We start from the raw sequence: 72,089 nt of genomic DNA, 5'->3' as shown, positions 1-72,089 counted from the left end.
AATACCAAGCTCAAAATAAAGCTTCTTCAAGTTTTTGCACGTTTTTCACCGGAGCAGCCTGGGCGTGACCATATTGCCCTATGGGCTGTTGTAATTGCGCGTGAACCCCTGCACAAAATCCTTGAGGACGCTACCGCTCTTGAAGTTCTACTCCAGCGTCACAGTCCAGAGATGAGGTTCTTCCTGTCGCGAGTGTACTTGACAAAACAGCGTTAACTACGTCAGATTTCCTTGGTACTGTTCTTATAATTCATTTACAAAGGAATAATAACGGGAATGAAGCGATGAATGATCACCAGTACCGAAAACGCTGTATAAAATGTGAAATCAATTGGGAAAACTGGGGACATGGGGTGGGGGCACACATGGAATTGTCGTTCTTGCTCCCAGAGAGCGCGCTAACCTCTCTCCCTCTTTCGAAGGATCTGATCGCACTTAAAAGAGTACCGTTCGAAGTTACATTCCTTTAACGGAGAAGTAGTGTATGGTATAGGTTAGATATACTTATTTAGGCCGAGGCTCTTCGTGTTTCTAAAGTACAGAGACGCCTATATAGAATAATGCAAAGGCGCTGGCATCTCTAATCTTTATAATCTGCACAAAGATCGCCAATTCCATAGACTTGTGAAAGTTCCTGTTGATGCCATGGCACATTGCAAACGAGATCATCGGAATTTCACACTCTCACTGGAGCCGTTTTTACATACCGCTCCTAACATGTGCAATCTAGAAAAGCCTCCATGACTGCTCTGGGTAAGCTGCAGTTATCCTTTGCCTACTTAGTTAGAATCAGGGGTAACTGCAACAATAAATTGCTACTCTAAAGGTTATTAAGCTTCCATCATGTCTTTTAAGATAACGTCTTGATGTAATGTAAAACAAAAATTGCTTTAGAACCCATCCCACGTAGAATTTCGGCGTTAATGCGGTTTGCATTGGAGTGTTGTAGCGCAACACAATATTGGCGCTACTGAAACTCATCTTGTATGATGCGTATATGATTACGGCCTCCTCTCTCTTTCGGGTTCCTCTGACCGCGCTGCACCACCTACTGTGCCGCTTCGAAAACAGCACGTAGGACATCTTTGAATATAAATTTAAACAAAATGTTTTGAAAATGTATGTCGTGGGTTCGATTACACCCCACAGCAGAGAAATTTCGAAACATTATTTTTCTGTAATTGAACAGGCAACATTCATAAATACATCTTAACTTTAAGCTCATACATGACTTGACCTGAATGACGCCTGGCATGAACGTGCCGAGGACGCTCATTGCGTTTCCTTCGGCGTGTTCACGACAGGCGTCATTAAAATGATGTAAAGCCTGGACTTTAATTTAACATGCATTTATGAATACGGGGCTAAAACATGTGGAGAGATTTGAACCTAGCCATATAGACCTTCACTGTAAAAGACACAGACCTGCGGGGCACATGCTGCACTGTCACAGCGTAAGATAAAGGAGCGGCTCCGGGTTTCGACACCATGAGTGACCGGCAAGTCGTCTCTCTGCGACTTGCCGGTCACGGAGCTCTATTTTAGGCAGCACGAACGATAGGATCTTCGCGGCGAAGTCTCTTTGCGTCGTTTTCACGAAACCGAACTGAATTGTTCGCCCGGCGTCGACGGTGATCAGCGGCTTGTGTTTCTATTTGCACAGTGGCCTGCCGAGCCCGTTTTGCCGGGTTGCAGCCGCGAGTGTAGCTTCACGATTCACTTCTTCAGTAGCGGTTCGTAGTTTGAGAAGAGGCACCATAACGTGTGCTGTAATTGTCATATACACCTCGAAAGCAGGATGTGACAATTAGTCACCTAGGCTGCTTGATTTCATCATGTATGCTAGATATGTTTGTCATCCTAGCATTTATGTATACGTTTCCCTCATCCTCTTTTTCTTCTTCAAGACTTCTCTATGTAACTTGTGCCGCCATCAATGCAACTGCTACATGGCGTGCCACCTTGTACAATAATATGCAACTGCAATGCAAAGTGTGCACGCATGGACGCGACGCGACACGCATCTCACATCGTGTGAATGCTCGCGCGCTGGGACTCATGTGCTGTATAGGGCTAGTTTGAGCAGCAGCTGCAAGCGCTGCGGTAAAATGCTGCTGCTGCTGCTGCTGCTGCTGCTGCTGATGATGATGATGATGAGCTACCGGCATCCTCCTTGAAAAGGGACGGTGCACAAATAGTCACCTAGGGTGCTTGATTTATTGAGGTATTCTGTACACGTTTGTCATTCTAGCATTTTTGTATACATCTCCTCAATCTCCTCTTACCGCGAAGCTGTCTACGGCCAAGATCCGGTATTTTGTGGCGCCCGCGCGGAAAAACTCTCCTCTGATAAGTGAGAGTGAAACAACCAACCACAGAAGCGAATGCATATCGCCCCTCGCGTCGGAACTCGGTTTAATGGCCACCTGAGTCTAAAACGGTGTGGCTCTGTGAATGTATGACGTCGTGCGTGACGTAGTGCGCGCCTGATAAGGCGACCAAGGGGAAAGCGTTGACGCAACACCACCTATACACTAGACAATCGATAGTCTAGGTGGTGTTGGCTAACGCCCCTAGGCGAAACCACGTGAACGCGCTCGTGCCACTGCTCACGCGTTAGTCGTCGTCATCGTCGTCTTCTTCCCCACCTGGCTCTGTTGCCACTCATCATTCCAGTGTGGAATTTCACTTCTGTCGTCGTAATGGGGAGGCGGCGTTTACGGGGGTATGAGTCATTGCCTTAAGAGGTATGTCCATCTTACGTGATGGATAGATTTATTAACAAAGGTGATACGCGAATTTGTGTGCGTATTTATCGTCACGATGACCACCGATCAAGACAATGAATATTTTGGCACCTTTGTTCAAAATTCTGTGTCGCCTCTGTGTCGTGCGCTAAATAGCTTCGCTGGCCATCCACCTTCCCAGAGTGGAACGGCTCATGAATTTTTGAAGTGAAGCTTGTATAAGCTAGCCTGCGCCGGCGATGTAACGCTGAAAAAACATTGAAGGACCCTTCGCCGTAAGAGTTGAACGTGATAGCGTTATCGGGCTCCATTCGCATGACATTTTTCTTTATGAGTAGGCTGCGCTGCAACAAGTAACGTGGGAAAGCCAGCTTACAAAGACCAAGTTTACACTGACCCCCTTGAAGTGGGCTTCACTTTTAAGCACAAATGTATTGCTGGCGAGACATGTTTACAGGAGCAAATTAAGTTGTCCGGTCTGAAAATGTGAAGGCCCTAGGGCCTTTTTTCAATTATTTGATCAGTTGTTTGCTGTTGCCCCGAGGCCCGTGCGTGCCCAAAATATAGAAAGGCTCGCTTTTCAACATTCCCCTGAACGTTGCCTGAAACCAAAGTGCAGCGAAACACCATCAGAAAAGGAGGACGCTTAAGCTTCGCCTTCAAGAGCATTCAAACGCAATAGCATTCAAAGATCCCTGGCTGCTTATCCTGCTTTGTTTTCGTATATTCAAATTACAATCCGACGCTATCATGCCTGTAGGTTGTGATTAAGTCGTACTTTACGAGTTTTCTGACGGATTTTACTTTGATAAATTCAATTTTTGTCCACAAATGTCTTGCGCCACGCGAAGGGCCCGCCCAGTCGGGGTGGTTCGGGATGATGTGCTTCGGCATGATTATTTCCGCCACACGCCAATCATAGAGAAAGAAATTCAACAAGAGGGGACACTCGGCAAAATCTGGCAATAGGAAACACGTCACCATACGTCACGCTATACATTTGACACCGAACGTTAGCTGCCGCGAGCATCGAAAAAAAAAAAAAAGAAAGTGAACTTAAGTTAACAGGCATTGATTTATTTTTTTAATTCTTTGCCGCGAAAACTAAAGCATTTTGCGTATAAATGAACTTAAGCTTTGCGACTTATTTTCCTTGCCTTACCTAGCCACAGGTCAATGACGCGCCAGATACATGCGTCATCCGCCAGACACTCCCCCGAAGCCAGCGAGGATGGCTGCGCGTACGTTTGAGCGCTCGCGCGCGGCGATCCGTCTGTCTCCTCCTTTTTTTCTTTTTTAAATGTAACCTGGTTTATTGGGCTCTCGGCGTATTCTTGCGTTCCTTCTGCACTGGGACAAGACACCACTGCACTATTGGACTACGGCAAGGTGAGAAATCTTGTTTCACAGTCTACGACGCAATTAGGCTTACGGCACGGGACCGAGACTTAAGACGCAGTTAGCAAAAAACAGCTCGGCCATCATGGCGCAGTTAATTTGAGTTAATTAATCGTGCTGAGACATGTTTCCGACGCTTCCTAGAGGATTATGGTAACTTATTTCGGTTTTTGAGCCACATTTGCCGCACAGGGCGCCGTGTCGCAGTTAGCGAGAACTCGCCCGTGGTGCGTAGTCTAGTGCATCTTGCTAGGAGAAGTTTGTGCCGCTTTCTCTGACGCCAGGCATTACTGAAAAATAATTTCCTTACTTTCTGGGGTACTTTTGAGGCACGCTAGCCGCACAGCGCGCTGTGACGCAGTCAGCGATAAGCAGCTCGGCTGTGGTGATAAAGTTAGTTTGGCGTGTAATGAATCTTACAGGGACAAGTAGTCTGTGACGTTTTTTGTGGCTCCGCAACAACATATACCTTCTTTCGTTACTCACGCCTGTTGAAAACGCGATGGGCGATTGCCAAGAGTGATAACATGGGGTGTGCTGCTGGCGCCGGCAGAACGCGCGAACGACGAACATATCAGAAACTTGTAATTCGAAAATTACGTCTTCTAAAGGACTGAAAAAAGGCATTGCACCCACGCATTTGTCTTGAGTGCCTGTTGCGTCCGTCTCTATGTATGTAGCGTAACGTCGCGTCGCCCGAGGCCAAGTTTTGGAAACGCGAAGTCGCTCGTGTATTTGTGCTGCCAAAGTGCAGGAAATAATTCCCGGAAATGGGGGAACGCTTGGAAATCAGATGTTTTCATATATGTTTGGGATGAGTCGGGTATTTTCTACGCCATGTATGTAAAAGCAAATTGCTTTTGTTTGTAATCCCGCCCATTCACCGCTTTCGCACGTTTCGCCTCTACACGCAGTATTCCTATGTCAAAATGACTCATGCTTGTAACATGCTGTTACGTGCTTGCAAATGTAACATGCTTGTAATTTACTTATTTTTCAGATGGTGCCGTCCGGTGGAGCTTCATAAAGGAACCACTGCCTTACCTGCTGGTGTCACAACGTTGGATGAACGCGCAAAAAGCGTGGAATGAGCTTTTATGTAGAGCAAAATAAATATTTCCTGATTGCACAAAAGGTCTTGCGTCTATATTGTGAAATTGCACGTGGCACAGATTCGATGGGACTTTACGAGATCGTTCGCAATCGTTTTTACTAAATATAAATCGATTCTGCACGAAGAGCAAAAAAAAAAAAGGAGGGGGGGGGGCAAAAAAAAGGAGGGGGGGGGCGCAGCCGGCGTGCTGGCTTGCGTTCAAAATACGCGCGCCCAAAACCGAAACCGGAAGTGATGTAAGGGATCGACACTGACCGCTTGGCACGCTGCAGTCAACTCGGCTGCTGGGCCCTATGGGAGTGTCCCCTCTTGTTGAATTCCTTTCTCTATGCGCCGATGCTTACACCGACGCCGACGCTGGGTTTATAGTAGTAGTAGTGATTTATTAACGAAAATGACGCCTATTTCTGCAGCCCAATAGGGAGCACGGCACAGCGTCAAGGAAAGGGGAAGTAGGAGATAAAGATGCAAGAAAGGGAAGAGAAGGAGCAGTAGTCTCATCCGATGATGGAGGAGGCTGGTGATGAAGACGATGGCCTGCTGGGGGCGAGCGCTTAGCGATGGGCAGTGATCTCGTTCGATTCCACGAACTCCAACATGCTATGGAGAGCTCGGAGGTGGGGAGGCGACGGGAACAGGAGGTCGTTGGTTATCGCAGCAGGTAGACCTTGTTGTCTGTAGGCAGTGATGGCTTTTGAGCGGTCCTGTGCCAGCGCTGGGCAAGGTCACTCGAGGGTCTCGGGGTCACCGCAACGTTCGCAGGCCGGTGAGCTGGAGCGTCCCTTGGCGTGCAGCCGCGCCGCCGTCCAGACACAGCCCGTGCGCAGTCGAAGCAACGTTGCGCGTTCCCTCCTGGTAAGGCCACCCTCTGGAAGTAGCCTGGGACCCTTGCCGTTTGCCACTCTGGCATCCGGGTGAACGGTTGTGAGCAGTTTTTTCCGGCGCTGTCTCGAAAAACCACAGGAAGTGACTGCTCGGTTGTGCGGCACTTCAGGATGGTGGGCGGTTTCGGCTAGGGTGTCCACTTCTTCATTACCGGCTACTCCCACATCGCAAGGTAGCCAGTGAAACGAGATGGTGACCCCCTCGGCAGCCAATGGCGAGAACTTCGAGCTGAAGCTGGATTTTCGGCGACCCGGGGCCCTTAACACTGTCGCGTTAAAACCAGCTGCTCTCACAGCTGCTCTCACAGCTGCACAGGTGGCTCGTGCTCGGCACGCGCTCTTGCCACTGCTCCCACGTTCCTCGTCGTCATATGCTTCCACAGCTGGCTTCGTTACCGCTAACCTTTCCAGCGTAGAATTTCACTTCACTTCTGTCGTCGTGATGGAGATGCCGCGTTTACGGGGTATGGATCATTCATTGTCTTACTTAACGGACATATTTTTTTATAGAAATTTCATGGAAATCAATCCAGAATGAACGCGCTCGGGAAAGGGCTCGTCGTCGACGTGCCGATTCTAGCGTGAGGGCTTTTGAAGCCCAAGCGCAACGTCAGGAAAGTAAGAGCCGCCGACCCCCAGTTCCGGGAGCGCGATGTTGACGCTGAACGTCAGCGTCGTCTAGCTAGCCCCCCAGGAACCCGGCAATGGTGGTGCACGCCTCGGCATCGCTAGCGCCAACTGCCCCGGTGCGGCGGCTAGGATTCAACGCGAGTTTCTCGACTGGAACTTCAGAGCCAGCTGCATGCTTGTGACCGGTTGTGGTTCGAGCTCAACTTGGTGCTCGTCAGTGCATTTCGTACGAAGAAACACCGAAGATACACACGACAAGCTTCGCGTACCCCTATTTCTTTGACAGGGGAGGGGCCCATGAATTTCTTCTTTCTCAAAACTTCGCTGTTTCCTTGCGGTTCCTCAGGACCACAAATAAAGTTCTTTGTCTGTCTGTCTGTCCCTTGCACCGCGACCTATACAACTTCCACCTCGCGTTCCACGTGCTAGACTCAGATGCATCTGCTATGCAAATTGTGCACGTATGAATGCTACGCGGCATGCATCGCGTGATTTTTCGCGCGCTATTGGACGCGTGTATAGGGCTTGTTTCACAGAAGCTCGCAAGCGCTGCAAAAACATGCTGCGGCGGCTGCTGCTGCTGCTGATGATCATGATGATGACGACCATGATGATAATGAGTTACAGCCGGCCCCCTTGAAGAGGGGCGGTGACAAATAGTGACTACCCGGCTTGATTTATAGAGGTATTCTATACATGTTTGCCATTCTAGTATTTTTCTGTACATCTCCTTAAACTTCTTTTTCTTCCTCAAAGCTTCTCTGTCTACCTCGCAGCGCTACCTATGCAACAGCTACATGGCCTGCCACCTGGTACAATAATGTGCAACTGCAATGCAATCATCTCACATCGCGTGACTCCTCGTGTGCTAGGACGCGTGTATAGGGCATGTTTTCGCGGCAGCTAGCAAACGCTGGCGAGGCGCAGTGTTACCGTAACTGGCTCCCGCGCAATATGCCCATCGCCAAATCAAACGGCTATTGGAATGAGCCCATAACAATTTACGCTGTAAATACTATGCATATGTAATAACGATTAGAACAGGTGAGGGAGTCAGCAACGTTCTTCAACGATAACGTGAGGTTCATTAGGCGCGAGGTCCGTAGGTGAACCTTCCGTCTTTTCTCGAGAGGAAGCTTTGGACCCGGACTAACAGCGATGCTGCCGATTAAAATACATGTGAAACACAAAATCGCCTTTCAGAGATATCCCCTGGGCCGACTCTAACTAAATTTGTTGACATTTAAAGAGAAAGTTGAATTCTTGCGACTGCTGAAAGGTGAATGTTTAGTTAAGACCTGCATTCGTTTAAAAAAAAATGGTGAGGATAGGCAAGCTTCAAAAAAAAAAAAAAAAAAAGAAAGAAAGAAGACGCACGAAGTTGAAAACTCGGTAACTCTGCCCCAATAACAGCCATCGCAGTTCTGTAAGCTGCATTCGTTAGAACATCCAAGGCAGACCAATTTCGTGGAATATTTATATGTTTTATATGAATTTCTTGGAATGTTCACAAGAGTCTTGCAAAAGTCGTACTAAGAAATCAGTAGTCTACCTGGGGGCCATGCATATTAGCTTAACTTTCCGGCGTTAGATGTACTACTAGATGTGATTGACAGAATTGTGATATCATTTTTTATTCCTGAGTGTCAGAGCTGTACAATTTATTGCTTTGTTTTCTGAAAACTTGCGATAGTCATGAATCTTTATTAAAGCGCTGATGAGCGAAATAAATAATCTTCAAAAAGTCACGAGATAATAATTTGTTCTTTGAAATGCAACATATTGTATTATATCTCGTGCACTGGTTGCTGAGAAAAACGATTTCTAATTTCCCATTTATTCAGATAGGAACCCCAGAACTAAAGCTTTCTCATGTTTATGCACCTTTTAAACGAGAGCCCCCGGGCATCGCCATAATGCTCTCTGGGCTGTGCTTATAGCACGTGAACCCTTGCGCAAAAAGCTTTCATCGATTCCCACGCACCGTGGGAATCGATCGAAGTGAATCTTTGTATGCTGCTTGCTTTGGCTGACGATAATTAGCGGTGATGTTGGCGGCGAATGAGTAATTTATTCAGTGCGTGAGTGGTGCGTTGATGTTAGACGTCACCTTGCTTGCACAATTCCTGTTGGCGTAGGCGCCAGAACGCACAGGCATACGTGTTTGCGTGAGGTATTGATGTTCGTCGTTGTTGATAATCTCTGAGAGGGTGGCACATTTAACCTGGGCAGAAGTGTTAAACTTCGATTGAGTTATGGGGCTGTACGTAATTCAATTAATTTTAAAATTGAATGTATGCATTGCGTACATACAATCGCATTTTGCACCAAGTTTTGCTGCGTAGCGCAGACGCTCCTGTTGCGCGCGATGCTTATTTCCGGCCTGTTTGCCCTCAAAGCTGAGTTCAGGCTTTTTAGCCATTTTTCAATCGCGCGTTGACGTGCTCCTTCTGCATACGTGGCCAGCACGCTGTTTAGACGTCAGCTGCAAGCGCTATGTTCAGGCTATGGACGATAGTAATGTTTGCACTATCACAGCCCTGCAGGCGACGTCCACAGTCCAGCACCTGCATTTCTGTCACAGAGGAAAACAAGAGCAGCACGTGCCATACACACAAACTGTGAAGCGCCACCACGGCTGCACCGGCCGGCCGGGATGATTATGATTATGATTTATTGAACTCCCCTTTCAAACGGGGTGGTGAATAGTCACCTTGCCGGCGCGATTTAACCAGGTGTTTTTACCGAGCATTTTTCTATACATTTCATTAATATTTTTCCCCCTCTACCTTGGACCTACCTATCTACCTTGGACCTCTACCTATGACTCAGATCAAATCAGGTCGTATCAATCTTGTCCGTACTTTTTCTACCAATAGTCTAAACGTATCTTGCCTATCTCGACTGCTGACCAACCGGCTGGTGCTTCCGTCCAATTTAAATGCAAGCGCTTCTGGAATGTGTACGTTACCTGCTGTTCTCACTGGGTGAATCCCCTCACATTCTATTGGCATGTGTTGAGTGGTCTGCGGATCTATGCTGCAACATACACATGCCTCATCTAGTTCCGAATGTTTGTTCCGGTGAGCTTTCGTCCTTAGGCAGCCGGCTCGAGCCTCATATAGCAAGGGACTGCCCTTTGTGTTATCGTACAGATTTGACCTTCTAATTTCTGTTTTCCCATTCCTACAAATATCTATTGTCCTTTTTGTTTCCAATCCTTGGGTCCAATTCACTGTCTCTATTTCTCTCACTTTCACTATAATGACTCCTGGTCATTTGCAGTTTGAATTACCTTGTACTTGGTTGTCAACTTTCTTGAACTCTTCCTCCATTCTGTGTCCACGCTTTTCAGATACAGATACTTGTGAACTGTAGCCGCCCATTTATTTTCATCCATGTTCCTGAGTCTTTCTTCAAAAGTAATTTTGCTCTGTCCTGCTCTGACTTGAATAGAGGCCCAACCGATGTCAGCTTGCACTGCCTCATTTGTGGTTTACCGTGGGCTCCCAAAGCCAACCGGCCAACCGGCCTACTGATCTTTGGTTAACTTCCATCTCCGATTTTATGCATAGAATGGCGTTTGCGAATGTTAGCGCTGACACCATTACTCCTTTCCAGATTCCATGCACCACCTCATACTTGTTGTGGCCCCACAGTGCTCTGTGTTTCATTATTGCTGCATTCCGCTTCCCCTTCATTTCTTCATTTTCAGATTATCTTGGTGGGTGCTTGAGTAAGTCTTGCCTTCGTATAGGTATATGCCGAGGTGCTTATATTGTTTGACTATGGGTATGATTTTTTGTTTAATTAAATCCACCTAATTACTACTCTCTTCTTTAAAGAACATAATTACTGATTTCTCTGTGCTAATCGTAAGGCCCAGATTTGCCGCAACGTTGCCACATATATTCGCAAGTTTCTGTATATCACTTGAATTGTCCGCTAGTAGCGCTGAGTCGTCCGCATACATCAGTCCATAGACCTTCTGTTTCACCCTTTTTTCATTACGCATGTATGATAATTCAAACCCCATTTCGCTGTTTTCCAGTCGTCTTTCTATATCCTTAGCATAATACGTGAACAACAATGGAGACCGAAGACATGGTTGCTTCAATGCTTGGTGAATTCCCACCACTTCTTTACCTCTTCGACCTTGCCATACAACTTGTACTCAGTTGTCTCTATATATCTCCCTCAGCAGCTCCAAGAAATCGGCATCTATGTCTTCGTGCTTAAGAATATCCCATAACAATTCCCTGTCTACATTGTCAAAGGCTCCTCACATATCTAGAAATGCTATCGATAAAGGTCTATTCTCAGCTATCGAAACCTCTATACACTGAGTTAGTACAAACATATTGTCCTCCAGGCGTCTGCCTGGCCTGAACCCATTCTGTAGTCATCCCAGTACATCATTTTTACAGCGTAAGCTGTTATGGACTCATTCCAATCGCCGTTTCGGGTCGCGATGATGCCGTTGCCGCCACCCCGTAGCCGCTGTCGCATGCGAAAAAAAGTACCCGCAGCCTGGATCGAACCCACGCCTGCTGCGTGGGAGTCGGATACTCTACCACTGAGCCACGCAAGCTTTTTTTTTCTTTATTGTCTCATGTGTAAAATTCACTCATTTATCAACCGCCCAGTTCAACAAAGTAGCACGTGAAAATCATATGTAACATTTACCAACCAGCATGATTGCAATCGCTTGGTATCCGAGCGCGGGAAACGCGCCTATAAACGCGCCATGTGCAAGCACGCAGGCTCAGATGAAGAGGTGCGATTCAGACCCGGAACGCAAACAACGCGGTCCCAAACTTGCGCCGGTATGGTGGCTCCATATAGTTAAGGTGCTGGCAAACGCAACCTTTCAGACACAAAATTTTGCTGCCACCTTACGGACGGACGTAGGGTGCCTCGATGCCAGCGTTCTGCGGCGCTGGCATCGAGGCACCCTAGACGGACGCTCGGCATCACGTTGATTGCGCTTGATTGGGCGCGTTGCAATGGGAGCGAATGTGACAGCCGAGTTGCAGTGTCGGCTGCTTGGCTGGTTCGGCGCCGAAGGGCGCTTGCTAGGGAGCCTACATGCAACGCCGTTTTAAAACAGCGCTTGAATGAGGCTCCCTAGCGCTAGCCATCGGCGATGGAATGCGTCGGCTTGCACGCGTGACGGCGTCCCAAGCAGGCCGCGTGGTAGTACTAGTAGTAGTAGTAGTAGTAGTATAACTTTTATTAAAAATAGAAATGTGTCACCCTGTCGTGCGGGGTGAGACGCCGACTGTTTCTCGGCGAACGCTGGCGGCGTCTCGAATACTGAGACGCAGCGGAGAGTGGGAGAGGGACGTGTCCGCTCGTGACGGCGGCGAGAAGATAAAAAGTCGCAGTTTCACCTGAAAGGCGAAGCATCAATTGCGATAGCAAATTTGTAGAGACCTATACGGAGTAATGATAGTAGCTTTATCAGCTGTATAAACTTGGACATGCAGTAGCACCGGCAACACGCAGAACTGTTATCGACGCCGTCGGCGTTTTGCCCGCGTTCGCTGAAAATGCGTGCGGCGTTGGTGACTGTTGCCGGGGCCTCTGATATAAATAGGCACTTGGTGCCACAGCTAAACGTCGCTTCCTCGTCTCTGTGCCTCCAAAATATCTTTTATTGTGATTGGAGATTCTACGAGAGTGCGTTCCGTCGCTCGGAAGCTATATTCTCGAGCGAGGCGGTGCGCCCTCTCGTTACCCGTCACTCCGGCGTGCGCCGGACACCACGTAATAGCGTGGTGTTCCGTGAGATTTCTTCCTAGGATTTTCATTGCGAGTTTGGGCAGGGTGCCTGTCATGAAAAGGCGACATGCCGACTGCGAGTCGGTTTGTATTAAAGCAAGACGTGCTCTATTTTCAGCGTTACGTATAGCCAGAGCCACCGCGGCAGCCTCTGCTATGGCGACTGACTCTGTCCTGACTGTTGCGGAAATAGTTGTTTGAGCGTTTGCGGCTACCACAGTGAAAGTTTTGCTATCTGGTTTACACGCGTCCGTGTATTAAACCTCCGGATTTCTAGCGAACGTGTGTTCGAGTGTCTTGGCCCGTGCAAGGCGCCGTTGTCTGTGGTATTTCTCGCTCATGTTTTGGGGGATTGGGGACTAGAGCACTGCACGGGCTCGGGCTTACCCGAAAGCCCGGGGCTGGGCCGGGTAGGGCAGTTTTTTCACGGGCTCGGGCCGGGCTCGGGCGCGGAATGTGTTTTTTGACCTGGGCCCGCGCCGGGCTCAGGTATTTTGACGCGGGCCCGGCCCGGGCTCGGACTTTCTGGTGGTGTGCATGTAAAGTGCAGCAAGTTATCGTCACGCGTCTCGACTTTGAAAAACATGTCTTTTTCGGTCTCGGGCCGGGTTCGGGCCGGTTTTAGGGCCGCGCTTGGGCCGGGCTCGGGCCTAAGGTAAAGGGGTGGCGTGCCTGGCCGGGCGGGTAATGTAGATTATTTCCGGGCCCGGGCCGAGCCCGGGTCTCGCCATAAAACTTTTGGTCGGGCTCGGGCGGGCCGCCCAACGTAAAAACGGGCCCGGGCCGGGCCCGGGCTGAAAAAATCGGCCCGTGCAGTGCTCTATTGGGGACACAGATCTTAGCTCGTATGTCTGGTGGGAGGAGTTCTGTTTGGTCGTTGCAATGTGCTGGTCTGAGTGGATCGACGGAGAAGTGTTCGGCCTTGCTCCGTGGCATTGAGCCTTTCTCCTTGTGCGATCAGTGTTGCAGCCGCGAGTTCCTCAAAAGTGTTGCTAATACCCATTGCTTCAAATAAGGTCGTGCTAGTGCTGATCGGTAGACCAAGCGCTGCCTTATAAGCTGTGCGTATCAGGGCCTTTATTTTAGTTTCCTCTGAGTTTGATACTTTTTGGAAAGGAAGGTCGAAGGTTACACGGCTTATGATAAATGCCTGCACGAGCCTTATCGTCTCTTCTTCCTTGAAGCCTTTTCTGTTTCTTGCTACTCTGTTTATCATCCTAGACACACTGTTAACAGTTTTCCGGGGATTTGCGATTGTGTGCCCTACTGCTCCATTTTCCTGTATGCATAGTCCGAGTATACGAGCTTTAGATACCTCCTTTATTGTTTGACCTCCAAGAGCAAGCTTTATCGAGAGTCTATCGTTCGTTCGTGTAAAAGGCGCTCTTACTTTCGGACTTCTCCGGGGCGCAACTCATACCAGCTTTTGCCACATGATCCTCTACGATGCTAATTGCATTCTTGAGGGTTTCCTGACGTTCCCCTAAAGATCCCTTTGCGGTCCAGAGAGTTACGTCGTCCGCGTAAATCGCATGTCCCAAGTTTGGGATCCGTTGTAGTTTCACTGCTAGTCCTTTCATCCCTATATTAAAGAGAAGTGGCGAAAGAGTTCAACCTTGCGGCGTTCCTCTTTTGGGGGTCCGTAGAACGCCTGAGCGGGTGGCGCCTAGCCCTATCGTGGCTGTGCGTTTGTCTAGAAAGGATTTTATGTATTCATAAGTCCGCTGTCCGCAGTGCATGTTCGATAGTTCTGTTAAAATGCGCTCGTGCGAGATAGTATCGAAAGCTTTTTTGATATCTAATGCCACTATGAATCTGTCTGCATTTCCTCTCTCTGGGTTTAATATTTCTTCTTTCAGCAGGAGAAACGCGTCCTGTACCGACATATGCTGTCTAAAGCCGAACAGTTTCCGGGAAAAGGTTGCTGTTTTCTATGTTCCTAGTGAGTCTCATCTGTATAACCTTTTCAGAAAGCTTACCGAGACATGAGGTTAGGGATATGGGTCGGAGATTTTTTATGTCCCTCGGTTTCCCTGGTTTCCGTATTACAATTATCTATGCATGCCTCCATGCCTGTGGGATTTGACCTCCTTCAGTCCATACAAGTTTGTTAAGGAGATCTGTTAGCCCTGTCAAAGCATTGAGGCTAAGATTGCGAATCATGGCGTTTGTTATTTCGTCCGGTCCAGGCGCCGTATTTTTCTTGAAAGCTTGCGCTGCCGCGAAAAACTCTGGCCGCCGATATTGAGGCATCTAGCTCCTCATTGCTCCTTCCTGAATATGTGGGAGTATCATGATTTGGCGTGGAATTTGCTCCTATATATATGACTTCAAGAGTGTCTAGGAGTTGTGTGTCAGCGTCTCGAAATTCGCATTCAAGTAATCGAAGAGCTCGGTTCGTCGCTGTTTTTGTATTTGCAGGGTCTATCATGCTTCTCAAAATGGCCCATGTCTTTTTTGTGTGTAGTAGAGATGTAGAGATTCACAGAATTGGTGCCAATTATTGTTTTATAGTGTTTGCACATAAGCATTAGCCTCCTGTGTTAGTTGTGCTATGCGTATTTTAAGTTTTCTATTCAATCTTTATATTTTCCATCGTCTCGTCAGGCTTCTGCGTGCTTCCCATAAATGTATGAGGCGGCTGTATACCGCTGTTATATCCAATGTTCTAGCGATCTCCCTCGTTGCTCTTCCGTGTGTTTCGCGTATATTCACAGAAGATATTGAAACATCTTCTGTGAATATGAGCTGCCCTTGTTTATCTCGATATACACTACAGTCTGTAATGCAAGCCCTCCCTAGGGAGTGACGGATTTTTGGGGAATTGAGACCTATCGAGATAATGTTAATGTCACTGCCCAAATTTCCCTCCAAATTTGTCCACCGGGTCTCCCCTGGATGGCTCGAGAAAGCTAGATCTGGGGTTGTATCCGCCGCTACACTGTTGCCTAAACGTGTGTAACAACCCGGTATTGTGATGAGTTCTAGCCCGTATCGATCTGTTGTCTCGACTAGTGATTTTCCCTTCACTGAGTCTTTGTTGTAACCCCAGGCGGAGTGTGGTGCATTGAAGTCACCAACCACTAGCAGCTTGTCTTTTCGCTCCATGTCTAATATTGCATAAATTATTAGGGCATCGAAGCATGGTACTCGCTCTCTAGGAGCACTGTATATATTTACGATTAGAGTCTTTGCTTTATTTCTTTTGCATGGCCACACCGTTAGTATTTGATGCTGTGTGTCGTGCTGTGGCATATATGTGACGCTGAGGGCCAGGTCTTTTCTCGCAAAGGTGGCGACTCTAGGATAATCAGGATTGGAATATGTCTCGTATCCCTTTTGTTTTTGTGTGATTTGCCCGATTTCTTGTAGGCATATAATGTCGGGTAGGACTGCCGCTTACTGTATATGTTGTGCAAGGGCAGCATGTTTGTTACCTAACGTACGGCAATTCCACTGCCATACCTCAAGGTTTTCAGTGTTTCTATGTATCGTGTTAGCCATGAATGGTACTATCGCTATCCGTCGTCTCTATCACTTTAGGGCGACGGCTAGGAGCTCCTGGGCTATCAATAATGCGTTGTCGTGTGGTTACTTTGACGGAACTTAGCGAGTCATCTACGTGTCTCTTAAGAGCATGCAATTCTGCGAACATTATCTGTACTTGATGTGCGGTTGTTTCCAGCTGCTTGCCCATGGGCTCTTCTGGTGTTGGTGTGGGTTTAATAACCTGTGTTGTAGACGCTTCTTTTGTTTTGTTTGCGAGGTCGTGTATTGTTTGCTTAAGGGAAGCCATCTCATGCTTCAATTCTGCCAGACTGGCTTTTAGTGATCGATTTTCTTCTATGAGTTTCTGATCCGCTACCGATTTGTGATTGGTTTGATGTTGTGCAGTGGGAGCTGCAACTTGTGCCCAGCTTACCTTTGGTGCCGCCATTTGTGGTTGGCCAATGGTTTCCCTGGACTGAGGGTGTTGAGGTGTTGCGTTCTGCAGCTTGGACTTCACTGGTCCCCGCCCAGTTTCATGACGGTGTACTTCCGGAAATTTTCCTGGTCGAAGGGAATGGATCCTTCCGTGGTACACCCTTGCTCTTTTTCCTCCGACTCGAACCATCTGTGGTTACTCTTGAGTCTACTTTCCTTTGATGGCATCCGTGCTTGGCGTCCTGACGATGGTTCTGGTCGGCGAACCTGTTTTAGACGCTATCTGCAGCTTTTGTCTCCCGTTAGGTGGGCTTCACCACATGAGCCACACTTCCGGTTACATTCGTGTCCGTCTGCAGGATCTTCCTTTCCACAAATCCTTCACACACACAGTCCCGGTTGTGGGCACACATCAGTTCTGTGACCCACCCATTGACATGTTTTGCAGACTTGCACTGTATTTCGATACGGATAGCAGGCCATTTCGCCTCCCTCGTAGTACACATATCTTGGTACTAGGTTTCCGAAAAATACAATGACGGCACTCTTAGTGTCCCCCAGCATTCGTGCGTGAGCGACTTCCACATTTAGCGTGCGCACTCTGATTTTCGATTTAAGGACATCTGATGGCGTAAGTGGGGTGAGTCCGTGGGTTACCCCCCGAACTGATCCGTCCCCCAGAGCTACATACGCTTTCACCGCATGGGGTTTTCCATTTATATTGAGTGATGTAATATGGCGCAATGTGTTTGCGACTTCCTTTTCTGGGGTTGAGACAATTACAATGTTGGATCCAGGCTAATTAATACGTAGCAGAAACTGCTCACCTTGGATCTTTTCATCGCAAGCCTCTATAATCGCACGGGCCATCACGGGAGTTGTAATTGCTCGAAGCGGGAGTCCTTGATGCGGTCTCACAATCACCTTGAAATTGTCCTTTGGTAAGGGTGGTAGTTTCTTCCCGTTGCGTCTCGGGCAAAAGTTTCGCTTGTGTGTGTTCTTCGGAGAGTTGTTCTTCTGGTGCTCCTGCGCACGTTCTCTCCGTTGCATTTTTCTTTCCCTGGTGGACGCAAGCGTGGTCCATCCCTCTTGGGCGTCTTGAATGCGTTTGTCGGTCGTATTGTCACCGTTGTTGATGGTGGACGGTGCTGGGCTTATCCCTGTTTTGGTGGTCATCGCCTGGTGCGGTCCGATGTCCGCAAAATCCATGCGCTCCTCTGTGTTGGAATCATGGCTGGTCGGGGCTCTCCTCACTGAGCCGCTTTTCGCACAACGCGCAGGTGTTTGAGACGCCATCTGCGTCGGCGTCGCGGCGGTGGCGGAGTCGAAGCCGGCGTCGCGGCTGCCGCCGCTCGCTACTCGTCGGTAGGTAGACTTATACAGGCTCACTTGTGGAGGTAGCAATCCCTTGGTCGTATTTCCGTGAAGAATGGTCCAAGGGCCAAAAAACTGGCCTCCCTGGCTGCCGCTTGACTTCCCGGAACGGATGAGGCGCACTTTTCGTAGGTTAGAAGCATTGAATATTTACCCTTCTTAGAAGAGCTAGAGAAAAAAAATGGCCGCGTATCTGCGTGCTTCGCTGCAAATGTCATCGAAAGACGATAGTCTTCTGCCGGCCGTACTACATGAGTGCTGGTCTGATCCGCGGCCACCCGTGATGCTGTTCTCGTACCATTTCCGTCCTGGCATGATAAATGCAATGGAGGTTTGTTTGAACAGATTTCATTTTACCGCATTATCACTGCTGGCATGCCATGTGTTCGTACCTCCACGATAGTCAGCAATGTTTCGGTCGCGTGTGGTATACTGTATAGCATGATAGTTTGCAAAGAAGAACCATTTGTGAGACATGAATGTATTTTATTGCGTGGAAGGGTCAATGACTGTGCGCATGTACTACTGGTGCGCCGAAGTAGACGCCTTCCCATCTCCGGTGACGCCAGGGTGTGAGGCACGATCACGTTCCACAGTGCCACTGGTACCACTGGCACACTGAGTGTCACCATGACATCCCTCGTCGTCCGACGCATTGGCAACCAAGCAGAGCAGAGGTCTGTGTACGCTGAAGTAGGGGGCGTACTTCAGTACTTCCACGTTCTTTAGCCCGCGTTGGAAGACGTGGTCAAGAGCCGTTCCAAACCGGGTGTAGGCACTTCGCTTTCGCTTGCCAAGCTCATGCCGAAGAGGTCACGCATGAAGTTTGGTAGCCATTGGTTTTGGCCATTACGCAAGTTGACGTTGAAATCGCCAGTGATTATCATTGGCATGTCCGCAAGCGTGCGGTGGGTGCCCTCGAAATGTTGTTTCTGAGCAGGCAGCTTCGAATGGGCCCAAAGGCGCGTTCGGAGTAGCCCGGTACGCTTGCTTGGCCTCGCGGTCTTTGGTGGTTCTCGCGGCATGCGCTTACGGCGTCTCTTGAGTAGCCCGGTACGCTTGCTTTGCCTCGCGGTCTTTGGTGGTTCTCGCGGCATGCGCTTCTGGCGTCTCATGAGTAGCCCGGTACGCTTGCTTGGCCTCGCGGTCTTTGGTGGTTCTCGCGGCATGCACTTCTGGCGTCTCTTGAGTAGCCCGGTACGCTTGCTTGGCCTCGCGGTCTTTGGTGGTTCTCGCGGCATGCGCTTCTGGCGTCTCTTGAGTAGCCCGGTACGCTTGCTTGGCCTCGCGGTCTTTGGTGGTTCTCGCGGCATGCGCTTCTGGCGTCTCTTGAGTAGCCCGGTACGCTTGCTTGGCCTCGCGGTCTTTGGTGGTTCTCGCGGCATGCGCTTACGGCGTCTCTTGAGTAGCCCGGTACGCTTGCTTTGCCTCGCGGTCTTTGGTGGTTCTCGCGGCATGCGCTTCTGGCGTCTCATGAGTAGCCCGGTACGCTTGCTTGGCCTCGCGGTCTTTGGTGGTTCTCGCGGCATGCGCTTCTGGCGTCTCTTGAGTAGCCCGGTACGCTTGCTTGGCCTCGCAGTCTTTGGTGGTTCTCGCGGCATGCGCTTCTGGCGTCTCTTGAGTAGCCCGGTACGCTTGCTTGGCCTCGCGGTCTTTGGTGGTTCTCGCGGCATGCGCTTCTGGCGTCTCTTGAGTAGCCCGGTACGCTTGCTTGGCCTCGCGGTCTTTGGTGGTTCTCGCGGCATGCGCTTACGGCGTCTCTTGAGTAGCCCGGTACGCTTGCTTGGCCTCGCGGTCTTTGGTGGTTCTCGCGGCATGCGCTTCTGGCGTCTCTTGAGTAGCCCGGTGCGCTTGCTTGGCCTCGCGGTCTTTGGTGGTTCTCGCGGCATGCGCTTACGGCGTCTCTTGAGTAGCCCGGTACGCTTGCTTTGGCTCGCGGTCTTTGGTGGTTCTCGCGGCATGCGCTTCTGGCGTCTCATGAGTAGCCCGGTACGCTTGCTTGGCCTCGCGGTCTTTGGTGGTTCTCGCGGCATGCGCTTCTGGCGTCTCTTGAGTAGCCCGGTACGCTTGCTTGGCCTCGCGGTCTTTGGTGGTTCTCGCGGCATGCGCTTCTGGCGTCTCTTGGGTAGCCCGGTACGCTTGCTTGGCCTCGCGGTCTTTGGTGGTTCTCGCGGCATGCGCTTCTGGCGTCTCTTGAGTAGCCCGGTACGCTTGCTTGGCCTCGCGGTCTTTGGTGGTTCTCGCGGCATGCGCTTACGGCGTCTCTTGAGTAGCCCGGTACGCTTGCTTTGCCTCGCGGTCTTTGGTGGTTCTCGCGGCATGCGCTTCTGGCGTCTCATGAGTAGCCCGGTACGCTTGCTTGGCCTCGCGGTCTTTGGTGGTTCTCGCGGCATGCGCTTCTGGCGTCTCTTGAGTAGCCCGGTACGCTTGCTTGGCCTCGCGGTCTTTGGTGGTTCTCGCGGCATGCGCTTACGGCGTCTCTTGAGTAGCCCGGTACGCTTGCTTTGCCTCGCGGTCTTTGGTGGTTCTCGCGGCATGCGCTTCTGGCGTCTCTTGAGTAGCCCGGTACGCTTGCTTGGCCTCGCGGTCTTTGGTGGTTCTCGCGGCATGCGCTTCTGGCGTCTCTTGAGTAGCCCGGTACGCTTGCTTGGCCTCGCGGTCTTTGGTGGTTCTCGCGGCATGCGCTTCTGGCGTCTCTTGAGTAGCCCGGTACGCTTGCTTGTCCTCGCGGTCTTTGGTGGTTCTCGCGGCATGCGCTTCTGGCGTCTCTTGAGTAGCCCGGTACGCTTGCTTGGCCTCGCGGTCTTTGGTGGTTCTCGCGGCATGCGCTTCTGGCGTTTCCTTTGTCTCACGGCGGGCTCGCTTGGCTTCACGGTCTTTTCCACGCCTTTGGGCGCCATCTTCTGGAGTTTCTGTTTCCCGGCGTTTCCGCTGTGCCTGGCGGCCCTTGATTACCCGTTCGGCACGAGCTTCGGGCGTCTCTTCTGCCGCCCGGTACGCTCGCTTAGCCTCTCGGTCGCTGACGATTCGCGCGTCGCGCACCTGGTCTGTGTCCTGTTGCCTCCGGGTGCGCCTCGACTCACGATCTTGCGCTAGCCGCTCGGCTCGTTGCTCGGACGTTTCCTGGGCACGCTTGAGACGACGAGCGTCGGCACGCCGGCGCTTCTCCGCTGCAATTTGGTCGTCCGTCTTTTCCCTGCGTTGTCTGGGCATGTCTTGTAGAGTGGGTTGTATTTCATCAAGCGGCCATTTATGTTTTGCCCTGCCTCAGACAGCGCTTCCTTTATGTTGAATCGGCCGCATCTGGCTGGCATTGATAAAATTGAGGAGGCGGAATCGGCCGCATCTGGCTGGCATTGATAAAATTGAGGAGGCGCTGCGTGAGACATGGACGCCATCTGGCAATACATCGGGAAACATGAGCTTGTGCAGAGGGTTTCCTTCCTCCATGGCAGAGGGCGCTCGTCGGCGCGCAGTCGGGGAAACACGAGCTTGTGCAGAGGGTTCCCTCCCTTCGTGGCAGACGTCGTTCGTCGGCGCGCATAGCATGGCATTTTCAGCGCATCTTAAGAACCTAGGGTCTTTAGAGTTACGTATCTATGTATTTTCTATTAAAGGAACACACCTCCTAATACTTACCTAGTGATGTTGCGCCTCAGATATGCGTAATATTTACTTTTTGATCGATAACGTTCACAAGTATGAACAGCCGTACCAGTTTAAGTAGTGTGGGCGGTAAGGAAGTGGTCCAACTTTGGCCGGGTGGCTGAATCGGTTGACAGGCAGACAAACAGAAAGACAGACAGACAGACCAAATTTTCACCGTTTAAGTTCCCCAAGAAAGACTATCGTCTTTAAAAGAAGAAGCCAACTGCAAGGCACGCGGGAGCACGGACGCACGGAAAAGACGACAAAGTGGAAGAAAGAGACAGCGTCCGCCATGGACAGCATTCGATTCAATTACTGTACATAATATAAATACAGTTGTGTTTCATCATAGGACGTGACCATTTATTCTATAAGAAGAACTGGACCACACGAAAAATATAGAAATTGCGGAGCGTGATGCGAATGCGTCCACACTCCTCAACGCCTCCGCGTTCCCCCCAGGCCGCGTGGGGCGCGTTGCAATGGGACAACCGTAGTTGACAACCGTAGTTGGAATGTCGGCCGCTTGGCTGGGCCGAACGACACTAGACATCGGCGATGGAACGCGTCGTCAAGCACGTGCGACGGCGTCCCAAGCGCGTTCCTGACGCATTCACTCAAATTACTAGGTAGTACTGTCCAAGCGCTAGTCTAGCTTACGCTGTGACCGTGCTGCGTGTGTCGCGCAGGCCTGGGATTTTCCCCCACCCATTTCGACAGTTCTAATTTTATGGTCTGCCTTGCTATTCTATTTAATACCCACGTTACTGTAACTGGCCTGTACGAGCTCGTCTTATCCCTATATCATTTGTCTTTGTAGATCGGGTTCATTGTGCTTTCACGCCATCCAACGGGAATTTTCTTCGTTGTAATCACTTGGTCTGTGGCATTAGCCAACAGTGCCTTGCTCTTTGGACCGAGGTTATTGATTAGCTGTATTGGGATTTCATCAGATTGGGCTGCCGTGTCATTCGGGACATTTTCTGCGGCCTTTTTCCAATAAAAGTTTTCTATGCTACATTTTGAACTCTCAATCTTGTCTGTTGTTGCTGTTGTTCTCTGTTCGGGCTTGTCCGTAGTCTGTTGATGGCGCGAGTGCCACCTGGTGGTGTTGCACGAAACCCAATAGAGCGCGCGAGCAAGACATAGGGAGCCTACATGCTAGCGGTGTTTGCAAGACCTATAGCTCCCCCTGCTGGGAGCCATATACAGTAACTCTAGCATGATGATGATGATGATTTATTGGCACCCCCTTTGAAACAGGGCGGCGACAAATAGTCACCTAGCCTGCTTGATTTATTCAGGTATACTATACATGTTCTTTATCTAGCATTTTTGTATACCTCTCATTATTATTTTTCTTTTTCAAAAATTTACCTTGTATCATTACCTATGATGTTAAGAGATCAGGTCGTATCCATCTTTTCCCTGCTTTTTTTTTGCACCAGTACTATATTCGTCTCTTGCTTATCTCTTCGGCTGATCTGTTGATGTTTCCTTGCACTTTAAACCCAAGCGTTTCTGGGAGTTGCACGTAACCTACGGTTCTCGCTGGCAAGCAAGACCGGAAGGACAGCGGCATCTGGTAGTGATGCAAGAAACCCAGCGGCACGCGCGGCTAGACTATCACAGTGGCAGTAGCAGCACCCGGAAAGGAGAGAGAAGAGGCAAAAGAAGCTTCGCTTCAAGATACAGAATACCGCAAATTTAACGATAGTTTTCATAACTTGCGAAACATAGATCGACGCCAATTTGATTTACACTTAGAAACATGAGTTGAATCCATCGTACATTTCACACAAGTCATAAGACACTACCTATCAATGGAGCCACTGAAATTAGCGCTGCTGACATACGTATTCTCGAAAAGCCGCCTTACCTGCTCTGGTTAAGCTGCATGTATCTTCTGCGTATATAATTAGCATCAGGGGTAAACTTAACACTCGGTTCTGACTCTAAAAGCTATTAAACTTTCTTCATGTCCTTTAAGGTTACGTATCAATGTAATGTAAAAAAAAAACTATTGTTGATCGCTCTTTCATAGGAATCGGTAGAACCTGAAAGTGAGACATGTCTTCCCAGAAGCTGTTGCATGTTTATTGTACGTAAATAATTACTTGGCAAGTCGCCACCAGCGGCACTCTACCACTGGTCCGGGATTCTCGACAATTATCACACAAGCGAAAGTTGTCGAATGACCCGCGACCGGGATACGTCCCTCGGAGAGACTGCATTGCACGCGCTGGAGCACTGCGCAAGTCCGCCCTAGACAACAGGCGCTCGCAAACCGTACGAGCGATACCGCACGGGTTGTTAGTAAATCACTTCGTGAATTCACGGTCTGCTGCAGCCAAAGGCGCGCTTTTTGCGGGTCGGCGACCATGTTGCAGGTTTGCTTGGTGCGTGGCGTCCTGCTGTCAAGTCGCTTCGGCGAATGTACGAGCATGTTGGTCAGGCTCAGCTGTGTATTTTGTATCCAGTTGAGGGGCGACGCGCTCAGCTTCAGGAATGCGATTGGCAGAATTCGAAGTGTGCGCCGCGAACGCGAGAAGGCGTTCTGCTTCACGCTGGCATGTCTCTCGCCGGAGTAAAGCGAGATTCACCCGTCGACGTCGTTGCCTTTCTACGCCGCTTTGCGCAGCAGTTTTCATAGTTGGTGTCATCTCAAGCGAAACAACATGCGGAACTATTATCAGCCGTCACCTATGCCCATTGATACGCCGCATGAACTGCTGTATGGCATGTTTAGACATTAAGGCATCACGTACAGGTCCCACCACTTCCACCAGGTCCCACCACGTACAGGTCCCAGTACGCCCCATTAGCATTCATGAGCCTATAGCAGCTGATGTTGAGCACAAAATAAAGAGAACGATTATTTCCTTTATCGGTATCATCATTGGGCGTCGTATTCGGCACATTTCTCCCATACAGTAGAAGACATGTTGAAGCTACACAAGCCTGAATACTAATGAGGCGTTTCCTCTTACACTAGACGACCCGGTTCATCGAACGTGCGTGTTAGGGCCCCCTTGCAGCCCGTCAGACTTAATTGATCGGTTGCATGACTCATTAGCATGCGTGTCTAGCGTGCATCCACAAGGAATTATATTATTAGGCGGCCATTGTAATTATCCCGGTATAAATTGGACGACGTCCTCTATGAACTGCACGACTGTCGTCGCAAGTCACTTTCTTCGCACAATAATCATGTTCAATTTGACTTAGCTGGTACACGAGCCGACTAGAGGTGAACATATTCCTGATTTGCTATTCATAAATATTCCATACAAAGCTCGTACAAACGTCCTTCAGGAAATTAGCGACTACAGATTGGTTCACTCTACACTTCCGCTGTCCCTTGAAGCAAAATTTATTGCCCCAAAACAAATATTAAGCTGTTCCACAGCTGACACCACTAAAATGAACCAAATGTTGTATTACTTGCCCCCATGTGCGAAGACACATTTGTTACCCACACAACAAAGGAAAACTGGGTTGTCTTCCGCGATAGCATGAAAGAAACTGAACTTGCTTGTATGCCTAAAATAACCGTTAGAACCAGAACATATGCGCCGGGGTTCAGATGAGATGTTAAAAATTCATTATTAGAGAAAAGAAAGCATACGGAACAGCGAAGAAAATAAACGCCGACAGTGATTGGCAAAACTACAAAGAGGCATGCGTCACTATTGAGACAGCAATTAATGGGGCTAAAGACAATTTCTTTAAGTATACGTTACCTAACTTGTTAAAAACGAACCTGACAAAATTTTGGCGAGGGATTAGTACTAAAAAGAACACGCAGTTGCTTTATTAATGATGAAAGCGGTAATTCTGTTCCCGCGGAAGCCACAGCCGATGTCTTTAATGATTACTTTTTTAGAAATTTCACTATTGATTCATTTTTTCAGGCTATTCTTGAGGGCACTAACTCTGCTCTTCGTCACCCATGTGCAAAAGTAACCATAAAATTACCAGGCGTAACCCGTGCTATTTAGCGGCTGCAGCTTATTTCAAGGCCAGTTCCTGACGGGATCAACACAAAAATTCTGAAAATGAAAGTGCATGCTTCATCCATTTTACTGTCGCTCGTCTTTCAACAGTCCTTAGACAGCGGGAGCATTCCCGTTGGCACATGTCATTTCCATATTCAAATCTGGCAATAGCACAAGTCCTAACAATTGCCGACCAATATCAAGCACTGACTGTATTTGCAGCAAACTTTTAGTACACATTATTTTCTCACATATTATGACTCATTTAAATACAAATAATTTCATTTTACACATTCAGCATGTCTTCAGGCACAAAAAATATTGTCAAACACAATTGTTCGAATTAGTTTCTGACATTCATGACTAATACGCGAGCAAAAATACACAGATGCAATATTCATTGATTTTAGAAAAGCTTTGAAGCGCGTTGCGCATAACCGACTACTTAAGAAGGTCCATAACCTAGGGATAGATTCTAACACAACCGGTTGTATTGCGGAATTCTGGACTAATCGATATCAACGAATTTTCATTAAGGAACAGACATCTGGAACCACGCATGTCATCTCAGGAGCACCACAGGGGTTAGTTCTGGAATCATTGCTTTTACTAATTTATAATAATGATATAACGAATAACATAGGTTATAAAATGAGACTTTTCGCTGACAACTGCTTCATTCACAGACAGTTATTAACTCCCGAGGACATAACTAGCTTACAAACGGGCCTATATTTGCAACTAAGCCAGTGGTGTAAGGTCTGGCATATGGAGATTAACGTAGAAAAAACAAAGCTTATTACATTTTCTACACGTTTACAGGATAAACAATTCAGGCATAGAGAGTGCAGTGTTTCAAGTACCTGTGTGTCCATTTAACCACAGATCTAACTTGGCATACACACATAGAATATATAACAAAGAAGGAATTTAGGAAAATGGGGTTATGCAAAAAATGTTTGTATCGTGCCAACTCCATAACGAAGCTTCACGCTTACAGATCTCTCATCCGGACTTCGTTAGAATATGCATCGGTAATATGGCGCACAGAACCGCATCGAGTAAGTGCAGAATAAGGCGCTAAGATTCATACTTTCCTCATATTCACCCTATGTGAGCGTATCATCGTTAAAAAGCAGCATCAATATTTCCGCTCTGAACACCCGACGCAAATATTCGCGTTTAAAATTCTTTCGTTCTTTACATTACGGCGAGACAACATTTGCAACTAATTGCATTAAACCAGCACATCACATTTCATCCATGCGGGATCTTGAACATGCAGTGCAACATATATTTGCTCATGCACTTAAGTATCAATGTTCACCTTTAGTGCAATTCATAAACGAGTGGAACGCGTCACCAGAAAATATTGCCGCTTGCACTGAGGCAGCTAGTTTTCAAAGGGAACTTCTGAATAACGGCTGTTTTTATTTAATGCGTTTCTTACAATGGTACAACGTTTCTGTTCTGTTTTTTTTTTCGGTTGCTTTACTGATGCACATTCGAATCTGTCACTCAACCTTTATGTTATAATACTGTACTTACCATTTCCGGGATTCATATCGGGCTACCTTTTTGTACTTGTGTAATATTTTTCTCGTTGCACCTGGTTTAGTTATAAATAAGGCTCTGAATGTGTCGTTAAACTTCCTCTATACCGCGGTGTTTTCCTTATACCCAATTATTATCTTTTGTTCGTGTTTGTTGAGGTTTTTGTATAGTAGACACAATGATTGTGCATTGCAACCAACCCCCCCCCCCCCCCCTGTAATGTCCTGCAGTGCCTTTAGGGTACTTCAATAATTACATAAATAACCCCATTTTCGTATCAAACAGCTTTACCAACGCGTGTAAGCCTATTGGCTTTCCGAGGCATTGGCAAAGTGACGGTAACAATGGCTGTATTCTACCGGCTAAACGGAAACGAGATTTTTTATTCGATTGGTGCAAAAGAAATATATGCAGGCAGCCAGTTAATCGGCGCCGAAAGTGTGCCGTGAACAGGGCCGGAAAAGTTTCACAGGCGTCGATTCCGTTATTATCATCTTTTAAATATTCTAATTTTCTTAATTATTATTCTAAATAGAGTTTTAATCACGACAAGGGACATATGTGTTCAAAGCAATGCGCAATCTTTCTCCTTGACGCAAGAAGTTTGGTGGAATATGATCCATCAAGGAAGAAGAAGAGAAGGTTCGACGTGGAATAACGCAAATTTAACCTGCTTCGTACGTGTTATAGTGGCATGAAAAACATCTCAGGCAGCGGGCAAAAATAAGGCATACTGAGAGCGCCGTGCCTTCAGCTTTGGCGGTTACTGCGCCTTTTTTCGTTCATATACATTGTGTCCCTATACAAAATTTGACTGCTACGGTGTATGTCTATTTCTGTCGCTTTGTTGAGCAGTACGAATAAGACAGACCATACCGAAAAAGCTAATGAAATAAAGAAACATAATAATAGCCTAACATTATATAATATCAGGAACAGGCTCGCATACGGAGTCTTTCGTTTATTCCTTAACAGAATTTTTTACATCACCCATGGCATGTAGCACAATCATACTACTTGAGCTGGATAAACTCTTATTGTATCGGAAATCAAAATGAGTATTTGAATAATTAACAAAGGTTCGCTCCTTAAATTCCAAACCAAATATTTGTGGCACATACTGCGATTTATAAATTGAAGCCGATGATTTCAAAGTAATATCCACTTGGAAGGAATTCTAAGATATGCATTCTCAAAGTTGGCGATGGAGTGCGTTGGTATTCTAGTAATTATTTACGTTCAATAAATGAAAAGGCGTTTCGTTAAAAATAAATGGAAGGGTGCTTTCTTACCGCAAGTTTGACTGCGCTTATCTCCCAACTTGGCCTATATAGTTTCAAAATCGGTTCCAGGTGCCTGGATGTGTCTTCCAAAATCACGGGCCTAAGTTCGTGTATTGCAATATGTACCCACAAGTATTTCGTCAAAAACTTTGTAATTGAAGTTGTACAATTTAATTATCAAATATGCATTTAGATTTCCATAGTAATAAAGGTCTTCATTTTGGAGAAGGCCGGCTCCATGAGGGGATATGTGCTACATTCCACGGGTGACTATTTAAATATTGTGACACAAGGATGAAAGTAACAGTAAAATCTATTTACAGGTGATATGACAAGAGGCATTACAGAGAGGAATTACAACAAATGATTGAGGACCTTCATCGAGAAAGTGCAAAAATTGGGTTGAAGATGAATATGCAGAAGACAAAGATAATGTTCAATAGCCTGGCAAGGGAACAAGAATTCAGGATCGCCAGTCAGCCTCTAGAATCTGTAAAGGAATATGTTTATCTAGGTCAATTACTCACAGGGGACCCTGATCATGAGAAAGAAATTTACAGAAGAATAAAATTAGGTTGGAGTGCATATGGCAGGCATTGCCAAATCCTGACTGGGAGCTTACCACTGTCGTTGAAAAGAAAAGTGTACAATCATTGCATTCTACCGGTGCTAACATACGGGGCAGAAACTTGGAGGTTAACAAAGAAGCTCGAGAACAAGTTAAGGTCCGCACAAAGAGCAATGGAACGAAAAATCTTAGGAGTAACGTTAAGAGACAGGAAGAGAGCGGTGTGGATCAGAGAACAAACGGGGGTAGACGATATTCTAGTTGACATTAAGCGGAAGAAATGGAGCTGGGCTGGCCATGTAATGCGTAGGATGGATAACCGGTGGACCATTAGGGTTACAGAATGGATACCAAGAGAAGGGAAGCGCAGTCGAGGACGGCAGAAAGTCATGTGGGATGATGAGGTTAGGAAATTCGCAGGCGCGAGTTGGAATACGCTAGCGCAAGACAGGGGTAATTGGAGATCGCAGGGAGAGGCCTTCGTCCTGCAGTGGACATAAATATAGGCTGATGATGATGATGATGATGACAAGAGACTGGCAGCGCAGGCAAGTACCTAACGTTGTTGCCTTCCGACCCCAGCTCGTGCCCTTCTTCTTCCACCTTGTTCCCAGCGTTGTAACATATGGCCCTGCGGCGTGGAAGCACCGTCCCGGTGCGTCTTATGTAGACGAAGACTGGTAGCGTTTCAGGCGGGCAACACGCACGACGTCACGGGGAGGTTGCGCAGAGCAAGCGGGAGTCGTGACCAGGGAGATTTCGTATGTTACAGCTGTCACCTGGCGGAGGACCCGGTAAGGACCAGCGTAGCGCGACATTAGCTTTTCTGATAGGCCAACGCGGCGGCTAGGAGACCATAGAAGGACAGGGTCCCCGGGAAGGAAATTAGCGTCACTGTGGCGACCGTCATATGTGCTCTTCTGCTTGCTCTGGGAAATAGAAAGGTGACGATGAGCAATTTGAAGTGCCTGTTCGGCTGTGGCAATGACGCCTCGGGCGTATTCCGACGTAGAATCCTGAGCGATGGGCAGGACGGTGTCGAAAGGCAATACGGGGTCGCGGCCGTACAATAGATAAAACGGTGAGTAACCGGCTGTGTCGTGGCGTGACGAATTGTACGCGAATGTGACGAAGGGGAGAGCATTGTCCCAGTCACGGTGGTCATCGGAAACGTACATTGATAGCATGTCGGTGATGGTGCGATTAAGGCGCTCAGTCAAGCCGTTCGTCTGCGGATGGTAGGCAGTAGTGAGCTTGTGCTTGGTGGCGCAGGAACGGAGTAGGTCGTCGACAACTCGGGAGAGGAAATACCGGCCGCGGTCTGTAAGAAGTTGACGAGGAGCGCCGTGATGAAGGATGATGTTGTGCAAAAGAAACTCAGTGACGTTGGTCGCGCAGGATGTCGGAAGAGCTTTGGTGATCGCGTACCGAGTGGCATAGTCGGTAGCGACAGTAATCCACTTGTTGCCGGAAGCAGATATAGGGAAAGGTCCAAGCAGGTCTAACCCAACGCGAAAGAACGGTTCGGATGGCACGTCGATAGGTTGAAGGCGACCAGCAGGGAGTAGAGGTGGCTTTTTCCGGCACTGACTCGGTTATGTCAATTGCTTCTATTTCATGTATGTCAAATATTCTATGCATTTTCTGTGTGCTTTCTATGTACTGCCCCCCTCACTCAATGCCTCAATTGACGCCTGTAAGGTATTTTTAAATAAATAAATAAATAAAAGCGTAGCTTAAGCGTCCTTCAATTCTGATGGTGTTGCGCTGTACTTTGGTTCTAGGCAACATTGAGGCGAATGCTAAAAACCGAGCCTTTCTAAATTTTGTAGACGCGCGCGCCTCGGGGCAACAGCAAACAATTTTTAAAATAATAAGAAAAGGTCCTAGGGCCTTCCCTTTTTGATATAAGGCGGCTTAAATTGCTCCTGTAATGATGTCTTCCCAGCAATGCATTTGTGTTTAAAAGTGAAGCCGACTCAAAGATATCAGTTTAAGCTTGGTCTATCTAAGCTGGCTTTCCCGCGTTATTGGATGCAGTGAAGACTACTCATAAAGAAAAATGTGATGCGAATGGAGCCCGATAACCTTATCCATAGCCTCCTATATACTTTCTGTGCCCGCGCAATCACTCCGGGAGCGCCGTTCAACCTCCTCTCCTGACCTCCTCGCAGGTCGCCCGCTAGGGGCGCTGCTACCCGTGAATAGTTGGGCCTCTTTTGAAGTCAGAGAAGCACAAAGCAAAATTAGTTTTGAAGAAAGGCTCAGGAACATGGATGAAAATAAATGGGCGGCTAAAGTGCACAAGTATCTCTACATGAAAAGCGTGGACACAGAATGGAGGAAGAGGTCAAGGAAGTTGGCAACCAAGTACAGGATAATCGAAACTGTAAATAGACAACCAGGGGTCATCAGAAAGAAAGTGAGAGAAATAGAGACCGTGGATTGGATGCAAAGAATGGAAACGAAAAGGACAATGGAGATTTACAAGAATGAGAAGAAAGAAATTAGAAGGGAAAATCTGTACGATAACACAAAGGGCAGTGCCTTGCTATTCGAGGCTCGAGCCGGTTGCCTAAGGACGAAAACATATCGGAACAGATATTCGGAACTAGATGAGACATGTGTATGCTGCAGTAAAGATCCAGAGACCACTCAGCACATCCTAATGGAATGCGACGGGATCCACCCAGCGAGAACCGTAGGTAACGTGCAACTCCCAGAAGCGCTTGGGTTTAAAGTGGAAGGAAACATAAACAGATCAGCCGTAGAGATCAGCAAGAGACGATTAGAGTACTGGTGGAAAAAAAAGCAGGGAAAAGATGGATACGACCTGATCTCTTAAAATCACAGGCAGCGGTACAAGGCAAAATTTTGAAAAAGAATATTAATGAGAGGTATACAAAAATGCTAGATAAAGAACATGTATAGTATACCTGATTAAATCAAGCAGGCTAGGTGACTATTTGTCGCCGCCCCGTTTCAAAGGGGATGCCAATAAATCATCATCATCATCATCATCATCATCATCAGTTCGCTAGCCGCCGTGCATGGTTAAAGGCTGGAAAAATTGCGTGTGCGCTTTTCCATTAGTGTCAAATCGAGACAATATTAATTTGCCTCGCCTGCCGATGGTTGGCTGGTTTGCTGGGAGACCACCTTTCTGCAGCAGTCCACGGCTGGGAAAAAAACTTGCCTTCTGCCTTGGATTGCCGCGGTGAGCTGCAGCAGGGTACCCTATTGAAGGACTGTGACAGTGGTGACACTGTTGGTTCCGTATTGAGGACGTCTAGCAGCAGCGAAAATGAGAGCCTTCTGGCCGAAAAGAAGACATTGTGGTCACGAGTGAGTTGTGCTACTTTAAGTGGTTTGATAGGGCGCTTTGCGAGTTGATACCCAGTAGTATGGCGTATTGTTGTGGACCTGGATGCACCTCGTACAGTAAGAGAAAGGTCCCGGGCATCTCATTTCATGAAATTCCGAGCGGTGAAGAACTTCCAGAGAAGTGGCTCCAAGTTTGAATGTGTCAAACGTGGAATGCGGCAGATACTTGCTGAGAGAGATGCACTTTCTATTTGTTCTGACTAGAAAGCTCTCGTCTGACGCCAATGAATCTTTTTTGGGTGGTTGAGGAGGTCAGCTGGAAGCAACGATCAGAGAGACTCACGGGAAGTTTTGTGCGGAACAGAAAAGTCTCTGAAGACAGGCATTGCGTCAATATCGACAAACAGCAACGTGATGGACACGGAAGATAGCACATGCTCGTCGCTACGCCGGCAACTGAGCGTAAGCACTACGCCAGAAGCATCCAAAAAATTTCCCTAAGAGGCGACAGCAGCGCTGTTCAACCACATTACCCGGCGCAAGGAAACGTTTCGTTCGCCAGAATGTGCAGCACTAGCGATGGTTGGCGGATACCTATCGAGAGCTGTTAAGCTGTTATTGAGCGGGTGTCTTGCAAAGAATGCCTCAGTTTATTGACAAAGCCCAAGCCCTCGGCGCCATCAGATTCTGCGATTAGGCTTCAAGACAGAAGCCGTCTGCTGTATCGGTCAGACGAACTCGTAGTTGTGCTGAACTCTTTGCACAAGTAGGTTAAAGTAGTGCTCGCTAAGCTAAGAAATTTTACGCAGCCGCTGAGGGAGACTGCCGTGAATGATGCTCAAGTGCTGCGAGAGCGTGAACAATTGAATTGTTTAGCGCCTGAGCATCACGAGAAGCTGTTTGAGATCATGGTGACAAAGTTCTTCCGCCCTCTATTCACTAATTTTGCGCTGAAGATAACGGACAAGAACGAAATCGCAAAAGTTTTTTCACAGAAGCCCCTGTCACGAAAGCTCCACAAACTTTAAATCCAAATGATGGCAATAAAAGCATTTGTTGTGCGGTTATTAGAACCGACATTATTTTTTTTTCGACACTGACATAGAAAACATATGTAATAATAAGCAGAAGGAAAATGAAGCTTCATACTAGTACAGATAAGAGCTGCATGTGGTTTTCCTTCTATCGTTCTTTTCTTTTGGAAGAAGCAATGCGCGGCGGCCTGTATGCTTCTGTGTCGGCGTTAAACGCCCGGAGATGTTGTAAAACAGTAGAATCGGCACCGGTAAAAAAATAGCGTGATATATAGTTATGCTACAGCGCACGCCGCCGTAGAGCGTCCTGTATTTCTATTCTGGGGTAGCACCGCCAACTGGTGGCGAGTGACGGCGCTAGGCGCGACGACCGGTTCCCTGCGTTCTCGGCGCCGATGGGCAGGCATGAAGTATATAGGAGGCTATGCCTTATCGCGTTCCACTGTTACGGTGCATTCACACCGGCCAAGAGGGAAAGCGGGCAGCTACGGAAAGCAAGCGGATTTTCAACGCGTTGCGGCGGCGCGCGCGCGGAGTTGTTCCGACCGACCGCTCGGCCAAGCTGCCCGCGCGCCCGCGCCGCCGCCCTGGGTGCCTCGCACTTTCACAAACGCCCCGAGAACTTGCGGCACTTTCGATAAACCAGCCGTACGCGCGCTCTCGCTTGCTGACCACTTGTGAAGAATGCTCAGCTCCGACGAAGAAGACGAAATAGTCGGCATTCTACTCGCCCCTGCTGCAGCAGCTTTTCAAGAAGAGCAGCGAAAAGCTGGAAGGAAGACAGCCCACTAACACCGCTCGTGGGATCGCGCAGCCTTGCAAGAACGAGAGAGAATGGGTCATGCCAATGCATTGCTGGCCCACCTACGTTCGCGCGATGTGCAATTCTACAGGGAGTGAGTCTCCATTCTGCACTCCTAAGATTTGTTGTAGTGTGTTACTTCCGGCTCATACTCTGGATCGAATCAGTTACATAACACATGTACTTTTTCTGCAGCTATTTGAGGATGCCTCCGCGCTCCTTAGACACGGTATTAGAAGTCCTGAAGCCAAGGATACAAAAAACTGACACAAACTACCGAAAGGCGATTCCTCCAGAGCACCGGCTACTGCTAGCTGTCAGGTAAGGCTTCAGCGCCATTAATTTAGCGCTTTTTGTTATTCTGTTTTCCTAGCAAGTGTCTTCTTACACGGCGACTGACTGGGACCCTGCGAACACTTTCATGTTTTTCAATTTCGTTGCGCTCCTCATCTTTCAATTTTCTATCAGGCCGCTCCACGGATTGCGTGATTGTCGCCGAAGTATACCAGGCCATTTGGGACGTCCTCGGACCGATTTACGTCGTACAGCCGTCAACTCCAGATGAATGGCGAAAGCTGACCTGTTGATTGTCGTCTATGCATGGTTAATGTTGGTGTAAATATTGCTGTACACTGACGGTATTGCACAAGTAATTGTAACATTTGGTAGTAAGTTTATTTATCATAGACATTCAACTTTTGTACCGCATCTACAAAGCTCTTGCTACATGTCAATTTCCTGCCTTTTGCGCCGCTCACCACAGGTTGCGAGAGACTTTGAGGACAAGTGGGACATGTCACATTGCCTGGGTGCGATAGATGGAAAACACGTGAATGTCGAGTGTCCGGCAATCTCTGGAAGCAGAGACCGAAACTACAAAAATGAGTCCAGCAAGTCGCTGCTCTCATTGAGTGACGCCAACTACAGGCACGTATAATCAATCGTACCATTTCGCACATTAACCGTTTGAGAAAGCAGTCTAGTTTATAGAAATATCAGTTTGTGTATTTTTTATGCTTTTCTTTGAAGCTTTAACTAATTAGCATGACTACCATTGAAGTTTGGTGTTATTTTGATGATAAATTATGGCGCCGAAATCTCTCAATAATCGTTATGCACAATTCGTGCCTGCAAATTTTTTTTTGCACTAGAGTATCCAAGTGGTGTTTATCGAGAATTGAAGCTATGTGAAAATTATGCATTAAATAAAAATTTGTGTACAAGTTATCTGATAGTTTTTAAACCTTTGTGCGATAAATTCCTTCACCAAATGCGGGTCCACATTTCAAATCTTCGTAGTGACCTTTGTTGGAAAAAATATTGTGTAATTTTTTTATAGAAACCATATTGTCACGTAGTAGTGACGCTCAAGAAAACAGTCGTAAAACTGTGTATAACGAGACTGATTATTGGGCGAACCTGTGCCCACAAAAGCAAGCTACACTCATAGCACAACGATAGCGGCGAACAAAGTCGCCGATCGTCGAAAATCTGATCCGCGGTGAAACGCGTCGGCTTTTATACCTGAGTCATGGAAGGTTCTAGATTAATCCCTGATGCCCGCGGATCTTCCAGAAAGTTCTAGGCAATTCGCGTCTGTCATACAATCAGATAACATAAGCGTCGGTGAAAACAGGCAACGGAATGAAGCATCGATAACGTTCTAGAAACTTCCGATACAGGCGCGTCCTGCGCCGAGCGATAACGTTTAACATTTGTTGGCCGGTGGAAAGCGGCCACCGAATGAAGATAAACATGTATACGTGTCAATATAATACCACAAAATAATTTTTGAGGTAAAGATGCATTGTTTATCCTTGATTAATAAGAATAAAATTAATAAAGCATCTCAGAATAACAATAAAAAAGTAGATGTACTGGAATGAATATTGTTACGCGCAAAGGAGACCGTTTATCAACCTTACGGATGAAGGGGGCCGTTCATTTTAGGTGGCGAAGGTGAGCGCAAGAGCGGCCAGCTGGTTGATGAACTCAGCGTCGTCCTCTTCCTCTTTTCCCACTTGGGACCGCAAGCGCGTCCACCGGTCTTTGATTTCCTCACGCGTAACATTCCACTCGTCGCAGACGAAGCCCGCCGGGCAAGTCAATCCATTTGTCTTGAAGTGAAGAATTTCAAGCGGGCGACATAGGTGGACAACTTGGGTCTTGGCAGCTCTTCTACCACTCGCCGTGAGGCGAGCTATGTTATAGGTGACTTCCGTGAGTCTGTTAATAATCACAAACGGGCCATCGTAGGTGGCCAAAAGCTTTTGGCTTAACCCGCGTTTACGTACTGGAGGCCACAGACAGATTAAATCACCTGGGCGATAGGTTACCGGACAGTAGCGAATGTCGTAGCGTGCTTTTGACCTGTCCTGCGATGATAAAGTGCGCAAACGAGCAATACGACGAGCTTCTTCGACAAGGCAGAGAGTCTCGGCGACAGTTGGATTTTCGTGACTACAGAAAGGGAAAACAGTGTCGATTGTGTACCGGGGTGGCCGTGCGTACAGCAGGAAGAAAGGGCGATTGCCGGTAGTCTCGTGCTTGGCGGTGCTGAATGCGTACGTGATAAAAGGCAGTACGTCACCCCAGTTCGTGTAGTCGGATGAAACATACATACATAGTATGTTTACAATTGTTCGGTTGGTGCGCTCCGTAAGCCCATTCCTTTGTGGATGGTATGGTGTCGAGTGATGCAGGTGGGATTCACACAAACGAAGCAGCTCCTCTACGACATCCGCTGTTAATTGTCGTTCACGGTCGCTCATGATCACGCGAAGCGGACCATGTCGCAGAATGACATATTTTAGCAGGAATGTTGAAACGTCATTGGCAGCTGCGGAGGGCACGGCCAACGTCTCGCAGTAGCGTGTGAGGTAGTCTACGCAAACAATTATTCACCGATTTCCCTTGGCTGATTTTAGAAAAGGACCCACGAAGTCAATGCCCACTTGTTGGAAAGGCGTCCTTGGAGACTGGATCGGCTACAGGAGACCAGATGGAGCAGTAGATGGCCGTTTGTGGGGCTGACATTGCATGCAGCTAGCCACATACGTCTCAACAGAATGTCGCATTCGAGGCCAGTAAAAGCGTTCCCGAATCCGGTAAATCGTCGTCACCGAACCTAAATGGCCAGACGTAGGGTCGTCGTGCATAGCACTCAGAATCGCTGGGCGAAGGTTCTCTGGCACAACTAGGAGAACACGTGCGCCAGTGCTGGAAAAGTTCTTTTTATACAGGAGTCCATCACGTACACAGAAATTGTTTGCTGTCGTCGAGGCGGTCGTAGTGGTGAAGAGCGCTTTAATTTAGCGTCTTTTGGCTGTTCGGCTTTGAAACAGTCGAAGTCTGGAAAACTCGGCGAAACAGAAGCCACAAGGTGATCGAAGTCGTCGTCGTCACAGTCCATAGTGCTAAGTGGCATACGTGAGAGGCAGTCCGCATCAGCGTATCGTCGACCGCTCTTATAAGAGACGGTGAAGCTGTATTCTTGCACTCGGAGCGCCAGCGCACAAGGTGGTCACAAGGGTCACAAAGATTTACAAGCGAATACAATGAGTGGTAGTCGGTGTCAACTGTAAAGGGGTGTCCATACAGGTAAGAACGAAACCGCTGAACGGCAAATATTACCGCGAGGCATACTTGTTGCGTGACAGTGTAATTCTGCTCGCGCCTGCTTAATGAGCGACTTGCATATGCGTTCATGTGCTCGCTGTCTCCGTAGCGTTGAACTAGGACGGCACCAATACCTGTGCCACTGGCATCCGTGTGGAGTTCCGTCGGAGCTGAAGGAATGAAGTGTTGAAGAACAGGTCGCGACGTCAGCAGAATCTTCAACTGCTGTCGTCACACCCCGGTCTCCACTCAAAGGGGATATCCTTCGTAGCAGGCATGTCAACGAATACGCGATGTCGGCAAATTTAGGAATAGAGCGGCGGAAATAGGAACAAAGACCCAGTAAACTACGGAACTCCTTGACAGAGCGCTGTGCACTGAACGCTTCAACGGCTGCTGTCTTCTGGGGATCAGGGCGGACGCCATCCTTATCGACGAGGTGTCGAAGCACAACGGTTTGGCGGTCTTCGAAATGGCATTTCTTTGAGTTTAAAACTAGGCCAGCGTTTCTGATGCAGTTCAGGGCAATATCCGGACGCGAGTTGTGTTCGCTGAACGGGCGGCCAAAGATGACGACGTCGTCGAGGGAGCACATGCAGGTGTACCCCCGGATTACCTGCAAGGCGGCACACGGCCTGCCCGAAAACACGAGCACTGACCGCGTCAGTGACCTGGGCATGACGAACACATACGAAGAACTCGCCGCGGCCACACTCATGGTCCAGCGCGAAAGACTAAACGCAACACCCCAGGGGTGCTCCTTGCTACCACGACTACGATATCCCCTAACGCCACTGTTCTGCGGAGGCGAGACCACACTTATGCCACCTGATCTACGAGCAAGAATCTATGTGAACCCCATGCTACTTCATATGAAACCTCAATTCCACGTGAAACGGCGACAACCCCGAGCAGCCATCCTGCGCAAAGGGCAGGAGGACGCAGACACACACTTTACTGACGCGGGCTTATACCCCTGAGGTTAGACAGCGACTTCTACTTATGTGGCTGTCGCGTCAAACCGGGGGAGACCGATCGTAGCAGCGTCCATACGCACGACTTCAAGCGGCACGGCGGAATCCGCGGCCATAGCCCTAGCCATTCGAGACGCTGAGGCCAATAAGCAGTCAGCATATATACTTACAGAATCGCAAGACGCCTCTCGGCTCTTCCTTCGGGTAGTTCTACCGGCCGGGGTCCTTCGCATACTAGGACCAAGCCTCCAAATGGACCACGGGATAACCTGGTGTCCCGCGCACACCGGAGTGCGAGGCAACGATTAGGCGAGTCGTTTGGCTCGAGCTATAACAGGCCAAGCCGCGGTACATACCGCTCGAACGGACCCCTCTCCGACACCCGGCAACACACCGAGAGACATACTTGAAGCACAACGATTAGGAACACGAACCAAAGATCCACCTCACCCCAAGCCCAACAGGCGATAGGCGAGGGACTGGCGCCGAATACAGACAAACACCTACGCACACTTACATAGACTCCACAAAATATTTCCCAACAAACACAGCGACAGAGGTCCATGGTGCGACTCCACTCCGACACTAGAACACATCACTTACTAATGCACGCAGCGTCCGGCAGACGCCGTCTCTCCGCTACTTAACGACGCACTTAGCAATTTGTCGTGGGAGGCGCGACTCTCCGAACTAGACTTGGGAAGCCAATTGGCCACCCTCGACCAGGCCCGGCGCGCCGCAACAGCCAGTTGCGGCGCGCCACATTTTGCTCTACCTGGAAGAGGGGCTCCACCCACAATAAACAAGCACAATCTTTATTTCAATAAAGTTGTTTCTATCTCCACTTTAAGCTGTGCAGAATAGTATCCATAAATCTCTCGATTGTTGCCGGAGCGTTGCACAGTCCTAATGGCATCACATTAAATTCGAAGAGCGCGTCAGAGGTGACAAAAGCAGTCTTTGCCTTGTCCTCTGGATGCATCGGAATTTGCCAGTGGCCGGATCGTAAGTCTACTGAGGAAAAGTAAGAGGTGGAATGAAGGAAGTCTATTGCATCATAAATGCGTGGGAGTGGGTACACGTCCATTTTTATTACAGCAATCAGTCGGTGATAGTCGACGCAAAATCTCCAAGATTTATATTTCTTTTTAACAAGAATCACTGGAGCTGCCCACGGACTCGCTGACTCGTGTATGATTCCCTTTTTCATCGTTTCGTGCACTTGTTCGCTGATAATGTTCGTTGATAAGGAAGTTGCTACACAACTTCCTTTTGAAGGAATCACCCGACTCAAAGGCCATGTACTGTCCTCCGGGTACCACTGACACTGATGACTGGCAAGACAACCTGACTGATGCGAGCTGGAGGGCTGATAGCACAGACAGTGGACCTCTGGTCACCTTGTACGGTGCAGGTTGCCACTCGACCAGGTAATGTTGGCATAGCTATGAAAGTACTGTTTTTACGCACACACCTGAGTTGCAGTGCACATTAGAGCACTGCACGGGCTCGGGCTTACCCGAAAGCCCGAGCCCGGCCCGGCCCGTGGGCCGGGCCGGGCCGGGTAGAGCAGTTTTTTCACGGGCTCGGGCCGGGCTCGGGCACGGCGTGTGCTTTTTGACCCGGGCCCGGGGCGGGCTCGGGTTTTTGGACGCGGGCCCGGGCCGGGCTCGGGCTTTATGGTGGTGTGCATGTAACATGCAGCGAGTTATTCTCGGGCCTCTCAACTCTGAAAAACATGTATTTTTCGGTCTCGGGCCGGGTTCGGGCCAGTTTCGAGCCGGGCTCGGGCCGGGCTCGGGCCTAAGGTAAAGGGGTGGCGGGCCGGGCCGGGCGGGTAACGTAGATGCCCGGGCCCGGGCCTCACCATAAAAGTTTTGATCAGGCTCGGGCGGGCCGCCCAACGTAAAAACGGGCCCGGGCCGGGCTCGGGCTGAAAAAATCGACCCGTGCAGTGCTCTAGTGCACATGTTTAAAACAGTTTCCTCTGCCTAGGCCGCCACAATGGCATGTTGGTCTGTCTGTCTGTCAGCATTGTTGCATATATGTTTGCGCTGACAGACACACATATACATGTACTAGCTTTGGTAATCAATTACATTGCATGTTGACCGTCAGTATAGCGCAATGAAGCACACCTCTGTTCCATGTAATTAAACAGTATATGACGACTCAAAACCAGTACATGCAGTGTTGCGTCGTAGGTGTCTGTGGTATCGTAGATGTAGGTTACGTGTAGTGCATCAACACTACACGTAACGTTGTAGCCTCCCCATTCTTGTGCGACTATATCTATGTGCTACTCTCACACAGTCGGTAAAAACTCTGATGTGTTTTCAAGTGCCACACTTTTCACCACTTGCTCCTCTCCTCACAACTCTTCCCTCAAGATCTATGGTCTGATATCTCACATTTTGCGTTCGCTTCAACTCCTGCTCGCATTTTGACTTAGGTTGACGAGTGCACAAACCCTCCACGTTACGGCGCTGCTCATACATATAATATGGTAATAATTATGTCTGAGGAACCTCTGTGCTGAATAAACATTCCATGAGGTTACACATCACATCGGACTAAGGTTATGAAGTTCGCATAGAACAAAATCATAGTATTTAAGTGCATCAGAAATTCTTCACAAAGATTCCAAGGCGTGTGTTCAATCAACACAGATTTTTTTCTTGCTGTATTATGTAATATTTCAGAGAAGTTGATGAAGCAAAATATATTTATGAAAGTTATGTTTCCTAAATGCTGTGTTCTAATGAAAATCCTTTTTACAGGGTTGTCTACGCCATTTGCGACAAACTGTCAAGATATTTAATCACCGATGGCAGGGTGCCACTGCAGGAGAGCCATGTGAAAGAGTGCAGATGGTAACAACCGTGCAAGTATGTTCATGGTTTATTTGATGAATGACTATTTAACATGACGATTATTATAGAAATGAAAACAATGCGTAGATAAACTACATGCTAATGACTTTTATTTCTTTTTCCTCTTCATTGTTTGATTTTTCTGTGTACCAATGCCTGCACAGCATGCATTGTGTCGAGTTGCTGCTCAAGTGACAAAGTGCGCATCATGCCAATTACAGTAAATGCGAAATGATACAGCATGTGTTTTTACTGCTCTCTCGGTTCGCATGATTCCTTCAGATGGCTGAGGCATTCGGTTGCCATGACCATGCCGGCAGCAGTGTCCTCAGATGGCCTGAAAGTGGATACATGATACATAGTTGTTAAATGAGAAGCATTTCTTGGTGAACATTTGGCACTTTGAGAGTATCTATCTATCTATCTATCTATCTATCTATCTATCTATCTATCTATCTATCTATCTATCTATCTATCTATCTAGCTGCCTACGTCCTTGTGCTCTCATGGCCGTTTCGTTAACTTAGTATGTACCAAAATTGGCATAGTATGAGAAGAGTGTATGACGAACATAATAAGAGGTATTGACATGCATGTCATGTAGGTCATGAAACAGCCACTTAAAGTGACAATCATCCAGCGTAATAAGATTAACAGTCAGAAGTTGTCGCAGTTTCACCCGAAAGGCGAAGCATCAATTGCGATAGCAAATTTTTAGAGAGCTATACGGTGTGAGGATAGCAGTTTTATCAGCTGTACAAACTTGGACATGCAGCAGCACCGGCAACACGAAGAACTGTTGTCGACGCCGTCGGTGTTTTGCCCGCGTTCGCACAAAACGCGCGCAGCGTTGGTGACTGTTGCCGGAGCGTCTGGGGGGGGGGGGGGGGTGGCTCGCAGGTTTTCGACGAGATGAGAACGGGACATTCGTCGAGCAGCGTCGGAAGTCTTTACCACCTTCTCGTCTCACAACGTTTTTTTTATATAAATAGGCATTTTGTGCCGCAGCTAAACGTCGTCTCCCGTCCTCGTCCCCCCTCCCCCCCCCCCACGGCCTTTCGTGTGTCTGAAGAAGTCGCGTTTGCTCTACATATATGGTGATTGACGGTGATATGGTGATATATGGTGATTGACGAAAATGGCGCTTATTTCTGCTATTGGTAATAAACCACTACTACTACTCCCGCTAGACACTGCAAACTCTGAGCACACAGTTAACCGCTAAAGTATATGCATTAAAATGACCATCCAGAGCTCTAGTAACCAATACAGCCACCTCTGCACAAGGAAGCGCCTCGTCGAGCAAGGGTGCGCATTTTTTAGAGCGACAGAGTGAGCAAATAGAAAGCGGCGATACAATTGGCTGTCAACCTCGGTTCTTTACGAAAGTCAGAGAAAGGCGAGCGTTGGATTTTTAATGAATTTTCCACCCGATGCTTTTGTTCATCATAAGCAGCCCAGCGGAGTGTTCTTAAAAGCATCGCTCCAGAAACCTCAATGACGCATTACAGAAGACAAATGACGCTCCAGGCGCCATTACGTCTTCTGTCTCCAAACCAAGTGCCTGAAAGCTGACACCATCACACGATGCTCTGTCAGCACTTCACCGGCCCTTCCAGCTGCCCGTGGCACAGATATTTACTGCAGTTAGCTACAAGCCGCGGAGAAAAGAAACGCTCGAGTTGTGACCACAGCACAGCAGACGCTTAGCGGGTTGCACCCCCCCCCCCCCCCCCGCCTTGTTGAGGCCACTTTACAGCTGGTATCAGTTTGCGCCAAACAACACTTCATAGCCAAGTACCTGCAAAATGCTGCGCATACCAGCGATTCCAGCAGTGCGTATGATCTGCACACTTTTTTTTACAGCGACGCTGTTAAGGGCTCACTCTGCGATGGTCGCGTCCGGCAATAGAAAAAAAAATTCATTGGACGTATGCTGTCTGTGCGAGTGAAAGCGCGTGAGGGCGAGGGAGTCCCCGACACGGCTGCCGGACCGGGGACTGACAAGGAGGGAGAGGTCCCTCCTGCTACGCCTACGGATTGGCTGCTGCTGGATAGCCGCCCGCAGCTTCCGCCTGGGTAGAACTGACTCACCAGCCTGTACGCAGTGCGGGACATAAACACTGCAGCACCTCCTATGTTTCTGCCCCGCACTCAACCAACACCGAGCCACCATGGTGGCACAACTACGCCGCATGGGCGTGCCTTCAGCCTGCAGCACGGACCTGCCCTTCCCAGCTCGCAGTTCCAGCAGGGTATTCGAGGTCGTACTCTGCTACCTTGCCGGTTCGAGGCTGGCTGACCGACTGTAAGGGCAAACCTGCCCGAGACGATGACGACTACCCTCCCCTTTTTCCACTTTTCCTACATTCTATCCCCCTTTCCCGGCCCCTCAGATGCTGAGCCGTGCTCCTTTAAGGGCTGCAGAAACATGCATCTTTTCTCTTTTCCTCAATCTCTACTACTACTACTCCCACTGTGGCGCAAGCGCGCAGCCCAGTGGGCCTCTACCACCTGTGCCGCCGACTCTCTCTGGCCTCTCGCCCGCCTCTCCCCTAACAGTGCCGACAACGACGTTTAGCCGTTCCGTCACGTAACCAGCGTTTTGGCAGCGGTTGTGTGCGGTCACGCAAACAACGCGTACAACTGTTGTCGGCAGCGGTGGCGTTTTGCTCGTGTTCGCACCGAGCGTGCGCGGCGTTGGTGACGTGTTTAAGAAGAACGTGCCAACCATTGCCGTACACACTATGGCGGCATACCGTAGCGACCATAAGGCAATGGTCCCTGTGGTCACTAAATAAATGAAAACCACCGGATCATATACATTTCTCATTCTTTAATAGTTCAAATAACCAAAAACAACATCACATCTTAATAGTCCTAATTGGAAATACATAACTTCCATCATAGCACATCTTTTAAAATCCAATAACCTAACCGTAAAACCGTACACGGAAGCACCCGCTCGCATTCTCATTGGAGCCAACTCTACACAGGCGCTGGTAACATACGTTATTCTGAAAAGCCTCCGTCCTTGCTCTAAATAGGCTGCAGCTTTCGTCGGCATATATATTTGTCGCTAAGGGGAACTGCAAAACAATACATTCTAAATGTCAAAGACATTAGGCTTCCTCCACATCTCTTAAGCGAGCACCACAAGTTAATGTAAATCTATGCCTGAAACTTGTGCAGATTTAACGTTTATTTTTAAAGGGCGCAAAAAGAAGTAGGCGTCATGTCGAGGTAGGAACTAGTTCTTGCAGTGGTGCTCCTACAATAGCCGGCAGATGGGTGCTTTAGAGAGAGAGGAATGCCGTCAGAGAAGTTTCGCAATTGTCTTTGTGCCACATCGGCGGGCTCGGCATCATAACAGCCAGCAACACAACCCGCGCCACAGTCCTGAACATTTCCTATGAAACGTAATTATGAATGATCATGCAGTAAACGCTACCTTGTGTAACTTCACTCGAATATACTACTCATTTGTTAGGTGTTTTTAGCCGGCAATCCAAGACTTTTGTTCCTCGCGTTCTTTTTTATCCACACCACGTTAAATACACACTAGGAGTTTATCCGGCTACCGCGCTGAAAACTGACGGTGCCATCCATCGATACTGGTAAATGAACAGCGAAAGAAATGTCGCAGTATAGTTACGAGTATGTAGCGCGTATGTTAAGGCGTGAGACGTGGTGTGAGCTAGGCGAATTTCATTCCCGATCTCGTGCTCGCAGAATCGCTTGGAAGCCTGAATGTCCTGCTTCTTCCATGGCGTTGCATTCCTCACGATGTTTCACAGAGTTCTCGTTCGAACTACTGTGCTAATCCCCGATGCTCGACCGCTCGTCGGCTTTCTAAGCCTATGCTGCCATTTTGGAAGGCTGTATGACGACGACAGCATGCAGGGAAATTGGATGACAATTCTGGAATTATCAGGATAGTATAACCACAACTGCGCGACGTCGACGGTATGACATGAATCGGTTGACAATGCTGGAGTGACGCCTATGGTACGACCACGAAGGCATTACGTCACGATGATGGTTTGACAACGACAGCGTGAGAACTACTGTTTGAGCACAATGGAATAAAAAGAACCTCATCATCACCATGAATGACGACAGCACACTCTAAAAAAATACTGTGCTTCAATCCACGCTGTGAAGGGGGCTGGACAGCGAAGCTGTAAACGACACCCACAACAATTACCCCTTGTGACGTCACTTGAATTCACACACGAGGCTCTACAAAGAGTGAAACCAGAGACAAGTGAAATGTACTTAACCACACCCTTTATTACTTCGCAACATTATATTCACGCTGTTGTTCTGGCATCTTTACTTTCCGCGGTCTACATATGGTAGCCTCGAATGAAGTGAATGAGTTGCTGGACATTGGTGACGTCACTACGTGATTTCTATGCTGTTGGGTACTTTTCCACTCGGAGTAGCTTACGGAACCACAATCTTTACCGGGAAACACACTCGGGTGAATGATTGCGCTTCGCATTATTACCAGACGTCATTAGCATACACTATACTCTTTGCACTTTACACGAGGGCTTTGAATTGCGTCAACCCCTTTCGAAGCAGCTGCAAACCTAATCTTTACCGGAACGCGTAGGAGGGTGTTATTGTTCACACGCGCCTTATCAACCATCATGTGGTCTTCATGCTTGTTTTCTGGCTTTTCTTTTGAAAACGAGTGCTGAGCTGTATGGTGTATGCCTGATTTCAAGGGACATGTGCTGTTTGTATTCAATGTTTTGCCTGGCATTTTTTCCTTGCGCCAACGACACAATTTCCTCGGCTGGTGGAGGTCTACAGCTTCGATGTAAATCAAGGGGTTCCCAGCGCTCTCTTTGAGCGAGTATTTTCTTGTCCCATATTTCACTCCGTTTTCCAGGGTAAAACACCACTCTCTGCCAGACAGAGTATGAATAATCCACCCCACAAGAGTATTAGTACTCCCCCAAACAGAGTGCTTCTACTTCCCCAAAGAGAGTGCTTGAACTCCCCTAAACAGAGCGCTCCTACTTCCCCAAACAGAGTGCTTGTACTCCCTCAAACGCAGTGTTTGTACTCCTCCTAACCGAGTGATTATACTCCTTGAGAACAGAGTGCTGGTACTCCTCCCAGTAGTGTGAAAGCACTCGCGATGTAGTGCCATGGTGACTTCATGTTCGAGGCGATTCACAACATGTCAGATATATTTGATTCCTTCATAAGCAGCATGGTGAATTGGATTTGACCTTTGGTCGCCGAGTCACTCGAATGGAACATCTTTTTCTTGAAAGGTCAAAATATTTATTAATCGATCAGTTACTACACAAACGAGCACAATTTCGAGAAACATACTGACGCACATAAAAACAATCTATTACAAATATGATCATGAACCTCACAACATATCTTGATAATACATAAAGATATTCTCTAAAATTTATTCGCTAATGCAGTGAGAAATTGGCCCCATTAAAGAAATCACAGTATACAATGAAAAATCAAACAAAGAACAAACGTGCGCGAAATCGCAGAGCTTTGGCACTATGATTGAAGAGAAAGATCCACTGCATAACTGGCCAGAAAACTCATGTCAAGGGCGAAACTCGTGTACTTTTATGACGGCGGTTACTAGATGAGCTGCTAAGCATGAGGTTCGTAATGTAAATTGAACAGGAAACCTTTTTTCATGCCATATTATAAGACAGCAGCTCAGTTGATTACGTCCTATGTAACGTATGAATGCTCCTGATTGAGAGTACAGTACATATCAAAATGTGCCGTGTATTTTCATTAAAGTCGCACGTCTAGTTTTGTTACAAATATTTCACTAACTATTCTTGTTTAAAAAAAAGGGTTTACGCGCGCACCTTGCCCTGGTTGTGCAGCAATATCTCCGCCTGATGTCAACATGGTACAGAGGCGTATCATATCTCCTATTCGGTTGGATCGAAAGCTGATAGTATTTTCGCAGAAAGCCCGATTTCACTGTTGGTATCCTTGCGAAAGTAATATCCTGGCGCTCACGGGATCGTGACATCGCACATTCTCACTGCACTGTCTTTCGTAGATAACTTTTGTCACAGCGCACTGTACGCATTGCACAACTATTGTCGTATACTTGACTGTTGTATACATTTTTTTCATAAGACATTACGTGATAGTTTGTTCATTCCGCAGAGATACATTCTCATGATCTGATCTGGGAAGTGGGGATTATTACTCGGAAAACGATAATATTTACCGTTTGATTACTCTTATGCATATGCCACACGTAGGTAGTTCGCATATGCCGAACTATACTCGCGGACAACATTTTGTGGCAATGAAGGGAAAGCTACGGAGGCAATGCGCACACAAGTGAGAGCGCTTCTAAAAAGAGTCCCGCGTTAAAATCCGCGTTAGTGTAGCCTGTGGAAGAGAAAACATAAACATCTTATGAGCAACAATTAAAAACAACACACCACTGAGTGTGGTGTGTTGTAAAGGAGCGTTTCTTTTGTAAAGGAGCGTTTGGAGTGTCTTCTTTTGTATAGGAGCGTTTGTGAGAAAAGTCACTTTTCTCACAAACGCTCCTTTACAAAAGAAGCCTTAATCCTGACTCTTTTCTGTGTGCTTTATTTCGTAACAAAGCACGTTCCCATACGCGGCAGCTATTGGTCGCTGTGGTCGGCTTCACCGCGGCCGCTGCATGGTGCCGCCACGAGTTCACTGGCTGAGTGCACCGCGGCTCGCTAATCGTATAGCACTAACAAGTTTCCTGGCAAAATCATCTAAAATCACAATAAATGTAAGAGTAACAACATACATTCTCGCAACAGATGACTTAATAAATAATAAGCAGTGTGGTTACAAGGAAGGCTGCTGAACAACTAACCAACTTGTTAGTCTCGAACGTGCCATAAGTGAGGCATTGCTTTACGAACACTGCCTAGCAGTCTTATTCGACCTAGGCAAAGCTTGGACCACATGGAGGTATGGTATGTCGCACGATCTGACAGCGCTAGGAATACGCGGCAGAATGCTCAACTGTCTGGCCTATTTTCTGTCAAACCGAACATTTCAAGTCCATCTGCGTGCAACTTTGCCCCGAGTCTTGGTCCAAGAAAATGGCGTCCCACTGGGTTGCGTATTAAGCACTAGCCTTTTCACGGTGAATAGGAACATTCTGGTATACCGGTCGTTCAACATTATGTATTCTTTATCCGTCACCGACCTTCGAATCGCATGCCGTGCCTCGGGTAGGTCTACATGCGAAAGGCAAATCCAGATAACAATAAACAGGTTGACACAATAGGCCAATGAAAATGAATTACAATTTTCTACACAAAAAAAAAAAACTGTGGCAGTCGTGTTTTCAGAAAAAAAGGGGTTGCACTCGGTACCCGCCTCTCAAATTATATCAGAGCCCACTTCTAGTTAATCACGAGCGAAAGTTCTTACCAATCATTTTCGATAATAAACTCAACTTCATCGCCCCCATTACCAGCGTAAAAACTAAGGCAAACGAAGCGCTTGACATCCTGAAGGTCCTATCACGTAAGCACTCAGGTGCCGACCGAAGATGCCTGTTATGTATCTACCGCTATGTCGTGCGCAGCATTCATGACTACGGCTGCATAGGTTACGAGTCAGCAAGGCAGTCGTCCACACACAATCACGGACGGCGCTCAGCAACTGGTGCGTACACGACCTCACCAGCAGAAAGCCTATTTGCCGACAGTAACGAACCCTGTGTCGAGCACCAAAGAGCCTTGCTCACAATTTCATACGTACTCAGAATTACAGCTCTACTTAATCATATATGCCGCACGCTTGTTACTTACACCACAAACAGTCATCATCATTATCATCAGCAAAATCATCATCATCATCAGCCTATATTTATGTCCACTGCAAGACGAAGGTCTCTCCCTGCGATCTCCAATTACATCTGTCTTGCGCTAGCTGATTCCAGCTTGCGCCTGTAAATTTCCTAACTTCATCACCCCACCTGACTTTCTGCCGTCCTCGACTGTGCTTACCTTCTCTTGGTATCCATTTTATAACTGTAATCGTCCACCGGTTATCCCTCCTACGCAATACATGGCCTGCCCAGCTACATTTATTCCTCTTATGTCAACTAGAATATCAGCCATCCCCATTTGCTATCTGATCAACAACGCTCTCTTCCTGTCTCTTAACGTTAGCCATAGCATTTTTTGTTCCATCGCTCTTTGTGCGGTCCTTAACTTGTTCTCGAGCTTGTTTGCTAACCTAAAAATTTCTATCCCATGTGTTAGCACCGGTAGAATGCAATGATTGTACACTTTTCTTTTCAACGACAGTGGTAAGCGTCCACTCAGGATTTGGCAATCCCTACCGTATGCACTCCAACCCAATTTTATTCTTCCTGTAAATTTCCTTCTCATGATCAGGGTTCCCTGTGAGTAATTGACCTAGATAAACGTATTATTTACGGGCTCTAGAGGCTGACTAGCGATCCTGAATTCTTGTTCCTTGCGAGACTATTGAACATTACCTTTGTCTTCTGCATAATAATCTTCAACCCCACTCTTACACTTTCTCTATGAGGTCCTCAATCATTTTTGTAATTCGTCCCCATTGTTGCTGAATCGGACAATGTCATCTGCAAAGTGAAGGTTGTTGAGATATTCTCCGTTGATGCCTCAGTCCTACGCTTTCCCGTCTAAGAGCCTTAATACTTCTAAGCATGCTATGAATAGCACTGGAGAGTTTGTCTCCTTGCCTGATTCCTTTCTTAATTGATAGGTAAATTTCTACTTTTCTTGGGGAGAACCAAGGTAGCTGTGGAATCCTTGTAGATATTTTCCAAGATAATAACATATGCGTTCTGCACTCCTTGATTACGCAATGCCTCTATGACTACTGGTACCTCTGCTGAATCAAATGCCCTTTGATAATCTACGGAATCCATATCGAGAGGTTGATTCTACTCTGCAAATTTCTCGATTACATGATTGATGACATGGATATGATGCATCGTAGAATATCCTTTCCTTAATTGGCAATTATTATGATGAATATTTTATACAATACTGAAAGCAAGCTAATGGGTCTATAATTCTTCAATTCTTTAACGTCTGTCTTGTTATGGATTAGTATAATGTTGGCGTTCTTTCAGCGCTCTGGTACACTTCAAGTCTTGAGGCATTGCGTATAAAGGGCCGCAAGCCTTTCAAGCATGATATCTCCTCTATCTTTGATTTAAATCGACTGTTATTCCACAAACAGAGCACACTATATTAAGAAACCACAGAGCGTGAGACCACTTATTCTTCGATGCGAAGAAATATGCCAAAACTACAATATTCCGAGAGAGGTTCTCAGCGTCGCCGAAAGATTGAAAAGACTGCCCCCGTTTTATGATTTGGATTTTTTTGTGATTTTAATCTGACATACCACAAGAAAAAAGAAACACCGAGTAAACACGTAATGCAAGATTTCTCAAAAAACAAGAAATAATACAATGACTACACCGAGTTTTACACTTACGGGTCCACGAGAAATGAACATGTCGGAAGTGCAGTCGTGTCAGAGCACTGGGAAAAATGGTCTTAGATAGCCACAGTTTGCTTCGGTTTTTGCAGCCGAATTATACGTCCTGCTTATGGCTTTGAAAAAAATAGCGATAGGAAATTACAAAACAGCGCTCGTTTACACAAATCTCTCAGTTCACCTAATTTCATCCACAAAAAACCAGAGTGTGAACCTCTTCTCTGCGGCATCCTGTGAATGCTCAGTGAAAGTAAAAATAATGGTCAATTAATTCGTCTTCGTTGGGTTTCTAGCCACGTGGGAATCTCTAAAATGAAAACGCGGACAAATGCGCAGCAATGGCAACCAATGAAAGACTAACAGAAATAAATATCCCATTCAAGGACTGTGTCCGGGTGGTCCGTGCTGCCATCCCTTCAAGCTGGCAAAAGGATTGGGACTGTTCAGCTAAGAACAAACTACAAATAGTAAGCCCATACTGCAGGAGCGGAAGACATTATACCACCAGGAACATTGCATGGAAGTTATTGTAGGTTGCATTCGACACATCCGCACATTATTTTTTATTGAAGAATGAAGAACAAGCGGCTTGTAATCAATACCAAGTACATATAACTATGAATCAGATTTTAATAACAGATCTGGCGTTGGATGAAAAAAGACAAATATTTTATTAAACTTTACAAAACAGTAATACCACTTCATCCCTTCCTCATCATAGCTGGAAATGCACTTGTATCCCAAGACGATATTTTTAAGTTTCTAGAAGTTTCTTAACCGAACTCTAAAGTAATATTTTTGTGCTGGAAGCACTTTTTTAAATCTTATATTGTCAACTTGTGCATGGAGCCCTATAGCCTTGTTTGCTTCTGCGCCATAAAATGTTACAGAACTAGTAGATTATTCTTGTCCGCTTTACACGTAGTATTCTACGAGATTGACAGAATTGTGATATCAATTATGTGGAGAGCCTGAAGCGGAACCTCCCTGAAGGAAGAGTATTGGCAGATACCACTCCTGGAAGAGTACAAGAAATACACAGCCTTTGTGACCCCATTTGATATCTATGAATATAATAGGCTCCCATTTGGCTGGAAAAATTCAGGGGCATGGTTCCAGAAAATGATGAACACTGTGTTGGAACCTCTGAATGGCAAATGCTGCAATGTGTATGTCGACGACATTATTGTCTACTCTCGAACAAAAGACGAACACGAGCTGCATTTATCACAAGTTCTGAATGCTTTGGCAAAAGCAAAGCTGAAGATCAATTTTAAAAAGAGTGAGTTTTTCAAGACATCAGTGATTTTTCTAGGAAGGACATTTGACGGTCATACAAAGAGTACGAAGGAAGAGTCAGTGCAGAGGATTAAAACTTTGACGAAACCTCATGACTTGCACTCTTTGAGGGTTTTCCTTGGCCTAGCTGGACATTGTAGGGCCTTCATTAAGGACTTTGCCACAAAAACAAGGTGTTTGACAGCATTAACCCAAAAAGACACACCGTTCATTTGGAGCAAAGAATGCGAAGACATTTATCAAGAACTAGTGAAAACAATATCGTCGGATCCTGTCCTAGTACTCCCAGACTTCAAGAAACCTTTTGAGTTGTGTACTGACGTATCCCTATATGGAACCGGCGCAGTCCTCTATCAACGAGATGCCAGTAAACCCCCGGGACGCCAGCTGAATGTAATTGGATATTACTCATACATCTTCAGCAAATCGGAAATAAACTACAACACCACGGAAAAAGAGGGATTGGCCGTCGTCATGGCATTGCGGTATTTTCGCACTTACCTCGAAGGTCAACACTTTAACTTGTTTACGGACAACCAAGCTTTTACTTATTTGCTCAACATTACTCAACCGAAGGGAAGGATTGCTCGCTGGGTCAGCGAAATCCAGCAGTTCGCGTTCGACGTGGTTCACCGTCCTGGAAAGAAGCTCCCCGACGCGGACACTTTATCAAGATTGCATATTCCGGAGACTGAAATAATTAAAACTCTGCATGTAGAAAGTATTTGGGAAGACACAGAAGATATTGTGTTGAAGGATGGAAAGTTCGAGGTAACAGAAACAGATCGCCAGAAGATTTTGAAGCTTTATCACGACAGTCTCGACTCGGGAGGGCACGACGGTTTTTGGAGGACATATATGAAGGTGCAGCAACGTTTCACGCGGGAAAATATGAAAAATGACGTACATGAATATGTAAAGACTTGCCATGATTGCCAAGTGTGAAAAGCAAAATATAGGCCTAAAGGAAAAGAAATGAGTGTGTACTCCAATGTGCCATTTGAAGTTGTGCACCTCGACTTTGCCGAGCTTAAAAAGAAAGGGGAAGGAGTGCGTAAGACGCAAGCTTTTCTGGTTGCTATTGACCAATGTACACTGATGGCAGCCGCGAAACCAGGGAACGAAGACTCCAACGCTGTCATTTCCCTTATGCAACGGGAAATGTTTAAGAATACTAAAGTCATTGTCAGCGACAACGGTCCAGCATTCAGAAGCCAAAGGCTAAGAGCTTGGGCAGAAGAAAGGGGGATCACCCTACGGTTCACTACGCCATACCATCCTGAGGGTATCACTCTGGCTGAGGGTAATCGCTCTGGCTGAGCGATTAATTCGTGATTTGAAGACATACATTACCCTTTATCCAAATTTTCCTGGCGGCTGGAAATGCGCTCTGGAAGCTGCTGTCCAGCATCACAACCGCTCCTATACGGCTGGCCTTGGTTGCACACCCCATTTTACTGTCTGTGGGACCAGCCCATGGCTACCCGCGGATTATCGTCTGGGAATAACAGGCAAGATATTTCTACAAGAACGTGCCAAGCACAAAAATGTTACGACAGTAAACATGGGTCTAAAATTCCAGACATCGAACCAGGACACTTAGGCCTTGTACGCAAAGGACTGGACGGCTCGAAGTCGCCATTCATCGGCCCCTATATGGTGACCGAAACCGTAAAACAACAAGGCGTTCTGAAGGCCATTTATTACGAAGCACCAGGTGAGAAGATTGAATCCAGCGCCATTGGAAATGTGATTCCATATTACCCCAGGAGGGAGACAATCAAAGCCGTGGAGGGTGTGGAGAGCCTGAAGCGGAACCTCCCTGAAGATAAGGAATAAGACGACCGAGACTGGGGCTGGCGGCACAGGGGAAGAAGAAGTTCATTAAAATGGCGGACTAAACATATCGTTTCATTATTACTTCCTTACAAATTATATTGCTGATTTTAAATTTGATAGTTCCATTTTATGAAAAGTTGCAACCTTCATCAATTTTGCATTAAAATTTTGACGACCTGAATAAAAACAATCCCCTGCCCTTCCCCTGTCGAGAAAATGTGGGTAAGCGAAGCTTGTCGTGTGTGTATGTGACCTTCGTGGTGATTGTCTTTCTCTTTGTTTCTCACTCTTTCTTTCTCTCTTTCTCTCTCTCTTCCTTCCTATTTCTATCTTTCTTTCTCTTTTTTTCTTTCTTTTTTCTTTCTCTTTTTTTCTCTATTTCTTCCTTTCTTTCACCCTTTCCTTCTCTCTGTCTCTCTCTCTCTCTCTCTCTCTTTTGTCCCTGGTATGTGCCATTGAGTTTGGACCCTTTCTGCAGTATCGCCAGGATCGGCCCACATATCAGCGTTACACCACCACCGCCACCACCACCGCCGACACTTGTGAGCCTATAAAGCTTCGCTTAAAACTTCACTTTAAACCGTCACTAGATTATGACCTTTGCAGCCACGCTTTTAACCTCTAGTTGGTCGGTCTTTTTCGTATTCGCGTGCGTGGTGCTCCCACAAAAACAAACGGCAGCTGGGAGGTTTTGTGTTTGAGTTTCCTCGTAATGGATTTATGGTTTCTCGTATATTTGAATTGCAATTCGATGCTATCATGTCTGCAGGGTATATTTCAGTCGTACTTTATGAATTTCCTGACGCCATTCAGTTTGACAAATTGAATTAGTTCAATAAGGCACTTGAGCTAAGCGGAGGGCCTACTAGACTCAGGATGTACGCCGTGTTACCGGTACCGCCACCTAGCAGCCACGGCCCGTTAGACAAACCTCAAACGACAGCTGCCTTTCAGTTCCCGCATAACAGGTTTATGTTTTCTGGTATATTCGAATAACAATCTGAAGCTACCATGTCAGCAGCTTCTGTACAAGTCGTACTTTACGCATTTACGTGAAGCTATTTACTTTTAAGCGTGCATTTAGTTCAAAAATGCACTCGCGCTGGCTTGGCTGATTGGTTAGAAGAATGAGGATGCACGCTGCACTTCAGCGCATGGGCGTTCGCACATTGACGTACGTCGCTTGCAGTGATGGTGCTTGCCTAACGCCGGCAACAGCTTCACCATACATACACTTTGAGGGAGTAGAATGGAGGCTGATATTTTCTTTGAAATGCATCGAAACGTTCAAATTTGGTTCACTGTTTGCTGAGGAAAACGATTTCATCTTTCCCATTTATTCATATAGGAAGCAGGGAATAAAGCTTTCTAAAGTTTATGCCCCTCTTGAACGAGCGCACCCTGGACATTGCCATAACTCTCTCTGGACTGTGGTTCTTGCACGTGAACCCCTGCGCAAGAAGCTTCCGCTCGTGCCGTAGTACAACCGTGTCATAGTCCAGAGAAAATATTCTCGCTGTCCTGGAGGAAAACGTATATACTTGACAAAACAGCGCTAACTACGCCTACTTTTCCCTGGTACTGTTCCTATTATTTATTTACAAACGAATAACTGTGGAAAGACACGACGCTACATAAAGTAGCAAGAATGCCGCAAATATAGCGATATAAATCGGAAAAACATAGAATAACGCCAATTCAAGGACATCGTTATTTTGCATACTCGTATTCGCTCGAGTTCATTCCGTGGTGCATTCCACACGAGATTGCAGTAAGGAATTGGTGCTGTCAATGGAGCCGTTTCTTCAAAAGCTCTGTTTGCATATGCAATCCCGAAAAGCCTCCATGCCTGTTCTGGTTGAGCTGCAGGTATTGCATGCCTATATAATTAGCATTACGGGTAACCTTAACATTAAGTTGCGACTGTAAAGGCTATTAAACTTTACCCATGTCCATTAAGGTGACGTCTGAATGTAATCTAAAAATTTACTGCAGAATTTCCGAGAATTGTCTACTAATGCTTATTCATTCGTCTGGTTCTTGGCTTTTGCTTGCTAAGTTAGGTATATTCCTTGCTAATTTAGGTATATTTTGCAAGCCTACCCATCGCTATCAATCATCTACTTTTACCATGATAACAATTACATGTGTTAATTTCACAAATATGCATTGATTTTGTAGATTATCGTATCATCTGCACCGAAGCGCTGCCTCAACCGTTTAAAATTTTAAAATGCGAAGCATTTCTTCCCGGCCGCTCTGTCTGTTGTCCCGCGTCCCACAACCCCACAGCGCACGCGCGTCCGCTCCCCCTCTCTCTGCTCTCCTACGCTCTCGGAGACCCTTTCTTTCCTCTAGAAATCCGGAGCGGCGCGCTCGACAGGTGGTGCGACAGCAGCATACTCCGCTGGGGGCGCCACGGTAGTTCCGCGGTATGAAAATGACGGAGCGTGCGTGCCTCATTCTCTCTAATGTGCAGCGCCGCGATGAGTGCTCGGCCGCGAAACCATCTCCCGCTCAAGCTGCATACGCCGCTAAGGGCGCCACGGTAGTTCCGCGGTATGAAAATTACGGAGCGTGCGCGCCTCATTTTCTCTAATGTGCAGCGCCGCGATGAGTGCATTTAGTTTTTTATTTTTTGTTACGACCTTGCCACGGCAACAGCGACGTCACCAGTTTTTTTAACGCTACCAGTCATCGACTATTACACCATTATAACGATTACATGTGTTACTTTTTTATTTGCCTTTGTTAATTATGACCTTGACGCGGTGACCATGGCGTAACCAGTTTTTCTTGACAAGGAAGTGTTTTATGCCAGGGTCCGCCATGAACTTCCTGTAACGTATGTGACGCCGGCGCGAACGCGTAAAATATCCTCTCTGTTGACAGGGGTGGCGCGAGACAGGCTGGTGCAGCGACAGACAAGCCACACTGAAGCAGAACGCCTTCGTGCATTCGCGGTGCACGCTGCGAGCTCTGCCACTTGTATTCCTGAAGCTGATCGCGTCGCACCTGAACTGGCTGCAAAAGACAACGGAGCCGGATCAAAATGCTTGTACCTTGCCAGAAGCAACTCAGCAGCAGGACGCCGAGCGCCAAGCAAACCTGCAACACGGTGGCCGGCCCGCAAATCTGTGTGCCTTTCGCTGCAGCAGACGGTAAGTTCACGAAGCAAACATGCAACAGCTTAGGTGAAGACGTGTTTCACGTTCGTTTTCTAGGGTTTCCTATGAAAGACGGAGCGTTGGCCTCAGTAGGTGGCGTGCCATTGCGGACGACAGATCCAGATATTGTCTAAGAGAAAATGCTCCAGGCGTTCGTGTATTCTAGGTATAAATAGCCAGGAAATATGGTCGGGGGATGGTGAGATGCTTGGAAATCGTTGCACGTCTTCCTGGAATTAGTATGTGCAGTATTTTATGTGATGCGTCTCTTCTTTACGTGATGGTCGTAAATGGAAGTTTCCTCTATTTCTTAATCTCTCCTGTTCGTCACTTTAGCATGTTGCTTCTCTTCGATCAGTTTTTCTATAAGCTCTAATCACCAGATTCACCCATGCCTGTAATTTACGTTTAGCAGCTGATACCGTCCGTTGAAAATTCGTACGGACACTACTGCAGTGTGCTTTGAGGCCACAACAATGCACACGAACGCAGAATAAACAAGGAGTGGGCATTTTATAGAGCAAGATAACTATCCCTTCATGTCATAAGGTGTCTCCCGTCTGTGTATTTTTTTAAGAATTGGATGTTGCTCAGGAAAGAGCTTCCATGACGGTTTGTAAAGTGCAGTCGGCATAGTATAAATTTGCAGATTTTACCTAATAAAAAAAGGGGACAAACCAAGTGGCGATGCTAAAGCAGACAAGGTGCATAGTGGTTCAAATGATTCAATGAATAAATGTTGACTATATGTCTCCATTTTGTCTATTCCTGTCTCTTTTCGTGTTCATTACTCATTCATTTTGCATCTTACTTGTATCGTATTTGACGCGCAATTTCCTCAACTTTGTCTTCTTTAACTTCTGCGCTTGGTTGACACTTTCCGTTTTATACCAAAAGGCACCGCCGAAGTCGCCTTCCGGACGAAACATGGCCCCGCGCGAGCCCTCTTTAGTGCAAGCGAACTCGATGGTCCATTTCCCAAATGTATGCCATACGATGGCTTTGCCTCAACATGACTGTATCTACGACAGTGCACCCTTTACAGGTGTATATTACATTTTAGTCCGTTTTGGATCGTATTGGCGCCAATTACGCCCGTACCATTACTTTATATTTTGAGACTAATTATCGCATCGTGACTCCTTGATACCCACATTTTAATGCCGCATGCTAATCACTATGACACTACGTGCGCGAAAGAGCCATTTGCTTCTTTATATGCGGTTAGGGAGATGTCCTGGTCCCGGATCCGCCAAATGCCGTTAAATTCAGTTATGAATACCTCGTCTCCAAAAACGTGGCCGCACCATTCAAGCGCGCCGTTGAACAATTGAAATAAAAACAAACATTCCACACCGATGACCCCAGCCGGGTGCAACAGGTACTAGCTAGCGTTCATACTGCGCGCGCTAAAACCGCAACCAGAAATTCGGCAAGTTTATCCTTCCGCCGATTTGGTGCACTACAGTCAATGGGACAGCTGGGCTCCGTGACCCTCTTCAATATTTTGATGAGAAATATGCTTTGCCTCATTCTTGCCAACTTGTGGTGGGTAGGTAGATTCCTGCCTCGTTTCACTTTAATAAAAATGAAATTATTTGTGACCAATGGTTGAATAGAATCTCTGCCGTCGAGCACGAAAGCCAGGTGCTCTAACCATTAGGCCACAATAGCATGTAAACCTGTCTGTTTTCAAATTTACAAGCATAGCAAGAAGAAATATGTATTGCAGAAGTCAAACAAAAAAAATATGCAGGTTTTCAGCAGAGCAGCTTGCGTTGTTAGCGTAGCGTCGGTGCTGACAGTGTGCATTATGTCCGAGACCGGCCTACTTTGTCCAATACTTTCTCTTGTACAGCTTACGCTATGCAGATACTGTGCGACAATTTACCGACTTCATGATCGCCCAAGGTAATTATGTTATTCATCACCCAAGGTAATAATTTCTTTGCTGGTATACAAATGACATCGTCGTATTAACACACAACTTATGACAGTCATAGATACGTACGTTTGCTTATCACGAAGTCGCTTATGACGTCAAAATCCTTGTTTTTCTCGCTTACTCTCGTTCCTACACTATGTCACACCAACAATGCACATGTCCTAAGGTCCCGCCGAACAGCCAACGAAGTAATCATTCTGTTTCCGCCATACGATCGTCTGCAACGTGATTGTTGGTGTCCTGTTGTCGTCATAGACCAGTACGATCGTGACCTACACACACTACTCAAATTTTGCAAACGCGTAGGCCCACGTGCCGTAATGTCACTCGGATTTGTGACGCATGGTGCGGCTACTTGCTGTGTCAAACCTATCCCATTTTAGCTTTCTCTTGCCCCTCCCTCCTATTTCTTAACGCATGCTTTGTACAGTGAATGGCGTTACCTGGACTTGGCGCCATGTACAGACATTATGTACTATATTAGGTACTTGTGCTGTGTACTTGTACTATGGCGCCATCTCGCAGCGGGTCGCGGCCGTGGAGCACATCTTGTGCGGCACTCCGATTTCCTCCTCACCCTTTTGCCACACTCTCCTCATCCGGTTTCCTCCTCACTCATTTGCCATACTCTCCTCCTCCGCTTTCCTCCTCATCTTTTTGTCTTACTCTCCTCCACCGCTTTCCGCCTCGCGCTCTCTTCGCTATCACCGTCTTTCATACTGCACTTCGCCGCCACAGCAGCGGATGCACGGACGCAAGAACCACCTGGTGGTGCGCGTGCTTTGCTGATATTGGTTCGGTGGGCTCAACCGTTCGGCCATCTTTCATCCTCCGTGCTTGCTCGGTTAAACCGACGCCGAGGCCCACGCTCAGCGCAGGAACGGGCGCCTACGAGCTGCGATCTAAAACGATTTATCCTTTCCACTGTATTTAGACAGGAGACCCCCAGCTAAAGGCTTCTAAAATTGTCGCACCTTTTCAACTTGAGCACTCCGGGCTTCACCATAACGCTCTCTGGGCTGTGGTAATTGCTCGTGAACCCCCACGCAAAAGCATTGAAGACGCTGCAGCGCCGGTCAGTCTACTTCCGTGCTACATGTCCAGAGATAAGGTTGTGGCTGTCCTCGATAAAAACGTCTATACTTGAGAAACAGCGATAACTAAGGCAAGCTCTTCAGGTACTGTCCTTATGACTAATTTACAAACAAATAAAAGGGGGTAAGAAACGAAGGAGCATCAGTAACGAGAACTTTGTAAATGAAGTGACGTGAATGGGGAAATGTGGAGAAATGTGGTGGGAGCACACACATAATTATCGATGATGCTTGAGAGAAGGCGCTCACCTTCTCTCCTGTTCAAAGGACCAGATCTCACCACGCACAGTGTCGTCTGAAGTTACATTCTTTTATTCGATTAGTGGTGTACAACATAACTTTACCTAAACCTAGGTCCTTCGTATCTCGAAAGCCACAAAGAGCCTTTAATAGAATACCGAAAATTTGACATATCTAATTTCCATAATCTGCTTTTAGGATGGCTTTCAAGATGACGCCATCCTTTGGGTTCACACTGTCGATGTCTTAGATGATCGTCACGCTTGCCCAGACCAAAAAATATGGCTGGTTGCAGCACAACGACTTTGCGGTACCGCCAAGGTTTGGGACAACTACGAAGGCATCAATAAGGGGTCCTGGCCTGAATGGAGTGCAGCTCTGATAGCTGCTTTCGGGCCGCTTCCTTATGCCTGCGAGGCCCCTACATCCCCAAACATCAGCCGCGGCTTGTCGTCGTCGAAGATCGCAGCCGAGAACCAAAGGTTCAGCAACATCGGCAGCGAGTTCAGCCCTCAGTCGCCACCGCATCAGTCACAGACATCTGGTTTGGGCTCCACGTCGGCGTCCTCTGCCATCCAAAGTGAAACCGGCAGCATGGCTTCTAAGCCAGTGGATGAAGCTGCATCAGTAGCGGCGTTGGCAACAGAGGCATGCGGCGGCGACGCGGGTGATGTGCAGTACTGCAACCCTTGGCTCACGGGCCCAGCCAGCTGTGGCTCTGCGGCTGCTGAGGACCAAAGAGCAGCACAACAAGCTCCTCATTTTGGCAAACGCCACTCCTCACGAGCCACAGACGCGGCGCTGTCTTCCGACGAGATGGCCCTCCAGTGGCACATCTACGGGACGGCGTTCGGCTTGCGTGTCAAGCAGCGAAATGCATACCAGGGCTTGTACCGAACTGTCCGGAGCCCTATAATTTAGCCTCCCTGGGCTGCAGCAGCAGCCACGTGCAGGCGTCGGCCTCCTCTTCGGCAGTGTTAGTTTTACCAGGTCGCAAGGAAGGTGTCACAGGACAGCCTTCACTGCCGGATGCCTGTTGCCCAAAGCCACCGAAGCGGGGGAGCAGTATCAGCACTTCGGCGAATTCAAGTTTTCAGCAGCAACTACCACCAACACCTTGTTGTTGCTGTAGCAGTCACGGTGGCAATCGACCAGTTCTCATTCCTGCTACCGCAAAGCGGGGTTTTGAGTTCAAGCAAGTGTCAGCTGCTGACAAGGTCATTTACGATAACCATCCGTTACCACGGTCCCCTATTTCCGAGAACCACCGGCTGCACCTCTCGGCACTCTCGCCGTTAAGCGCAGCATCCACGCAGGCGTCAAGGTGCGTCTATCAGAGTCAGTGCGGCGCCCAAAGTATGGTGGCAATGCAACAAAGGGGAGTCAATGGCCTTGGCACCCGTGCTGCTCAATGGGTTCCGGTCTACATCCTCAAACAATGTGTCATCATCCTCTTTTTCCAACAACAATTGCGGCAGGCCTGAATAATATATAGGCCTGGATAGTCCGCTACAACCAGTTGCTGCTAATTCAAGCCATTTGGCAAGCACGGTAGCCCCGCTTCAGAATGGCTGCGACTGTGTCCACCAGTCATTGAGTTCATCACTATCTGTGGACAGCCTCTTCAATTCTTCAGGTGATAGTCCGCGAAAACCAGAGGAGAAGCGGGGAGGAGTTGTAGAAGTCACACCACTGACAGTAATCAACGAAGCACCCTGTAAGGGCATCTCCTAAATTTCGCCTAAAATTGACAATGCTGAGCGGCGGGATAATCGTCAGTGAGATCTGCGACCAGCGCGCAACAGCCAGTGTCAGCCACCAGATCAGCTGGTTGCGCGCTGGATGTCACACCAAGGACGACCTCACACGCTGGACAAGTTGCCTCCTTGTTAAGTAGCGTGTTTGCAAGCCGCGCTGGAAACGTGCAGCGTGGCCGAGTGTAAAAATGAAGAGATGTATTTGGGCGCGGGAGCTCGGACAGCGAGCGCCACGGTGCGAGAAGCGAACACGACGAGGCGGAGCATAGAACAGCCGGCCCAGTGTTGTCTCAGTTCTCTCCTTTACAATTATAAAGATCGCTTCGAATTTAATGACGCTAGACTCGTTGACATATCAGCTGATTCTATAATACTTTGCACAAGCGGGCTATATAAGTGATGTTTATTGCAACCACTTCGGACGGTTTCACATTGTCAATGAAGCCAATTCAACATTAGCGCTGCTAACATATTCAATGTCGAATAGCCCCCATGCATGCTCTAGGTAAGCTGCAGTTACATGTATAATTAAAATTATAGATAAACCGAACAATCAATTGCGACTGTTAAGATTATTATCCTTTCATCGTGTCCGTTAAGGCAACATATCAACATAATGTGAAAATTTTCAAATTCAACCCATAAACATGTCAGCAAACAAGCATAATCCCAAAGAATCAATAAGAACACTGCATGAGAGATAGTTATCATGGGTGGTTTTCACTGTCAAACGTTTTCAAACGTTGCCTAGAAACATTGTTCCTGGGCAACATTTATTGTAGACATAGTATGTTTTGCGTTCTCCCTGCATTTCCTTGTCTCTCTTGCAACACTAACTGCAGTTCCAGAGTTCTTACGAGGCGTCAGATTGGACGCTTGACCTTAGAATTGCCAGATCTTGCTGTACTTGTTGATGGCAGTGACGGCGATGATGGCGGCTATGGTGGTGGTTGTGTGTTAGAGCTACAGGCGGGTTTATCGTGTTGATCAAAGCAGGCATGAAATCCGCTTAAGCGTCTCTTTGAAGCTCACTGGATGAACCACCAGTCTAACCGATCAGTGTCTCTAAAAAGACGTGAACGTTCCTTACGGGCTCTGGCTGGTCTTTCCGGAAACAGAAAGTGTTTTGGGCCATCTCGTAGTAGGTCGTGGCTGTGGAGCGCGTCTTACTCTCCTCCACCGCTTTCCGCCTCGCGCTCTCTTCGCTATCATCGTCTTCCATACTCCGCTTCGCCGCCTAGGTTAGTCCAAGTGACTCCTAGGCGGCGAAGCGGAATATGAAGACGATGATAGCGACGAAGCGGAAAGCGGAAAGCGGAAAGAGACATTGGGAAGTGACCATTACATTCTCAGTGTCTCCATTTAAACAGCAAAAATAAGACATGCGATCGGCACGGCACGTCTGACAGACTGGAAGAAATTTAGGGAATGCCAAACTGAGGCCCCGAACTTCAACACGATACGAGATTTGACGGGGTATTTACGGGACGCGGCGGAAAAAGTCACCAGACAATTTCAAACCACACAGAAAAACCGGTCGACAACCATTTAAGCCATCTTTGGGAAGCAAGAAGAAGCCTCACCAAAAGATGGAAGAAACAGCGGCACAACCGAAAGCTTAGAGAGCGCGTAGCACTACTCACGGAGGCAGCCAATGCGTACTCGCAAGAGCTGTGCACTACGAACTGGAGGAATTTCTGTGAATCTCTCCGCGGCACTCTAAGCACGAAGAAAACGTGGGCAATCCTTCGCAGTATGCTCACCCCTGCAACCACGCGGAGAGAAACGACGCTCGCCCTCAGGCGCATAGCTAACAACTACGCAGGCTCAGACGAGGAGCCACTGAACGAGCTCCAAAACACGTACGTGGGAGAAAGGGTGACCCCAACCATCACACCAAGTTATACGGGACCGGCTAATCCCACCCTTGACGAACCGATATCGTCTGCAGAAGTATACGCCGCAGCGCTGTCCTTTAAGAGAAACACGGCGCCCGGACCGGATCGTATCACAAACGACATAATCAGAAACCTGGGCACCGAAGCTTTAGAGAAACTAACGCAGCTCTTCAACGACACGGTTTGGAAGATAGGAGGGTCCATACCACCTGAATGGAAAGAAGCTGAAATCATTTTAATACCTAAGCCGGGGAAACCAAAATCGCTACAGAACCTCCGACCAATCTCGTTAACCTCTTGCCTTGGCAAACTTTTCGAAAAGGTCATCCAAACACGGCTCGGGATATACTTAGAGGGCAACGAACTCCTACCAAATTCGATGTACGGTTTCCGACATGGGGTTTCCACGCAGGACGTCTTCCTCCTACTTCGGGACGAGGTTCTCAACCCACCACCCAGAAGCATGAACAGAATCCTGCTTGCCTTGGACCTGCAGAAGGCCTTTGACAACATATCACATGACGCGATACTCACCGGCCTACAAGAAGTAGGCTGTGGGGAGAGGATCTACAGTTACGTGCACAGTTTTCTCAAAGACAGAAAGGCGACCATAGGGCTGGGCCACCTACGATCCGACACGATTAACATGGCCAACAAGGGCACTCCACACGGCTCTATACTCTCCCCACTACTTTTCAACATAGGGATGAGGAAATTGGCTCTAGCGTTGGAGGAAGACCCGGAACTTGGAGTAGCTATCTACGCGGACGACGTCACCCTTTGGGCAACTAAGGGGTCCTACGGGCACAGACAAGGCACTCTACAAAGAGCGATCAACACAATTGACGAACACGCGAGAAGGGCAGGCATGAGATGAGCACCAGAAAAATCAGAATTTATACAAATAAGACCTAAAAACACCCAGCAGACACGCTCCCCCATCCTCAATCTGGAGATCAACTGAAGCCAGGTCAAACAAGTGCAGGAGCTTCGGGTGCTAGGCATGCTAATTCAGGAGACGGGCAGCGTATCGTCAAAGCTAAACAAACTCAAACACACATCCAGGAGCGTATCGAGACTCATAAGAAGAATCGCCCGCAGTAAGGACGGCATGAGGGAGGACGACACCAGGAGACTGGTAGAAGCCTTCGTCATCAGCCGCATTACGTACGCTCTGCCGTCAAAGCTTTCTCGCAGATGTGAAGCAGAGCAGGCCAACGTACTCATAAGCACTGCCTACAAAGCTGCACTGGGCCTCCCTGACTGCACTGGCACAGAGCGTCTGGAGAGTCTGGGTATTTACAATACGTACGATGAACACGCCGCGGCAGTCTTGATCGCGCAGAGAGAGAGACTCAACTCGACAACCCAAGGTAGAGCTTTAATACAGAGACTTCACTACCCCTTGGCACCCCAATTCTGCGGGGAGGAGACGCACCAAATACCCAGACAAGACAGGGAACGCATACACGTGCACCCAATACCCAAGAACATGCACCCCATGTTTAACGCCGGCCGCAGACGAGCGAGAGCGGTGGCACTCGAACGGTTACGCAACGACCCAAACACTCACTACACAGACGCAACTCCCTACCCCTCGAGGCTGAGAGCATTTGCTGCGGTCGTCACTAGAGGTAACGAAGCAATCACGTCGGATACGATCCGTACCAAGAGCACGGCCGTGGCCGAAGTGGCGGCCATAGCACTAGCCATACGAGCGGCAGAGGGCAAGAGGCAATCTGCCCACGTTCTCACGGATTCGCAAGAAGCTTGCCGACTGTTTCTCAGGGGCGTCCTCCCTCGGAGCGTCCTAGGCATTCTAGGAAACAACCTTCGAGAAGATCACATCATCACATGGTGCCCCGCTCACGAAGGTGTACAGGGAAACGAACGGGTGGACCGCCAGGCTCGAGGACTAATTTTCCGAGCCGCGGACACATCGACCCGGGAGGAATACCTCACACCTACGCTGCCGCGAGATATCCTCGACAGCCAAAGACGCGCAAGGCAGACACTGGCGCCACCCCACCCTAAACTCGCACGCTGGCAATCCCAGGACTGGAGACGCCTACAAACGAATACATATCCCAACATACACACACTCAGCAAAATAGCACCCGTCCCAATACGATGACTGCTGTCCTTGGTGCAGCGATACACCAACCCTCATTAATATCACTTGGCATTGCAAACAAAGACCAGCAGAAGGAAACTCACCCCTCGTTACACGCAACGAACTTGAAAGGTCGTGGGAGGCGCGACTCGCCCGTCAGGACCTGGGAAGCCAGCAGGCAACCTTAGACCAAGCCGAACGAGCCCCTAGAGCCAGTGGGGCCCTGGAGTAGGGGCTTCACCCGCAAGAATCTCAGTCTGCTTGCTATTTTAATAAAATGTTTATTCCTCCTCCTCCTCCGCTTCGCCGCCACCACAACGGTTGCGCGGACGCGAAAGCCAACTGGTGGTGCGCGTGCTTTGCTGATATTGGTTTGGTAGGCTCGACCGTTCGGCCATCTTTCATCCTCCGTGCTTCCTCCGTTAAGCCGACGCCGAGGCCGACGCTCAACGCAGGAACATGCGCCTACGAGCTGCGATCTAAAACGATTTCTCCTTTCCTCTGTATTTAGACAGGAGCCCCCGCGCTTAACGTTTCTCAAGTTTACGCACCTTTTCAACTTGGGCACCCTGGGCTTCGCCATAACGCTTTCTGGGCTTTGCTAATTCGCGTGAACCCCCGCGTAAAAGCATTGAAGACGCTGCCGCGCCTGCCATTGTACTTCCGCGCTACAGTCAAGAGATAAGATTGTCGCTGTCCTCGATGAAAACATCTATACATAACAGCGACAACTAAGCCGAGTTTTTCTGGTGTAGCCCTTATGATTAATATACAAACGAATATTAGGGGGAAAGAAACAAAGGAGCATCAGTAGCCAGAACTTTGTAAATGGAGGGAAGTGAATAGAGAAAAGTGGGGAAATGTGGTGGGAGCACACACATAATTATCGATGATGCTCGAGAGAAGGCGCTCACCCTCTCTCCTATTCAAAGGACCAGATCTCATCACGCACAGTGCCGTCTCATGTTACATTCCTTTATTAGATTAATGGTGTACAGTATGGGCAACATAACTTTGCATCTCCAAAGCATACGTACTTTTAGTTGTAACCATGCAAATTCAACGGCATCTCTAAATTGTTTGAGTTGATGCCTGAGTACTTTACACAAGCCTCATCGTGCCAGGGACTCTTAGCGTTAATGGCAGCATTTGTACATTCGCGATGCTAACATACGCAATCTACAAAAGCCTGCATGCATGCTCGGGCTTTCTTGTAGTAATCGTCTCCATACATAATTAATATTAAAATAACCGCAACATTCGATTGCGATATCGGAGATTATTAAGCTTCCTTCATGTCCATTAAGGTAACGTCTCAACGCAATGTGAATGAGCAATGCGCGAGAATATGAGGCTAATGCACGAGAGCACGGTGCGAATCAACAAGAAAATGGACATGTTTAGCGCGCGTGTACAGAAAATGGAAATGTATCTCAACAACACGGTACTACCGGCCATGGAGAGGATGAGTTCACAACACATCGGTGCGCATGGCCCACCACACGATGGTGTCACTACAAGAGAAGGGGGCTGCAGTGGTCAACATGGCAGTGACAAATACGTCGTAAGACACGAAATCTCCGCATCTGGCAATGAAACTGCAGGGGGATCGCCTCAGAAAAGGCGGTCCTCCTGCAGATGATCAAATCAGAAATCGAGAAGCCACACATCATCCTGCTACAAGAAACACTCACAACCGAACTGGCCCTTATGGGCTATAAGGCCGGAGCCCACATAAACGCGCAAGGCAGAGCAGTCGCTGTACTGATTGGAAAGAAGATCCCGTACATTCGGCATGAAATCCGCCACACAGCCTGCTATCTTGAACACCTCACGATCGAGATCATACCGAACGACCACGTAAGGAACAAGCAAAGCATTTGTCTCACTAATCTGTACAGCAGCCCTAAGGACAGACACCAGGCAAGGGTTGAGAAATGTTGAGAAAAACGCGCATTATTTCTGTATTTTAAGGGTTCCGAGGCATACTGGGCAAGATCGCGCACTTCGCCAAAGGTAGTCCGCTAATTGTAGGTGCGGATTTTAACGCCCCCCACCAGGCATGGCGCGGCGCGTATCCCTCTAGCAAGAGACATCGTCTTCACACGACAGCCTCTGATCTCGACCTCACGCTCATCACAGACTCGGAATCCCCAACTTGATGTGCAAATAGATGTGGTACTTCCACGTCTCCCGGTACCACAACGAACCTCACTTTCGGCCGGGGCGTAGAGAAATGTGCCTGGCGAAACTCCGGTATAGACCTTAATTGGCAGCGACCACTACATTCTCCGAATTGATGCAGAGCTCCCGGGAAAGAAGCAAATGGAGTACAGACTAATCGATTGGGCCAAATTTTGTACAATACGGACGCAGCCATTCAACTAAGCAGGAGAAAACACAAAGTACACGATAACAAGCTGGACCCAACAGCTGAAAGCCGACATCGTAGCCTCGGAACGAACGACTACCACGGACGTTAAGGACGAGAGAATGGACAGTCGGCTAGCGAATCTTCTCGAAGACGAACAATCAATACTGGCTAGGTGGAAGGGTCAACGTTTCAGCAGAAGACTCTGAAGGAAACTCGCCGAACTCAACAAGACAATTCCTGAATACTGCGTGGTTCTTTCACAACAACAGTGGGACGAAGTCTGTAACTCCCTCAACGGGCAAATACGCAGAGGGAGTTGGTGGAGGCTCATAAAACACCTCCTCGACGAAAACGGCACCAAATCCAGAACTATGCAGCAGATCAGCCTAAGCAAATTAGTACACCACGCGAAGTAAAGCACTACTGTCGAAGAACTTGTAGAAGACTTTGCCAAATGGTACCTACCGCTTAAATCGGGACTACCCAGTACCTTACAAAGGAAGAACTATGACGGTGTCCCAAACTCGGAACTAGATGCGTCCTTTTTATACGACAATTCGGTCACGTTCTTAACGCAACAAATCAACGAAGCATGGAAAACCGGCCATCTACCTACAGAGTGGAAGCATGCCAACACGGTCCTCATCCCAAAACCGGGCAAGCCGCTGGGGCTGCCAAACCTGAGGCCGACCTCACTAACGTGTTGCCTCGGAAAGCTAGCCGAACCCGTTGTGATGGAATAGTTCGGCACGTATGTCTGTGTGCTGTCAGGCGGTAATGAACGTCAGAGGCGCACGAACGGATATAAACGAACATTTATCTAACATGGTAGGACTGAGACAAGACAAGCACTAAACATTGACTACAGAGCAAAGGTTCATAAAACGCACACGTCTACACTAAGTCCTACGCGCAGCGTTCAAGGAAAAAAAACAAGTCCGTCTCACAGCTTCAGTCCTGATAGTCTCGTCGATCGGCGGTAGGTCGTCTCGAGCAGTCGCGACGATTTCCGTTGGAGATGACCCTCGTGGGAGGCGAGCCAAGGCAGGATGACAGCACTGGTCATCAGATGAGGCAGGCGACGGCCCACGGCTGTATTATCGTGGCCAGAGCACTCGAATGGGTGTCAGGCGGGTGGCTTCCACCGCCACAACTCCACGGGCCACCTCGAGCACGAGGCGGCCTCAAAGCAAAGGCCTCGGTTAGGCCTCAAAGCAAAGGCCTCGGTTAGGCCTCGAGCAAAGGCCTCGGTTAGGCCTCGCCCCGGACACAGCCTGAAGCTGCTCCAACAGGCGGCAACGAGCAGGCAGCAGCCAGGCCTGCTCCAAACGGCGTCACACCAGGCGCCACTCCGCGTCTGCACCGACAGGCAGGCGCGTTGACCTCAGGGCCGCCTCAGGTACCGTGGCAGGAGCTCCCGGAACAGCGCACTGGTCCTGCGTCTTCCAAGTCACGAGCCCCCTCTGCCCGTTCGGCACCCGCGTCTCTTCTTCCTTTTTTCTCTTGTATCGTTTTTTTACCGCTGCCAAGCGCGCAAGCTGCCCCTGGCTCGCCTTCTTCTGCTTCTTCTTTCTTCTTGCACAAGCCTCGAGAGTTCTCACAAATAGTCCCCGCACATAAACAACACTATTATTGTCCCTGCACTACAATTATCCCCCCACTTAAGAAAGTTGTTTGGGGAACAACTTGTCCACAGTGCACACAATCAAACAACATACACAAACATGATTTGCATGCTGCTGTACACATTTGTCCAAGAGTATGTCATACATGGCTAAGATAGTCAACACCTATGCTGTCTACCCCTTTGATATACTCCACCGTAAAATCGTATTCAGTAAGGAGCAAACTCCACCGGAGTACGCGGTTGTTCATCTGTTTCGCAGAGTTTATGTAAGCAAGTGGCTGGTGGTCGGTCTGCAGCACAAAGCGTTTACCCAAGAGATAAACGTGAAACTTTTGAATGGCCCATACAAGAGCCAGTGCTTCTCGCTCAACAGTCGAGTACCAGACTTCGCGTGGTAAAAGTTTACGGCTGGCATATAGGCTACAGGGTCAGGACGGCTCCGATGCATCAGACGGCTCCGATGCTTGACGAAGAGTCGTCTGTTCGTAAAATAAAGGGTTCGTGTAAGTTCAGGGATCGTAGGACAGGACTAGAGGATAGAAGATGTCGTAGCGTCTCAAAAGCTTCTTGGTGGCATTCATCCCAGGTGACCTTGTTTGGTGCCCTCTTCCTCGTAAGTTCAGTCAAGGGTGCTGACACTTCGGCGTAATTTGGTACAAAGTCTCTGTAGTAACCAGTTAAGCCCAGAAACGATCGGACTTCCTTCTTTGTTTGAGGTCTCTTCGTAGCCTGAATCTTGTCTAATGTCTCTATCTGTGGGCGAAGGAGGTTGTGGCCGACGATGTGTCCTAGGAACTTAACTGAACTGACGGCAACTTCACTTTTTGACGGCTTTATCGTCAATTGCGCTGCTCTCACTTGTTCAAGAAATTTCGTGAGCGTTACAATGTGCTCGTCGCAAGTTTGTGTGGCGACTAAAACGTAATCAAAATAATGGTGTATGTTAGGTATCCTCTCAACTACACGTTTCATAAGACGCGTAAAGACTGCAGGGGCGGTCTTGATGCCGAAAGGCATGAATTTGAATTGATAAAGTCCCGAGGATGACTGAAACGCAGTAAAAGCCTTTGACTCTTCATTCATTGGGACCTGCCAATAGCCCTTCGTGAAGTCGAACTTGGAAATGTAACGGCTTTGTCCCAATTTGGCAAACATCATATCCACTCGTGGTATGGGCTCATTGTCCATAATCAAAACCCGATTGAGCTGTCGAAAGTCAATGCAAAGCCGTATAGTTCCGTCCTTCTTCTTCACCACTACAATAGGTGCTTGATACGGGGAGTCAGAGGGCTGAATTATGCCTTGCTTCAGCATGTCTTGAACTTCCTGCTCGACAGCGTCTTGAATGGCAAAGGGTATGGGATATGGCCGCACATTCACTGGTGTTTCTGTTGTGAGGCGTAGCTTGCATTCAGCAACGTTCGTCTTGCCTGGCATATCGGAGAACACGTCTTGATACTTTTCCAAAAGATTATTAATCTGTTCCATCTGTTGGCAACTCAAATCCCTCGCTACGGCGACATTTTTATGGGTCTCTCTCTGGTGTAAAGCCACCGATGGAATTTCATGTTCTTCTACAATATCCGACTCGACGGTAATTGTGGCGCACTGCTGGTTGGGTGGTTCCGTTTCCCTTTCCTCATACTTTTTAAGCAGATTGATGTGGAATAGGCTCACTCGCGAACC

Source organism: Dermacentor silvarum, chromosome 10, assembly GCF_013339745.2.
Source record: "Dermacentor silvarum isolate Dsil-2018 chromosome 10, BIME_Dsil_1.4, whole genome shotgun sequence".
Classification (NCBI taxonomy): Eukaryota; Metazoa; Arthropoda; class Arachnida; order Ixodida; family Ixodidae; genus Dermacentor; species Dermacentor silvarum.
Note: the sequence above shows the minus strand (reverse complement) of the source record.